Source organism: Tachypleus tridentatus, chromosome 1 (genome assembly GCF_004210375.1).
Source record: "Tachypleus tridentatus isolate NWPU-2018 chromosome 1, ASM421037v1, whole genome shotgun sequence".
NCBI lineage: Eukaryota > Metazoa > Arthropoda > Merostomata > Xiphosura > Limulidae > Tachypleus > Tachypleus tridentatus.
Genome location: NC_134825.1, coordinates 11,394,367 through 11,451,264, shown reverse-complemented (window position 1 = coordinate 11,451,264; position 56,898 = coordinate 11,394,367). Strand labels below are relative to the sequence as shown.

Below are 56,898 nucleotides of genomic sequence, written 5' to 3'. Positions count from 1 at the left end.
ACGTCATTATTATTACGTCATGCCGAAAGCTCTCACTGATAAATAATACCAAACATTTAAAGGAAAATATTTAAAACATATCCTTTAAAAAGTTCATTTTGTCTATTGATGTATGTTGTATTTCGGGGAACACGGACATATTTCGGAAACAGTTGTACAATTTGAACTATAGTATTTGTTTTATGTTCTCACACCAACAAAGAATTTTATACCATCTTTCTGAAGAGCCACCTGGTGGCTTAGCGGTAAGTCTGAGGGTTTACAACTGTACCAGTCATGTTGGGCACAGAACACAAAACCCATTTTTTAACTTTATGTTTAATAATAAATAAACAATAGACAAACTCTTTTAGACAGCGTTGCTACCTTTAAGGTAAATGCAATTATTTTGTGAATTCAGTATTATGGCTTGGCTAGTGTTTTATGTTCAAAACTGTAATAGTGCACTAAAAACATGAAAAGTCAATATGAAACTCTTGTTAAAATTTTTGACTGATTAATAAAAAATTAAAGACATAGTTTTAAGCTATGATAATAAAAAAACAACATATTTTTAATGTGTAATACGCTCAAAGGTCTTGTATGTTCTGGATAAGAGTGTCTAATACGATCTTCTGAACATTGAAGTATTTGAAGAACAAGTTAACGTTCGAACGTTTTTTGTTCATTTTCTGATTAATCTATTTTAAAACAGCCCCGCATGGCCAGGTGGGTTAAGGTGTTCGATTCCCCGTCGCACCAAACATGCTCGTCCTTTCAACCGTTGGAGCGTTATTATGTTACGATCAATCTCACTATTCGTTGGTGAAAGAGTAGCCCAAGAGTTGGCAGTGGGCTGTGATGACTAGTTACTTTCCCTCTAGTCTTGCAATGCTAACTTAGAGACGGCTAACGCAGATAGCTCTCGTGTAGCTTTTGCGCGAAATTAAAAAAACAACAAAGATTTTCTATTTGAAAATGCTATTTGTAATTTTTCTATCAAAAAATTATATTAATTTGTTTCTCTTATACTTGAGATATTTTATACTGGTTTGTGTTTTCCAACCATTACAACTTTTATTTCTGGTGTTTTTTTTTTAGTTGTTTTTTTTTGTACTTTTATCTTCTTTGCAAACTTTAGCCTAACTGATTTTATTATTTTAGGTGAACAACACCGAAACTAACGACTTCGACTGCTGCCTAGCTGTTCCTTTGATAGCTGCAGCGGAGATCGTATAGAAATTGTTGTGAGCAGACGAGCTTTAGGAAAGCCAGATGTCTCTAATAGGAAATACTCGTGTGAAGGAAGCACGTTCCATCCATGGATGGATGAAGACGATCGAGAAGACTGCTCATCACCCCAGCTTACACCAGAGGGCTCTGACTGTTGACAAAGGCCCTTTGATGTGAATACGAATCTCAACGGAGATGATGTAAAATTATTATGTCTATTCTTAGGAAATGTTGTCCTCACAATACAACTACCTTAATGAGCCATTCTTCTTGCATAACATTAGATTATGAAGAAGATAAAATGTTGTTCTGAAATATATTTTAATTAGAACTATTTAATAAATACATTAAGTCATCTTGAGTTTCAAATGTTTTCCAAATCCACCTTACTTACAGTTTTGCTTCTATTTTGCTTTCAAACTGGCTGTGGAAAAGTTTTGACGGATTGTCTTGTTTGTGATTCAACATCTGACAAAATCTGTTTTCTTAAACCTTTCTTAATAACTGTTACCATTAAACAAATGTTGAGAAATATCCCAGGTTTAATAACTTATTTGATCGGGACACTTTACTGTTACTATTACTATACTGTTACGTTTCACTGAGCTCAAAGTTTCTTTGATATTCTAAGTTTTTTCTATAAAAAAGTTTGAAATAGAAGGAATGTACATATGAAAAACAAATAAATACGTTTCAGGGTTGTTTTTTTCTGATTATTTACACCTAGCTCTATTTTTATAGGATATACAAACTTATTTATTCACAAAACCTAATATAAAAGGACTGATTGGCTGCATTCAGACAGAACGAAAACATTTAAATCTGTATTGCACAAAAGTTTAACTTGGGCTACAGCAAAAAAAAAAAAAAAAATCGAATATCTTATAAAGTCTACCAAGTCTACTTCCAAGAGGTTCGTTCAAAAACTCTATTTAGTGGTATTGACGAAACAGAAATAACAATTGGAAAATACTGTTATTATGAAAAGAGAAGGTCAACATTTGAAATCCTTAAATTCTTCTGAAAGTCATAATTTATTAAAACCAAGAAAATAAAGTGTCTTATGCTTGCTTTCTTTCCGTATTATTTTAAAGCTAGTTAAATGCTTAAGTTATAAGATAATTGGGTTACTTTTTACTGTTGTTTTTTAAATATTGAAGCTGCATTGACATGTCAAGGTTGACTACTGAGTAAACAAAAATAAACCTCTTACGTGACTTCTAATAAATAATTTATTTATGTGGCGTCTCATAAACTTCTAACAAAATAAACCCTTACATGGCTACTAATAAACGTCTATGAATAAACAAGTTACGTGTTTCTAATAAACATCTGACAAAAATAAACCACTTATGTAGCTTCTAATAAACGACTAATATCTATTCCTCTTACGTGGTTTCTCTAAAACATTTAACAGGTAAACCTATTACGTGGCATCAAATAAACTTATAACAACTAAACTTTTGCGTGTCTTCTATAAACACTAATTGTAAAAACTTGCGTGGTTTCTAATAAACAATTAATAGCTACGTTTAACAATGTTTTTAATCACAGAGTAATCGTAGCTTTGTCATTTTTTTGTACATATTGATTAAACGAAAACCCCAAAATCATAAAATTTGTTGATTGTTAAATTAATTTTTAACAAAATACGACTTGTAAAATAAAAACATGAATTATATTATGTGGACTAGTATACATAACATTAGGCAATTAACAATAGAAAAAGCTTTGTTTGGACAACCCAACACTAAGTGTTTTGTAGTCTTTAAGATACGTAGTTTAATATAATTTATTAAGATGTATAAGCGGAAAAGTCGTTATCTTATAACTTAAATATATTTTCTTTGTTATTGGTCTTTTCTTTGTAACAATTTCTATGCACGATGTTGGTGAAAAAAAAAACTGAAATCGAATATTTTGATAATTCTAATTATTTAGAAGGATGCAGTGAATACATTTAAACGTAATTCTTTCCTTTCCTTTCATTTTTCATAATGTTAGCGTATGAGAACATAGTCATGTTTCATGTTGATAATTCAGTACATCAAAAAGTGAATATTCACATTTTTACCTAATGGCTTTTTATCCTGATATATATTTAATTTCAGAAAAATATTGGTTTGTAATTAAAGTTTAATTAGATTTAGCTGTTCGCAGTATTCAAATTTTGAGGTTTTTTGTTGTTGATAAGTGAAGGTAAAATATCACTTGACAACCTAATGCAACGCCAAAATTAGGTTTAGAATCTTAAATATTACTCACTGTATGATATCGATAGATCGTAACATAACAAGTCAACAGATGGCGGAACGAGAAGAAATGTGATTTTTTTTTATATGTATATATAAAATGCATAATTAAATCATAAAATACGATATTAGTTTTTAATATTTTTTTCCTATTTATAGTTTCGAAAGCCTTAGTTATATCGATCTTTTAGTGAAATTATGACAAGATATGAGTTTTAGTTCAATGCTATAAAAATTGCATATATTGAATGTTTCGAAATATTGTTCTTATTTATTGGCAGATTTTACATCTACGATTTGCTATTTTTTTATAATTTCTGAAAAAGGTTGCTTTTCTACCAATGCAATACGATATATCTGCTGTGTATATTGAAATAAAATTAGAAAAAAGTTACTTGTACTGAGAGTTTGTTCGTTTTTTAAATAATTGTTTAGAATTTGGAAAGTACGTTTTATTAAACTAAATTTCACAGTAAGTGTCAGGGTTCATAATGCTTGAATTAGTGGTCTCCTCACCGCGCAGAGAGCCTTTTACTACTAATGTTGAGTGCAATACGCTACAATAATTTATGCATGAGAGAAAAACTGATTGCATTGCAGGCTACCATTTTAAACTGTCCGTTAAAAAAAAATCCCTCTAAATATTTTGAATTACAGTAAAGGTAACCAATTAACCTTTTATTATATACAGATTTTTATTTCTTCCTGAGAGCTCTCCGCACAGAGGTTCAGCAATAAATTAAGGGTTTTATTGCTCAAATCTGGGACCTACTCCTTGCACTGGGCACATCACAGATAGTAATGTGTAGCCCCACGCTTAATATAATTGATCTTATAAGGGTAAGACAAATAAAATCTAAACTTAAACATTGTTTCTACAATTCTGTGACAAAGTTACTAAGCAGTTATGACACTATTTTAGTCACTGTTCTGGATTTAGTTTACTAACTCTATGAATGTTTCCAAATGAAGTACGTGTTTACTAAAGAAAATAAAGAACGTTTTGCTGAAGAAAGTTCTCCGAGGCGGTTGCAAGATGAAGTGTTTCATTAAGTACAGTGAGGAATATATATCCACAGTTAACCCGAAGGTAACCTAAGCTGGTCGAAACGTTGTTCTCTACTTTATTTTAATAAACATTTTAATACCCATACCAGCCATCTTGAGATACATTTTTATTTCAAGTGGGTTTTTTAATATAATAATATATCTTTATAATATCCACTTTTATCATGTTTAAAAATGTGACGTTTTACTTAAGTTTAATTTCAAATATTTTGTACGTCATTTCTCGGAGTACCCATTAAGAGGGCATGGATTACAGTTTGAGAACACCTGACGTGTCTTCTGGTGTATAATCTATTTGTTTGTTTTTTTATTGGGTCATCCTGTATAAAAATTGGTACATAAGTTGTTTACGTGGTCGGTTTTTTAATGGCACACACCTCCAATAGCTAGGTGACTTTTGTCTGATGAAATAGTGGGTATTTGACGGTCACTCTTCTTACGCACTCACGACCTCAAACTACAAAGCGCGATTTTGTGACAATCGGAATTTACAGACTTTAACTATAAACGTGTATACAAAAGAATTCCACTACGTAGAGACCTGACATAATCAAAGAGACTATCACAGCCTAAAATAAAACAAACTAGTTTATACTGGAATCATACATAACACTGACGAAGTATAATGCAGTCCTTTATCTTAAACAAGACCAGTAATCGTAACCTGTGGAACTGCACACTGTTCCTGGCACCAAATCCATCCTAGGGATCCCGGAAAGTGACTTTACTGCGACGTTTTAGCAGAGAACAGTCGAAAAGAACCTACTCTTGTTCAATGTGGTTCATGTAATATTATTACTCTCTGTAGTTCTATAAACGAACCATAATATATTGTAAAGTTGGGTCTTTTGTTATCTGTTAGTTCCGTTTATTATAACACACAGAAATGCTGCTGTTAACCATGGACCCTACATCTTCGTGAAATATTTTTTGTTTGTTTTTTAGTTAATCACAAAACTACAATGGCTATTTAGGCTCTGTCCACCACGGGTATCGAAACCAGGTTTCTAGCGTTGTAAGTCCGCAGACAAACTGCTATACCAGTATTAGCTGATTTTAATTTCTCAGTCTATTAGACTCTAGTGCCCTTCCATTTCTATCTTCCTATGTCAAGTTTTACACTAGAGCACCCTTGTGGCACAGCAGGTATACGTGCGGACTTACACCTCTAGAAACCAGGTTTCCGTACCCGTGGTGGGCAGAGTACGGACAGCCCATTGTACAGCTTAATGCTTAAATCAAAACAAACAAACAAATCTTACATTAAAGTTTTAGAATTAGAATATGTATTTATACCTTTGTTTCTAAACACTCACAGCTTAGTAGGAACGTTCACTAAATCTAATGATGACTAGCTGCCTTCCCTCTAGTCTTGCACTGCTAACTTAGGAACGGCTAGCGCAGATAGCCCTCGAGTAGCTTTGCGCGAACTTCAAAACAAACAAGAGCGCATGCCCCGTCACCTAGCGTTGGTAATATTTGTCTCTCAAAAAATAAGGAAAAAACAAAAACAGTCACCAACTTAACAGATAGGGATTTTTTTTCCCTAACCTTGACATTCCAAGAACTAATCAATTCAAAGTTAGATCATAATCCAAAAGTACACCAACTTTCGTCCAAATCCATTTAGGTGTTTTCGAGAAATCCTGCTGGCAGACACACACAGGAATGAAAACATAATTTCCATGACATTCGGAGTGGAGGTAACTAGAAAAACGGTATCTAAGTTTGATAGCGGTTAAATATTAGATTGTTCATCTATAATGTACTGCTGTTGTGTAGTTCTAAAACTAAGGTAAGCTCTTGCTTTCATATTGATTTGACAGAATTATTAACACATACGAAATACAAAGATTATTCTAAATCCATAACAAAACTGAAGCAATCGAAGTTATCTGCTTCTTAGATAACTACTCATAGTCCGACCTTGAGGTTGCGCAACTCAGGCTAGCATGGTAACACCCCTTCGTATTCATATATTTTGTAAGAAGGTGAAATCTAGATTCCCGCCAAAAATAAAACCGTACTACGCCCTTTGGGATCGTGGGCGCGTTATAAGAATGACGGTCAATTTCTAATATTTGATTACAACACGAGTTAGCGGTGGGTGTTGTTGAAGTTTTTTTTACTTTATCAAATAAAAAAAAATTGCAATTTAAATTAACTGGTTAAACGGAAGGCAAACAGGCGTCCATTGCAGCTGACTTCTTCTTTGCACCGAGAGGTGGTGTGATATTACTTATATTTGACGTCAATGTGCTTTCGGATTCTGCTTTAGTCACGTAACGCATTTTGTAACGTTAGCTTTCTCATTAGTTGGTATTGTAACATCAGTGTTAATGCATTACGTTTTGTTTCTGTTGGCATGTTTTAGTCCTATAGGTTATCTGCGTTCTGTCCTCCACAGGGAATCGAATCCCAGATTTTAGCATTGTAAATCTGTAAACTCACATCTGATTTACTGGGTGAAACATATATTAAATGTACCAGTTTTACACAACACGTTTAACGTGTAGGATATATTTTTACTGTGAGATTTTAAAGATTGTTTAAATCGAAAGTGAGTTTCATTCTTAAACTAGGAAGCACCAAACACTTAACAGAACAATAACATATTTCATTAACTTGTGTTTTAGCAGTTAAAGTTTCCTTGGCAGAACAATACCATATTTTTATATGTAAAAACGGCTCGTTTGGGTTGAGAAAATATTTTACATAGAAGAGCGAACAACGTTTCGACCTTCTTCGGTCATCGTCAGGTTCACAAAGAAAGAGGTAACTGACCGGAAGCTGACCACATGTTTGAAAGGGGTTGTGTAACTGTGTGTCGAAATGTAGAGGGCGGTATTAGATGTTTGAATATATAATTTTATTTATATTAATATAGGTATAAAGGCGTTCCTTTATATTGGTTTATTTTGGGTTTAAGTTGTTGTATAAGTAAGGCTTCTTTAATTTTGCGTTTGTTTATGTTTGTTTCTTTATTTAGTATTTGAGTGTTTTATATGGTTATGTTGTGTTTATTTGACCTTGCAGTGTTCGAAAACGTGTGAAGGTGACTTTTTGTGTTCTTTGAATCTGGTTTCCATTTTTCTACTTGTTTCTCCAATATAGATGTCGTGGCAGTTATCACATTGTATTTTATAAATAATGTTGGTGTGGTGTTTGTCAGTGTAGTTTTTACATAGTATAGACCTCAGTTTTGTGCCGGGTTTTGAATAAATTTGGTATTAACTGAATGTCATATTTTGTTACTAATTTTGCCAAATGTTGGTTATTTGTTTGCTGATGTCAGAATGTATGGTATACAGCAGTATATGGTTTCGTAGTTTTTTGATTCGTGAGCTGTATTTACTTTTTTAGTTGGTTGATTTTGCTTTCTGTCTAGGTGTGTGCGTATAATGTTTCTACGGTTTGTGGAGGAAACTTATTGATGTTGATGAAGTATTGTTTTATTTTGTCTAATTCATCGTTAATTTTATCTGGTGAGCATAGTTTTATGGCTGTGTTTATTTGGTTTCTTAGTATGTTCAGTTTTGTTTTGTTTCATGTGCTGAGTCCCAAGGAATGTATATAGTCCAGTATGGGTGATTTTTCGGCGGATTTCTGTTTTCAATTGTGTGTCAGTTCTTGTAATTTTGAGGTTAAGAAATGATATTTGATTGCTTTCTCCTGTTCACATGTGAAGTTAATGTTGGGATGTATAGAGTTAATGTGATTGAAAAATTAAGTATGTGTTCTGTAGATTTGGATCCCGCAACCGTGTCATCTACATATCTGTACCAGTATAGTGGTGGATGTAATGCTGTGTTAATTGCTTGTGTTTCAACTTGTGTCATAAAAAATATTGGCTAGAACTGGTGATACTGGCTGCCCATGCTTAGCCATTTGTTTGTATGTAGTTTTGGTTGTTGAACATGAAGTTTGTCTTATCGTGGTGAATTCTATGAGGGTTGCTAACTGGTTACTGGGAATTTCTATAGTTGGGTTAGGGTCTCGGATATAGAGTTCTAAGGCTATCTTGCAGGCTTCAGTGGTTGGAACTTCTGTAAAGAGGGATATAACATCGAAACTGGCCATGTTCAACAACCAAAACTACATACAAACAAATGGCCTAAGCATGGGCAACCCAGTATCACCAGTTCTAGCCAATATTTTTATGACACAAGTTGAAACACAAGCAATTAACACAGCATTACATCCACCACTATACTGGTACAGATATGTAGATGACACGGTTGCGGGTTTCAAATCTACAGAACACATACTTAATTTTTTCAATCACATTAACTCTATACATTCCAACATTAACTTCACATGTGAACAGGAAGAAAGCAATCAAATATCATTTCTTAACCTCAAAATTACAAGAACTGACACACAATTCAAAACAGAAATCCACCGAAAAATCACCCATACTGGACTATACATTCCTTGGGTCTCAGCACATGAAACAAAACAAAACTCAACATACTAAGAAACCAAATAAACACAGCCATAAAACTATACTCACGAGATAAAATTAACGATGAATAAGACAAAATAAAACAATACTTCATCAACATCAATAAGTTTCCTCCACAAACCGTAGAAAACATTATACGCACACACCTAGACAGAAAGCAAAATCAACCAACTAAAGTAAATACAGCTCACGAATCAAAAAACCACGAAACCACATACTGCTGTATACCATACATTCCTGACATCAGCAAACAAATAACCAACATTTGGCAAAAATTAGTAATAAAATATGACATTCCAGTTAATACCAAATTTATTCAAAAACCCGGCACAAAACTGAGGTCTATACTATGTAAAACTACACTGACAAACACCACACCAACATTATTTATAAAATACAATGTGATAACTGCCACGACTTCTATATTGGAGAAACAAGTAGAAAATGGAAACCAGATTCAAAGAACATAAAAAGTCACCTTCACACGTTTTCGAACACTGCAAGTCAAATAAACACAACATAACCATAGAAAACACTCAAATACTAAATAAAGAAACAAACATAAACAAACGCAAAATTAAAGAAGCCTTACTTATACAACAACTTAAACCCAAAATAAACCAATATAAAGGAACGCCTTTATACCTATATTAATATAATAAAATAAATAAAATTATATATTCAAACATCTAATACCGCCCTCTACATTTCGACACACAGTTACACAACCCCTTTCAAACATGTGGTCAGCTTCCGGTCAGTTACCTCTTTCTTTGTGAACCTGACGATGACCGAAGAAGGTCGAAACGTTGTTCGCTCTTCTATGTAAAATATTTTCTCAACCCAAACGAGCCGTTTTTGCATATAAATTTCTCAACAAGTGGGTTTCTCGACATCACTGAATACCATATTTTATCAACTTGTTAAGTTGACGATAACAAACATTAGTATCAGCTGTGAATGTTTCCTGGGATTAATGTTTTCATCTACTTTCGAACTTTCCACGGCAAAATAATAACAAAAATTAGTCTAAAACTTGCCAAAGAAAACATAGTTCAATATTGTTTAAAGTGACCTGCGACAGTTCAAAGTTTCCTTCATAAGCTGTAATATCGTTAATCAGTTTATAAAATTATTACTCCAGAACCAGCACAAGAGATTAAATCTATTTTTAAGTAGGGAATCCCTTTATACTAAGTTTATTTACTATAGTTCACAGAACTGTTGTTAACCATGGACCCTGCATCTTAATAAAATAATTTTATTCTGAGAATTTTATTTAGCTTCTAGTTCCTAATTTAAGGGTTTGTGTCCCCGTAGCACCAAACATGCTCGCCCTTTCAGCCGTGGGAACGTTATAATGTCACGGTCAATCCCACTATTCGTTGGTAAAAGAGTAGCCCAAGTGTTGGCAGTGGATGGTGAAGACTTAGCTGCCTTCCCTTTAGTCTTACACTGCAAAATTAAAGACGGCTAGCGCAGATAGCCCTCGTGTAGCTTTGCGCGAAATTCAAAAACAAACAAACATTAATTTAAAATCTAGGAACATCTGATTCCGGATCCATTTTGGATCTACACTAGAGATAATTTTTCTTTATTTGAAGACTATTCATTTAGTCTTAGGGTACTTATATATATCATATCCTGATGATGCCAATATTTGAACATTGACCAACCATTTCATGAGGATCTTCTCCACTTATTTGACAAATATGATAAATATATATATAAAATCCTACAATCTGTTTATATACCACCACAATATAAAAGCTATTCCTCGGTAAGCACTATCGTTTAAAGTTGAATCTGACTGTAAATTTAAAATTATCTAGATCTACCAATTAGAGTGACGTAATTATTTTCTACACCAATCACTAGTTAACACTCATTTTGAATAATGTATACATTTTGATCAACTTGGCTATGAAAAGCTGTTATTTTTATTTGCTATTAAACACAAAGCTACTACAAATGACTATCTGTGCTCTGCCTACCATAGGTATCTAAATCCGATTAATTGCAGAATAAGTCCGCAGACACACCGTTGTTCCACTGAGGGAGGGGTCTAAGAAAGACTAATGCGTTATTGTGGAAGAGATTCAGAAAAGGACCACTAGGATAATTTCAAGACATTGAAAACTTAATATGTAGTTCCTTTACACTTTGTATGTTACGTCTACATTAAGTAGAGGTTCTGTGATCATTAATTTCGCCCACATATTGAAGTTCACAATCAATACTGACAGCTAACAAAATAAACAGCAAAGTTCTGCTGTGCAAGTTTCGAAGAGGGAATCAAGCTGACAGTGATGTAGCTAGTGAACACGTCATGATGTTTGTTACAAGCAAAACAGTTTCATGATCGTGATTACTCCTTTAATCTTTGAATCGTTGATGTCAAGTAGACCAGGAAAGTTATTTAAGTATAAAGTTCACTGTCAGAAGAGTCATGTTACTAGCGTCAGACTTTGATTTACCTTATCAGTATGACTACTGGGGTCCACTAACATGTATTGTCAGACCTAGATTTACTATTACCAATCTGAGTATTGGAGTTCACTAACATTTATTGCCAGGCTCTGAGCTGCCATTACTAATGCGGGAACTGAAGGTCTCTAACAATGTACCGGAAAGAACTGCACTGATCTGGTTTAGCCGGAAGTTATCAGAGTCAGCATTAATGAAAAATAATTGCTTACTCATGGTGTAAAAGTAGAAAACAAAACGTAGAACTTCGGAATGAATTATCCAAATCGTGTGGAACATAGTTCTTCTCTTACCTTTCGATCTGTTGTGTATAACATCGTAAAAGAAGCAACTCAACCTAGGGCGACAGATACTTAGGGCTCCGGTGTGCAGCCTTAATTTCTGCCTAAGTCGCCACGTAAGTTATCATCAGGTCTCAGATCATTATTTGCTAATTAACAAATATCTTTGATCCAGACTTCGGGTAAATCCACAAATTAGTATTGACTGAAATGACTCAGAGAACATTCAAATAAAAAAAGTCGACTTAAGTTTTTGTAAAATACTAGCCTGTATTGGTTATTTATCAAGAGGACAATTTATTTATTTTCATAAAATTAAATCTGTGTATCTTGTATTTGTTTTTACTGGCTTGACGTATATAAAGGTATAAAATTAGTTTATAACTATCTGATAAGTAAAGGCTAAAACGATAACTAAGTTGTGCAAAAACTGATATGAAATTTTATATAAATAACTAGAAATCATAACATTAAAAGGCTGTAAAGGAATTTAATAACACATCAGTTGGAATTTTAGACAGCTTTACTTATTTCGGCCATATTTTACATCGCTACTACCATGAGAATGGCCCGGCATGACCAAGCATGTTAAGGCGTGCGACTCGTAATCTGAGGGTCGCGGGTTCGCATCCCCGTCGCGCCGAACATGCTCGCCCTCCCAGCCGTGGGGGCGTTATAATGTTACGGTCAATCCCACTATTCGTTGGTAAAAGAGTAGCCCAAGAGTTGGCGGTGGGAGGTGATGACTAGCTGGCTTCCCTCTAGTCTTATACTGCTAAATTAGGGACGGCTAGCACAGATAGCCCTCGAGTAGCTTTGTGCGAAATTCAAAAACAAAACAAACAAATCATGAGAATACTAACAAGTCGTGCGTTGTGTTTTTTTCTTATAACAAAGCCACATCAGGCTATCTGCTGAGTCCACCGATGGAATCGAACCCCTGATATTAGCGTTGTAAATTCGTAGACTTAGCACTGTACCAACGGGGGACGAATACTAACCCCCATACTAACATTTTGGCTGAGAATTAGAAAACTGAGACCGGAAGTAAACAGTTGTTTTGAGTGAGAAATACAGGATACGTGAGGTTCATATCGAATTTGGTAACGTGATCAATTGAAAGACAATTGATACAGGAAGCGAACCTATAATATACACAATGTATGAATGTTTTAAAATCAGATAACAGGCGTTCAGGGCGTGTTCGGATGCGAATCCGAGAGTTTGTGATGATAGTCAAGTATAATTATTCAATCCGATGACATTACGTCAAGAACTGGTGGTTAGTGATATCGGTTCAGTGTCTTCCTTCTAGTTTGTTAGTTGATAGATAGGAATAGCTATATCCAGATAGCGCTTGTGTCGCCTTAAACGAAATAAAAATGTAACAACAAAGAACCGTTTAAACGACTATATGGGAGAGATGAAAACAAGAAAAGACAAACACATTTAGGTAAGGTTACTGAGTGTTGAAAGATTACATTCGAGAACATAACAATTCAAGTGAATCATAAACAGCTGAAATATTATTTGGGAATAAATATAACGAATCTAGATACTGCTTTGTAAAGGGTTCATTTTACTTCTGGCTCTAGTCTGAAACAAAAACACTAAATTTCTTGTTAATAGGACTTTTTTTTTACAATATGCATGAAATTAATGAAATGATATGTTATGATAAAGGTGTCGTTTATGTTGCAAGATATGAGAAAGTGGCTGACTCTGTTCGTATATGTTGTAAGATATGAGAAGGTAGATGACTATGTTCGTTTATGGGTAGCCTGAACTTCCTCTCTGTTGCACCCTGTAGCTTCCTGTACACTTCTAGCCTTTGCATACGTAAACAACGTTATTCAAAAAAAGGTTTAGCAAACAGTCTTGACGAATTGACATAAAGCAAACAGATTGTTAACAATACCAGTTAACATCTCTCTAGACAGTTTACGTGTAGCATAAATAATTCAATAACGTATTTATAAACACACGATGATAAACGTGGAAATAAGCTTTCTGGCGGCTCATAGGTTCTACAATGTTATTTGTAATGTATCTCTCATATATGTTCTGGGTATTAGAACAACTATTTTGAGAGCGTTATTTTCAAATATTCCAATAAGGAGTTAAGAGTACCAGTGATGAGATGTCTGTCTTAATTGTCTTAATGTTGTAAATTATCAATTACGTATATTTATTGAGAGTTCTGTTTATACGTGAGTTCAGTTCAAATTTCTGTAGGCGTATAATATAAATCACGAGTTCTTTGTGTAACATAAGTGTACTTAAGCAAAGTATGCTTGAAAACACAAATATAACAAAGTATTATGAAAAGTATCGTAGGCTGTTATCAAACTCGGATCTCATTTTTCTTGAAACTTTGAGGAACTGATTATGACAAAATTTGTAGTTTTAGAAAAGTAAAATCAAAAACGTTTTTGGCGATTTTTATTTTAAAATAACACTTGCTTTAATTGTTCAAATAACACTTGTATGCAAACTAATTAATTCATAGAAATTATATCAAATATTGACTTTGTTATTAAGCACAAAGCTCTCCAATGGACTCTCTATATTTTCCCTATTAGGGATATCGAAACTCGATTTATCAGTATTATAAACTCGCACTCACCCTTGAGTAAAGGTGGAGATTTGTTTTTTTAATTTCGCGCAAAGCTACACGAGGGCTATCTGTGCTAGCCGTCCCTAATTTAGCAGTGTAAGACCAGGGGGAAGACAACTAGTCATCACCCCTCATCACCAACTCTTGAGCTACTCTTTTACCAACGAATAGTGGGATTGACCGTTACATTATAACGCCCCCACGGCTGAAAGGGCGAGCATATCTGGTGCGACGGGGATTCGAACTCGCGACCCTCAGATTACGAGTCGAACACCTTAACCCACCTGGCCATGCCGAGGCCAAGGGGGAGAACTAGATATTTTATCTGATGATAACTTTCAACTTACTTTAGCACTGTATCTCACGGTGGTTTATTTTGTCGGTGATATATATACATAACTCTTTGTTCTCTCAGTGATAAGTTTGAGAGTTGATAAAGATACAATTCGTAGTTCGATTTTCGACGGTAAACACAGTGCAAACACTCATTGCATAGTCTTGTGTTTAATACCAAGCAATCAATCGCGTACGTACACTCTCGTGGGTAGGCAGAATAGAAAGCTTTTCGACAGTACCCTTAAACTGCCACAACATTGTCTAAAGTTTTGTCAAAAACAATCATTTTAGGTCCGTTTTTTAAATTACAAAGATAGTTGTGATTTTTTTGTAGTGTAAAACTAATTTTATAAAAAGAAGTGTCTTTCATACTGCATATAAATATTAAATAAACAACTATGTATGATGCTAGTTTCGATGGTTATTTTTTATTGAAATAAAATAGCTCAGCGATTACAATAATAATGTCAATGACATGTCACCATGAAAGGTGACAATATGTTTATCTGAGAACTCTTTGGTTTTTTTTAGAACCTGAAATACTGAAATTATTTAAAAAGTACAAATTACATATGCTAAAAGTATAAATTGTTAGTCGACTGTAGTTTAGTATAGTCCAGGTCCTTGCATCAGTTCTTCTACTTCCTGTTTTTCTTATGCTTTACATATGTAGTCTGGGTATTCACAGTATTCTGAAAAAAAATATCTTACTGTAATTCAACGTATGTTCACTAGAAACTGATTTTATTAAATGCTCAGAATCAGGGGCGTAGATCCTGGGGGGATACATCCCCCTTCATTTTATGTGGGGGTATGGTGCATACAATCATCCCCTCCTATAGTTTGGTCTGTTGAATTGTTTTATTGCATCACAGGCCTACAAATTGTGTGTTTGTTCTTGTGATTCTCGTGTTCTTACCAATCGAATTACATAATTAGGCCTAGATGTAGGCTTTTTCAGTAGCCGAAATGTACATCTTTAATATAGGCGTGCTTTTAAGCTTTTCGATCTAAGCGATAGTTCGTAAGTATTAGTCAGTAGGCCTAAGTATACATGCGAGTATCGTAGCAACAAGATTACTCTGTAACTGCATGTTTACAGCTTTCAGGTTCACGTAATCAGATATTACCAATTTGCAAATTGGAGAGTCCACATAAGTGGTTGCAAAAATCATCCCCCCATCGGGTGTAAAAAAAATCTACGCCTCTGCTTAGAATCCAAAAATTGAAATACTAGTTTTGAAATCGTCGACACACACACACATATCAGTATAGTTATAGTATATTATAGAGCTAATGTTTTAAATTGTTAATTTCGTTGGATATTTTGCTAGTATCTTAAATATCTAAATATATGACAAAAGAGCAATTTATAAAGATAAACTAATAAAAAACATACTGTTTCCACTTTCACAAGGGCAGAAGTAGGCGTAGCTATCGAACTTGATCTGGCCAGTGGAACATCGCTCGTGTTTTAGCGCCATCTTCTGGCAGGTTCGTGTGCCAGTTCGACTGTCAGCCAAGCAACATTTGCTCTTGCATTGACTGCTGTACTGACACATGGTACCAATGTCCCTGTAGTCATTCTGGAAAGACATACGTATAATCAGTCTGCTTCGACAGTAAGATTGATACAATTACAGTAAATATTTAAAAATACAAAATTGTTTATTCGAGTTTGTTTTTTCATCGCGACGACATCTCTAGCTGAGCGTGAAATGTAAATAAGGACAATAAATATTTGAAATATGAAATTGTTACATATTATTTGAATCCAGTCCAAAATTAAATCAGGATAACGATATTAACTTCTGCTAATAATTTGATTTATGGTGCTGATTAATTAAGTTTTTCATTTAATTTGTGTTTTAGATCTCTTGATAAAGGTACTATCTTTATGATATGCATATAGAATATTGTGTAAGAATTGTTATCCGATGTGTACCTAATTTCGATCATCGTGTATAACACTGTTTTTCACTTCTGCGAGAACTTTCCAAAATTTCAAGTTGGAAACGTGTTAGTATCTCAAATAAACGTAATCCAAAACCAGCATTAATTAACTTGGTGAGGTAATAGCGCACAAACGCTATGTGGCTCGTGACGCCATCAACAAAAATGTAAAATGCGGCACAAGACACAACCAACAAAAGAATATGAAAGTCATTGAAGAAATCTGAACCAACTGATGCGGTTGATATGACACAATATGCAAATTATCACATTACAAAAAGTTAAGAGATACAATTATAATGTTTAATTAATACAATAATTAATGCAGTATATCGTTCAATATTTATAAGAATCCTACAATATTTTATCACCGATACGTAATTGTTATATATTCTTTATTCTAGACCGAAAATATTTAATTTTATACATGTATGATATTAAGTATTCAATATATAAAAATTAAAATACCTGAGTTACCTTCGCGCTTAATATTATCTTACAATTACCAAAAGAGAACAACTACAAATTAACACTGGTAATTTGTACAACCAATTAAATATACTTTTCGAACTTTAGCACTTATAGAGGCTAGATGGTATCGTTTCATCAGTTGGGTAGTTACGCTGTTAACAGTAGTTTTTAGCCGTTAATCTCACGAGGTTCGGCTATCTCGGGATATTTAGGTCAATCCTAAATATATGTATATACTAAGTTAATATAGTAAAACATTTTATATGATAGGATTCAGTGCCTGTGTGAGCCTGACGTAACTAACTCCTTACCGATGGTATCAAACGAATCTTCTCAGCCTCAGAAGTTGCACAAGAGTAAAACTGTCCACCCGACCCCCTCAGGAAATCCGGGTATTTCCTGAAAACTCTTTTAACGAGGATTTCCCGAAAGTGAACCCCAAATTTGGCATATATTTACATCAAATAATCTATGTAAGTAGGCCTACTAATTATCATTTGTAACTTGGTTAATAACAATTAAACTTGCAAAATAGCGACAATGATAATTATACTAAAAAAGTGCAAAATAGTTATTCAGGTATTAAACATAGATTATAATAGTTTGTTGATGTGAGCCATAGGCCTATGGATTCCTCAGGTGTTTAATAACAGTTATAATGATAAAAAATACTAAGTTTAGATGAATTAAACCTTCTAAATAATACTGTTGATAACATTACAGATGGAACACATAATTACTACATGTTAACTTTAAGTACTGTAAGTTTTTTTTCGTTTCTTCTTAATATATTTCTATGTTAAAGTAAAACTGAAAATATGTATACGTTTGTTTTGCTCAACGAGTGAACTACTGTTGTAGACTTAACAAATGAGAAACTGTTGTAAACTTAACAAGTGAATCACTGTTGTAGATTTAACACGTGAAACATTGTTACAGACTTAACAAATAAAACACCTGCAGAATTAACTAGTGAAATGCTGTTATGATTTTAACAAATGAAAGTCTCTGTTTTAGACTTAACAGGTGAAACAGTCTGATGCAGATAGCTTAACAAGTGAAAAATTCTGTTATACGTTAAACAAGTGTAAGTTATTATTGTACTTATTAGTTTAAGTTTAACAAATGTAACTTATTATTGTATTTTTAACAAGTGGAATTTGCTACTGAAGACTCCAGGTTTAACAAGTGGAACTTACAACCGTAACTTTAAAAGTGTCATTTACTAGTGTTCGTTTAACAAATGGCACTAAAAAATCTCGAAATAGCACGAGACGTTTCTGTCAGGTAATGAAACATACATCAACAAACATGAATGAGTTTTAAAATAATTTTAGTGTCAAACAATTACGAGTAGACATTACAACTATGACTTTTTTTAGCAAATGAAATTCTTTTCTTGGCTTAACAAATGAAAGACTGTTGTTTGTTCAACAGGTGAAACACTTCTAGTTTCAACAGTTGATAAGCATTTAATATCTTAACTTACGCTTATACACTAAAGCTAAAGCAAGCTGTGCATGCAAGTACAGTGTTTAAAAAGTATAGAATAGAACACTAACATAAAAATCGCACATGAATAGGTTTCCATGGTGATTGGTAGATTGTTGACTTTACCCATTCGGCCACAGTGTGTTTTACAGGAACGCCTTTAGGGACTACATTTTTTAGGTCACACATAATCGTGTGCTAGAGAAAGGTGATGAGCTACACCTCATTCCGTTCGCATATTGTTATGCACAGCCTAAAAACTGGCAAGAATACAGGTCAGTAGAGCATTGTCCTTTTAGAAACCCTCATCAGGAACCTATAGAACACTAGGCTTACTTGTATTAAACAATGACTGATTTTTATTGTCTATGTCCCAGTCCTTGAATAAAGTAATGTTGAATATTTTAGCAATTTATCCTCCAAAATGTGACTTCAATTTAAGAAAACGAACGAATAAACAATTTCTTCTTAATTTTTAGTTAATTAATCAGTTTTCAGGCTCGTTAGAAAAGCTTATAAAATCAAAAGTAAACTAGTGTGTTTTACATTGTACAATATTAAGTTATAAAAATTTGCATGAACATGAACGTGTGAGTGTTCATCTTTTTCATAAACTAATACTGATGTAAAATATGTTTAGTATGGCGTATGTTTTTCTTGACTCGAGCATAATAATCTTTAGTATAATTACTTAGGATCAAAACAAATGGTTTGAGTTTTTCCTAAAGAGAAGTAAATATATCTCAAATGGTTTGGTTTTGGTTGTTATTAGGCCCCAAACTACACAGTTGACTCACCGCCATCGTAAGCCTTCAGACTTACTGCTTAGCTACTATGGAGCACCAGTAATGGTTACTTTTAGGCTAATTTAATGGGTCATAGTATACACATGTAATATTTTTCATTATTGCAACTCGAACTTGTACAAGAGAATATTCGTCATAAAAATGTAAAATAATGAGCACTTTCTTCAGTTTAGTCTACATATAAAGTGCTTGCATTTGTTGTGATAAGTTACCAGTAGATTTGCTGCATTTTTCATTACAGAATCGACTTACAGGAGTGGAATAAAAGAAGCGTTTCTTCTTGAAAATGATATTAATTTGTTATATATTTTATTACATAACAGAAGAACATGTAAACTGTATGTTTTTATAAAGTACTTTATAAGAGATTTATTCAAATACGATCTCAGATTCTACTGTTAACACTGGCTTTAATAAACACCTGAACTTTTCATGGTTTTAGTTATATATCCTCATAAAAAGTGTTGTGTACCTGCTGTAGTTTTTAGATCTTATTATTATAATTAGTCTAGAGAATAATCAAACAAATTTCTCAGCAATTGTGGAGTTGTTAAAAGATATCTTAAAAATAAGAGAATTGATGTTATAGAATAGCCAGGTCAATTACCTGATATTAATCCACTTGAAAATTATGAGATGAGTTAAATCGATTAACAAAAGATGACAAGGTAAACAAACACAGAAGATGAACTATTTGAAGTATTCTAAAAAAGATGTTAGTCAATCATTCAGAAATATCTGTGTAAACTCACTGAAAGCGTGTCACATGTGAAGCAGTACCGAAATCTGAAGGAATCATAACTAAATATTACTTTATGATAGTGGTTTGTGTTATTTAGAGTTTCATTATTAAGTCAGATTGTTGCAGAAAAACTTGTTTGATCATTTTGTTAGCTTATTATAGTAAGAAGCCACAACAGGTGCACAACACTTGTTATGAGAAAATGTAACTAAAATCATAAACATTTCAAGTAGTTACAAAAGCCAGTGTTAAAATTAGTATTTTATTTAATTATCAATTAAATAAATAAAGTATGTACTCACTAGGTAAGGAAAATCTTCAATTGGTTTTTGGACGAGAGACTGGTCGACTTTATAGCACGAGACATTAAATACAAGAAGAACGACACATGCAGTCGCTAGAAATTCGATCTTTGAAATATTCATTATTCTCTGCTCTTCAATGCTGCAAATGAAATTGGTGAGATCTCCGTAAACTATTGGGCTAATATAATGGTTGTTGCTCCACCCACCGCCTTCAGTATTCCGAGAAACTCTATAGCCTCTTGGAGTTTTAGGTGTAACTTTGACAACTATTTACCATATACCATTTTATCTCATCGCATACCTAGTATAAAAGAAAACAACAAATAAGCTCTATCACTATCCATTTACAAGTCTAAGCTGCAGTTCCGGTCACGTGAGGAGGAATATGAATCACGTCATATCCAGATTTGTTCAGGTGGGCGCATAAAGTATCAACTATTTTACAGTTAGGTGGTTCCGGAATTCTATATTTTTAGGTTACTCCTTCCTTTAAAACACGGGGTGTTGCTACATGTGGGACAAACGTGCCATAACATAATTACAATAATTATATATTACTTTTCACTAGCTGTGGATATTACCACTGTCCTCCTTACCACTGTCCTCTTTAAACTAACTGTATTTCCATGAACATGTTGGGAAATAATGACGTTTTTGTGTTTCGAGAAAACAAATCTGTTATGACAGTCTCTGGCGAATTAGATTTACAAATCTGTTATGACAGTCTCTGGCGAATTAGATTTACAAATCTGTTATGACAGTCTCTGGCGAATTAGATTTACAAATCTGTTATGACAGTCTCTGGCGAATTAGATTTACAAACCTGTTATGACAGTCTCTGGCGAATTAGATTTACAAATCTCTTATGACAGTCTCTGGCGAATTAGATTTACAAATCTCTTATGACAGTCTCTGGCGAATTAGATTTACAAATCTCTTATGACAGTCTCTGGCGAATTAGATTTACAAATCTCTTATGACAGTCTCTGGCGAATTAGATTTACAAATCTCTTATGACAGTCTCTGGCGAATTTGATTTTACATTTTTTTTCACAAGAATTCTTCATTTCTATTACTTCCGGTTTCTATACATAAAATATTAAAATATGATAAGAACAAGTGTGTCAGAATGGAAAAAAAAAACACTGAAAAATTTATCATTTTCAAACACAGAAACGCAAACCAAGTAGACTTACACTACTTACATTCAGCAAGTATGTTACACTTACACTACCTAAAGTCAGCAACTATGCAATACTTGTACTAATTAGATACAGAAACTATGCTACACTTGTACTAATTAGATACAGAAACTATGCAATACTTGTACTAATTAGATGCAGGATGTATACTATACTACCTATGTTTTATCAAAATATGCTGTGAATTCATTAAACGTGTTTCATTGTATGACTAAGAAGTGTGACTCATCTGTCACAAAAATATTGCTTCATGTGTGACTTTGACCCAGTAAAAGCATTCTTGTCACTGTCAACACTCTGTCATTGCCAGGTGGTTAGGGTGCTCGACTCGTAATCTGAAATTGAAAACAAACAAATGCTATCAATGATGACTTGTCTAGTCCTGCTGTGAATAGAATACTTCTCATTGAATGTTCGTTATACTGTCTGAACACTGAGGCGCCATGGTACAGCTACAGTCAGTATATTAAAGTTTGTTTATCTGCATACTGGCCGATGTACAGGTTTCTGACCATTTGTAGACTGAGACGCCATGGTGCAACTGTGACCAATCTCGTAAGGCCTGTTTGTCACTATCTGTACATTTAGAACACCCTAGATCAGCTGGAGACATCTGATTAATTCAGTTTTGAGCATATTTCATACGACTACAGCTAATATGAATTGACAAATATACTGTGGTCATGTTCTTGTGTTATTCATGATGGTCTATTTTGTTCAGGTGTATGACCAACCTTATAGTTCCTTATAAATGCTGACAAGGCCCGTTTTAGTCAATTTCAACCCCCTACTGTAAGTGTCCAGCTTCCGTTCATCGGACGGTTTATTCAAGTGGTTTTAGACAGTTTGGACCATTTTAGGCTGAACAATCCATTTCAAAGTGACAAATTAGAGAAAATAAAGAAGTCAATGGATATTTCGTATCAGCTAATTGGTCAAGCAGTTGCATTTCAGTACACTTGACTGATAGTTGGATACCTGATTTGCGTAAAAATAAACATAGTAATCACTGACATTATTTGATAACACTGGTTTTGCTTCATCGTAGCTATAACTTAATAATTTTTAAATGTACGTTAAACGTTTTGTGCAGAACACTTTTGTTATATGCAGACACTTCCTTTCCATTTAGGCCAGTTTTTATGCGTGGTTATCGTGAGAGACTTTGGATCCAATGGGCCATGATTCATATTCTGTTGAAGAGAAGTGTACTTTGTACTGTGGGGTCGTGTATATTACAAGAGTAATGACCAAAGCTGAGTTTAGTATAACATTAGTTACAGAGACAGCTATCTGAGTTTAGTATCACATTAGTTACAGAGACAGCTATCTGAGTTTAGTATCACATTAGTTACAGAGACGGCTATCTGAGTTTAGTATCACATTAGTTACAGAGACAGCTATCTGAGTTTAGTATAACATTAGTTACAGAGGCAGCTATCTGAGTTTAGTATCACATTAGTTACAGAGGCAGCTATCTGAGTTTAGTATCACATTAGTTACAGAGACAGCTATCTGAGTTTAGTATCACATTAGTTACAGAGGCAGCTGAGTTTAGTATAACATTAGTTACAGAGGAAGCTAGCTGAGTTTAGTATCACATTAGTTACAGAGGCAGCTGAGTTTAGTATAACATTAGTTACAGAGGCAGCTATCTGAGTTTAGTATAACATTAGTTACAGAGGAAGCTAGCTGAGTTTAGTATCACATTAGTTACAGAGACAGCTATCTGAGTTTAGTATAACATTAGTTACAGAGACAGCAATCTGAGTTTAGTATAACATTAGTTACAGAGGCAGCTATCTGAGTTTAGTATCACATTAATTACAGAGGCAGCTATCTGAGTTTAGTATCACATTAGTTACAGAGGCAGCTATCTGAGTTTAGTATCACATTAGTTACAGAGACAGCTATCTGAGTTTAGTATCACATTAGTTACAGAGGCAGCTGAGTTTAGTATAACATTAGTTACAGAGGCAGCTATCTGAGTTTAGTATCACATTATTTACAGAGGCAGCTGTCTGAGTTTAGTATCACATTAGTTACAGAGGCAGCTATCTGAGATTAGTATCACATTAGTTACAGAGACAGCTATCTGAGTTTAGTATAACATTAGTTACAGAGACAGCTATCTGAGTTTAGTATAACATTAGTTACAGAGACAGCTATCTGAGTTTAGTATCACATTAATTACAGAGGCAGCTATCTGAGTTTAGTATAACATTAGTTACAGAGGCAGCTATCTGAGTTTAGTATAACATTAGTTACAGAGGCAGCTATCTGATTTTAGTATCACATTAGTTACAGAGGCAGCTATCTGAGTTTAGTATCACATTAGTTACAGAGGCAGCTATCTGAGTTTAGTATCACATTAGTTACAGAGACAGCTATCTGAGTTTAGTATCACATTAGTTACAGAGGCAGCTGAGTTTAGTATAACATTAGTTACAGAGGCAGCTATCTGAGTTTAGTATCACATTAGTTACAGAGGCAGCTGAGTTTAGTATAACATTAGTTACAGAGGCAGCTATCTGAGTTTAGTATAACATTAGTTACAGAGACAGCTATCTGAGTTTAGTATCACATTAGTTACAGAGGCAGCTATCTGAGTTTAGTATAACATTAGTTACAGAGGCAGCTATCTGAGTTTAGCATCTTATTAGTTACACAGTTGACGGAGGCAGCTATCTGAGTGTAGCATCACATTAGTTACACAGTTGACGGAGGCAGCTATCTGAGTTTAGCATCACATTAGTTCCACAGTTGGTGGAGGCAGCTATCTGAGTTTAGTATCACATTAGTTACACAGTTGGTGGAGGCAGCTATCTGAGATTAGTATCACATTAGTTCCACAGTTGGCGGAGGCAGCTATCTGAGTTTAGTATCACATTAGTTACAGCTATCTGAGTTTTCTGGAGAAATGAAATAAAAGAAAGTGAGAGTATGAATATTATTAGATCAACAGTTTATAATCTGTCTCGAGCAGTTAAGTTCTGAAAGTCGTTCAGAGTAATCAGCACCACAACTGTTTGACTATCTTATGATGAGTGAAAGGCTGTGGTCTAAACTTTTAAATTAATTCTTCCAGATTGGGGTTTTCCTTACTTAAATATAGTTTTTGACTCACGTAATCTAAGCGTTATGAGATACGTCACTAGGAAGTGTACATGGAATGCAAATATCATTGACTGAGAATCCATATAATAGACATATCTAGTATGACATTGCAAAATCTAAGTTTGTATTTGTAATCTGAACGGTGCCTCATGCAACGCATAGGCTAAAATGTACTAACCAAAAATGCTTATAATAATATAATATAATATAATATAATATAATATAATATAATATAATATAATATAATATAATATAATATAATATAATATAATATAATATAATATAATATAATATCACATAACATAACATAACATAACATAACATAACATAACATAACATAACATAACATAACATAACATAATATAATATAATATAATATAATATATAATTAAGTAAAGAGTAATCTGTGGAAACAGCTGCTTAATGTGAAGCTACTTTCAATCAATAACGAAACTGACTGTTACAATTATTGCACCTCCGCATATAAAAGCGTGGAATGTGTTCAGGAGGATACCACGAGCTCAAACCTTGAATCTTTAGATCTACAACCTAGATTTCAAGCACCAAAGTTTTGAAATTCTAAAACAAATAAAGGACGTAGGGAGTTTTATTACATTTGAAACTACTAAGTTAAAAATATTCTCATATTGAATCAAAAACAAGAAACAAAAATGTATAGAAAGTATTTATTAACGTCAATTAACAAGTTTCATGAAGCCAGAAGAAATTATAATAATTGTACCCCCAATATATATATACATGTATATATAATTGGGGAGCAAAAATTAGAAATTAATTTTAAAATATTTTTATGACTTTATAAAAAAATACAAGTGTTAAGGAAATTCATACCAAAATAAAGACAGAAATTCATGAGTTTTAATAATAATTTTTGTTTGCGAATTGTTTGAGATTAGTTAATGTTGTCGTGTACACCAGATCGAACTGAACTCTTCTATTGGTATTTACACAATAGTATTATTTGTATTACAAACATGATATGAGCACCACATAACTGAGGTTCCTCACGTTATTAATATAAATTTGTTTGGGTTTTTCAACATTATGAAAAGTCTATATTCTCTTCATACAATAACTGCAATGCAAAATATATGAAAGAAGGAATAAAATATTAATAAAACACGTTTCAGTAAAACGATCAAACAATAATAGGACACTACATTACGATAATATATCGGATGCGACATAATCATTTCTCACAATACAGCAAAACAATTAGAAAGACATGTTGCTATATCATAAGCTAAAAATATTGGACATCTTTAAATAAGATTGTTTTTTTTTTTTAATTTCGCGCAAAGATACTCGAGGGCTATCTGTACTAGCCGTCCCTAATTTAGCAGTGTAAGACTAGAGGGAAGGCACCTAGTCATCACCACCCACCGCCAACTCTTGGGCTACTCTTTTACCAACGAATAGTGGGATTGACCGTCACATTATAACGCCCCCACGGCTGAAAGGGCGAGCATGTTTGGCGCGACGGGAATACGAACTCGCGACCCTCAGATTACAAGTCGAACGCCTTAACCAACCTGGCCATGCCGCGCCATCTTTCAACAAGATCTCACAGAACAGTGAAAGAACAAGAAAGACATGTTGCTATATCATAAGATGAAATACTAGATATCTCATACAATATCAGCCAATGAGAAAAACTGAACGCTACATTATCAAACAACTGATATTCAGTCGTTAAAAATAGTGAAACAATCACAGGAAAAACAAAACACAAGAAGACTTATCGCTACATAGTTAGCTAATGTATAGTGAAACAATCACAAAGACTTCTTACAGGCTATAGTAACAGATGTCTCACTAATCAGGTTTTAAATATTGAGAAAATCAAAAAAGTTTTGTTGGTACATAATAAACTGAGTTATCAGACAGTTTTCACAGACCAACGAAACAATAACATAAACTGCCTAATACATAATATACTAAAACAATAACATAAACTGGCTGATACATAATATACTAAAACATTTGATTTTCCTCAGTCAATTCTCAAAGACTACTGAAACAATTAGAAAGACTTGTTGTTACGTGATAAGCTAAAGAAACGGATGTCTCTCACACTAGTGAAACAGTCAGAAATACTTGTTACGTGATAAGCTAAAGTAATGTATGTCTCACACACTAGTGAAACAGTCAGAAATACTTGTTACGTGATAAGCTAAAGTAATGTATGTCTCACACACTAGTGAAACAGTCAGAAATACTTGTTATGTGATAAGCTAAAGTAACGTATGTCTCACACACTAGTGAAACAGTCAGAAATACTTGTTGTTATGTGACAAGCTAAAGTAATATATGTCTTACACACTAGTGAAACAGTTAGGAATACTTGTTGTTACGTGATAAGCTAAAGTAATGTATGTCTCACACACTAGTGAAACAGTTAGGAATACTTGTTGTTACGTGATAAGCTAAAGTAATGTATGTCTCACACACTAGTGAAACAGTTAGGAATACTTGTTGTTATGTGACAAGCTAAAGTAATGTATGTCTCACACACTAGTGAAATAGTCAGAAATACTTGTTGTTATGTGACAAGCTAAAGTAATGTATGTCTCACACACTAGTGAAACAGTCAGGAATACTTGTTGTTATGTGATAAGCTAAAGTAATGTATGGCTCACACACTAGTGAAACAGTCAGAAATACTTGTTGTTACGTGATAAGCTAAAGTAATGTATGTCTCACACACTAGTGAAACAGTCAGAAATACTTGTTGTTACGTGATAAGCTAAAGTAATGTATGTCTCACACACTAGTGAAACAGTCAGAAATACTTGTTGTTATGTGACAAGCTAAAGCAATGTATGTCTCACACACCAGTGAAACAGTTAGGAATACTTGTTGTTATGTGACAAGCTAAAGTAATGTATGTCTCACACACTAGTGAAACAGTTAGGAATACTTGTTGTTATGTGATAAGCTAAAGTGATGTATGTCTTACACACTAGTGAAACAGTCAGAAATACTTGTTGTTACGTGATAAGCTAAAGTAATATATGTCTCACACACTAGTGAAACAGTTAGGAATACTTGTTGTTATGTGACAAGCTAAAGTAATGTATGTCTCACACACTAGTGAAACAGTTAGGAATACTTGTTGTTATGTGATAAGCTAAAGTAATGTATGTCTCACACACTAGTGAAACAGTCAGAAATACTTGTTGTTATGTGACAAGCTAAAGTAATGTATGTCTCACACACTAGTGAAATAGTCAGAAATACTTGTTGTTATGTGATAAGCTAAAGTAATGTATGTCTCACACACTAGTGAAACAGTCAGAAATACTTGTTACGTGATAAGCTAAAGTAATGTATGTCTCACACACTAGTGAAACAGTCAGAAATACTTGTTGTTACGTGATAAGCTAAAGTAATGTATGTCTCACACACTAGTGAAACAGTCAGAAATACTTGTTATGTGATAAGCTAAAGTAACGTATGTCTCACACACTAGTGAAACAGTCAGAAATACTTGTTGTTACGTGATAAGCTAAAGTAATGTATGTCTTACACACTAGTGAAACAGTTAGGAATACTTGTTACGTGATAAGCTAAAGTAATGTATGTCTCGCACACTAGTGAAACAGTTAGGAATACTTGTTGTTATGTGACAAGCTAAAGTAATATATGTCTTACACACTAGTGAAACAGTTAGGAATACTTGTTGTTACGTGATAAGCTAAAGTAATGTATGTCTCACACACTAGTGAAACAGTTAGGAATACTTGTTGTTATGTGATAAGCTAAAAGTAATGTATGTCTTACACACTAGTGAAACAGTTAGGAATACTTGTTGTTACGTGATAAGCTAAAGTAATGTATGTCTCACACACTAGTGAAACAGTTAGGAATACTTGTTGTTATGTGATAAGCTAAAGTAATGTATGTCTTACACACTAGTGAAACAGTCAGAAATACTTGTTGTTACGTGATAAGCTAAAGTAATGTATGTCTCACACACTAGTGAAACAGTTAGGAATACTTGTTGTTATGTGACAAGCTAAAGTAATGTATGTCTCACACACTAGTGAAACAGTTAGGAATACTTGTTGTTATGTGATAAGCTAAAGTAATGTATGTCTCACACACCAGTGAAATAGTCAGAAATAATTTGTTGTTATGTGACAAGCTAAAGTAATGTATGTCTCACACACTAGTGAAACAGTCAGGAATACTTGTTGTTATGTGATAAGCTAAAGTAATGTATGGCTCACACACTAGTGAAACAGTCAGAAATACTTGTTGTTACGTGATAAGCTAAAGTAATGTATGTCTCACACACTAGTGAAACAGTCAGAAATAACTTGTTGTTACGTGATAAGCTAAAGTAATGTATGTCTTACACACCAGTGAAACAGTCAGAAATACTTGTTGTTATGTGACAAGCTAAAGTAATGTATGTCTCACACACCAGTGAAACAGTTAGGAATACTTGTTGTTATGTGATAAGCTAAAGTAATGTATGTCCTCACACACTAGTGAAACAGTTAGGAATACTTGTTGTTATGTGACAAGCTAAAGTAATGTATGTCTCACACACTAGTGAAACAGTTAGGAATACTTGTTGTTATGTGATAAGCTAAAGTGATGTATGTCTTACACACTAGTGAAACAGTCAGAAATACTTGTTGTTACGTGATAAGCTAAAGTAATATATGTCTCACACACTAGTGAAACAGTTAGGAATACTTGTTGTTATGTGACAAGCTAAAGTAATGTATGTCTCACACACTAGTGAAACAGTTAGGAATACTTGTTGTTATGTGATAAGCCAAAGTAATGTATGTCTTACACACTAGTGAAATAGTCAGAAATACTTGTTGTTATGTGATAAGCTAAAGTAATGTATGTCTCACACACTAGTGAAACAGTTAGGAATACTTGTTCTCACGTGATAAATTAAAGTAACGGATGTCTTACACACTAGTGAAACAGTCAGAAATACTTGTTGTTACGTGATAAGCTAAAGTAATGTATGTCTCGCACACTAGTGAAACAGTCAGAAATACTTGTTGTTATGTGACAAGCTAAAGTAATATATGTCTTACACACTAGTGAAACAGTTAGGAATACTTGTTGTTACGTGATAAGCTAAAGTAATGTATGTCTTACACACTAGTGAAACAGTCAGAAATACTTGTTGTTATGTGACAAGCTAAAGTAATGTATGTCTCACACACTAGTGAAACAGTTAGGAATACTTGTTGTTATGTGATAAGCTAAAGTAATGTATGTCTCACACACTAGTGAAACAGTTAGGAATACTTGTTCTCACGTGATAAATTAAAGTAACGGATGTCTTACACACTAGTGAAACAGTCAGAAATACTTGTTGTTACGTGATAAGCTAAAGTAATGTATGTCTCACACACCAGTGAAACAGTTAGGAATACTTGTTGTTATGTGATAAGCTAAAGTAATGGATGTCTTACACACTAGTGAAACAGTTAGGAATACTTGTTCTTACGTGATAAATTAAAGTAACGGATGTCTCACACACTAGTGAAACAGTCAGAAATACTTGTTGTTACGTGATAAGCTAAAGTAATGGATGTCTTACACACTAGTGAAACAGTCAGAAATACTTGTTGTTACGTGATAAGCTAAAGTAATGTATGTCTCACACACCAGTGAAACAATCAGGAAGGCTTGTTGTTACGTGATAAGCTAAAGTAATGGATGTCTTACACACTAGTGAAACAGTTAGGAATACTTGTTGTTATGTGATAAGCTAAAGTAACGGATGTCTCACACACCAGTGAAACAATCAGGAAGGCTTGTTGTTACGTGATAAGCTAAAGTAATGTATGTCTCACACACTAGTGAAACAGTCAGAAATACTTGTTGTTACGTGATAAGCTAAAGTAAGGATGTCTCACACACTAGTGAAATAATTAGAAGGAATTTTTGCTACGTGATAAGCTAAACTAACAGATGTCTCACAGACGAGTGAAACAATCAGGAAAAAAAAACAACTGATATCTAACTGATGAACAAAATTATCAAACAATTCATTAACATTTCTTGCCAACTATCGAAACAGTATAAAATACTTGTTGCTACATGTCACCGAAGTCATTTCTCACAGAGTAGTGAAACTATCAGAGAGACACGTACTGCATGACAAGCTAATATATCAAATGTATCACAACCAGTTATCACAAAAATAATAAAGTGATCATTTCTTGTTATTTGAAAATATAAATTACTGATTGTGTCACGACCAGTTCTATGAAATAACAAATTAGTCACGTGTAGAAAATGTCCTGTCGTTTTTAAAGATAACAAAAAGCGTAAAATAGCAACTATAATAAGCCTAGACTAAAATACAAATAATATACACTAATAGTACGGTCCGGTGTATATTGTATGTCTGTGTAAATATTTCATTGGTGTTGGATGGCTGTTAACCAAAGCTGATACAGTAGTTCATTAGGTGCATAGGGGGAGGATCATACAAATTTTGAGTTTCTTACGAGTGTTTTTGTGTTTGTTTTTTATCACTACTTAACCCCTATTGATTGAACTTCACCAAATTTGGCATGAAGCCTCGTGAAGTCCATGTGAAAATAAATGCAAGCTTGCAGTTTTACATTTTGTGTTTTGCAGTTTTTATGGGCGTTTTGAGGAAGCAGCTTTTCATATCCTTAGATATTTTCATACCCTAAGATACACTTTCATTGATCATGAATTTAAATAACTTCCGTCCAGGGCACGAGTACTTCACCAGGTCAATAACAATATTACTATCTATACTATAGACTTTATGGTACAATATTGTTGCCCAAACCACAATTCTTATATTGGCACAATAATGTATTTATAGTGTTTTTTTTTTAATTGTGTTTTTAAGTGAAATATGTGACTTGGAAATATTAATTTTCGACAATTTCTTGTCACGTGATGGCTCTGTGTTATATTTCTTACAACCTAGCCCGGCATGATCAGGTGGTTAAGGCACTCGACTCACAATTTGAGGGTCACGGGTTCGAATCCCCGTCACACTAAACATGCTTGCCCTTTCAGCCGCGTGGGCATCATAAAGTGACAGTCAATGCCAGTATTCGTTGGTAAACGAGTAGCCCAAGAGTTGGCGGTGGGTGGTGATGACTAGCTGCCTTTCCTCTAGTCTATCACTGCTAAATTAGGAACGAATAGCGCAGATAACCCTCGTGTAGATTTACACAAAAACAAACAAACTTCTCTCAGCTATAGAGACGCTGTGCTGACGTTGTTAGCACGAGTTAGCGTTCATAGCAAGAAACAAAGAGATACAAGTAAACATAAATAGATACATATGATGAACATCGCTGTCAAGTTGCTGTAAATGTCTCCATGATATATACTCTGTATAACATTATTTTGTTACTAAACATTATCCAGCATGAGTTTTATTTCTATTTTATTCAAAACTAGGCAAAAACTTAATATATCATTAAAGGGAAAAACTATCAGTCTTATCATGTAGGAATAGTGCAGTAATTAACAAAACGTTACTCACTTAATGTTTCATACACTTGTGTTTTGGTTGCTTATCATGTAGTTTACTACAGCCTTCACTACACGCGATCAACAAAGTTTTTCGTACAATTCGGTAAGATAGGCACACATATTTAAGATGGAAAAGACAAAACGAAACGAAATGCAAGCATTAGACAAGAAGATACACTACTATTTAAATTATACATTTAATCAGCTCTTAATAATTAAACCATTTGGCTAAAATTCGTAAAACGAATGCTAATGTTATAAGAACAGGAGTGTATAATTTGTGCATGTGTTTACACGGGTTTCAAATATGTACTCAACTATTAAGAGCCCTCTATCAATTTTTATCATGTGTTTTACCAACGACAGTTTCTTTGTTGCCATTATAAAATCCAGTTCTTCCTGAAATGTTGCCAAGTGACAGTGATTTCTACATATTGTTGGCCTAAGGGAAAGATCTGTGAGTTGCTAGGTGCCCCTAGTAAATGTTAATTACAAAACACCGAGTTAAGGAATTATTATTTTCCTTGAACTAGATTTGAATTTTTAATCGTGAAAAGAAACTTAAAAGAACCTTAGGATGCCAAAATAAGTTACAACTCGAGAGTTAGAACTTCGAAAACTAACTTCGAGTTTGGAACATTTATGAAGTGATAAAACTTCAATAAAGACGGAACTGTATTGAAACAAACAAGTTCCCCATAAATATGACCGTTGTAAACCAATTTGGCCTGGCATAGTTTAGTGATTAGGGTGCTCGACTCGCAATCTGCACGTTACAGGTTCGTATACCACCACCAACAATTCTCGCTCTTTTAGGCGTGGGGCATTATAATATATCAATCAATCCAACTATTCGTTGTTAAAGAGTATCCCAAGAGTTGACGGTCAGTGGGGTAGACTTATTGCTTGCCCTCTCGTGTTTCACTTTTAAATTAGGAACATATATTCAAAACAGCTCTCGGATAGCTTCGCGTGAAATTCAACAAAAACAAAACAATAGAAACATTTCTGCTGTAAATATCCTTACATATCTAGAATTATTAAACATTACTCTCACCTCACTGGCCTGACGATGTTAGGTATGAGCATCGAATTATATTTTATTTGTAGACGGCGGATTAACAAACAGTTTTGGAACTGGCGGCGGGTTTCGTCTTATAACTGCAAGATCACGTGAAAAGTGTGCACTTTAGTGTTAGAGATTCAACTCTGTGAATTCTCGTTTGTCAGGTTTATGTCGTCATTAAACCATTCTGGTGCACAGAGTTAACATTCTTCTTTCGTCTTGGCACAGTCCAGAAAGGTAACGCGACCTAGAACGTTTCGAGTTTTACATGACATAGTTTTACGACTCTAATAACTTCTACCCGAGGAACTTGTTTTCTATTTCCGAATGTCTTTGTTGAGTTTATAAGAAGACGACCATACAGCTAATATGATACCGTTAATGGTCGTTTTGCTTGTGTAGAACATTATTAGGAGGATAAAGTAATGATTGTTAAATTCCACTATCAAGACTGTAGACTTTTCGAATCAAACCCTATTCATCGTTATGCTGAATAAAGTAAGTGATTAGATTGTTTAGAATACATAACGATGAAAAGAATGACGTATGTTAGTACTATAAAATATAGTTTTAATGAAGTGAATACTCCAGTTGACGCTAAGCCTTTTCACATCTGGAACAAACGTAAGAGAGAATAACAAAATGTTTACAAACAACGTTATTATGTGGGATAATTTTATATTGTAACAGATATTTTAGCACTTAAATAATGTTTCTTTACCACCGAGATAAACTGTATTAAGTAATTTGCGTTATACAACATAACTTTTACCTTTCATTTCTATTTATTATAATACATTTTTCTACAGCGTCCATCATTATAAACTAGAATTTAAGGGATGCCACAGATTTTTTTTTTTTTTTACACAGCTTCATATGTTTGATTGTTGCACGTGAAACATAAACATTATAGTCTAAGAAACTACCACTAGGCGGCTCTGGAATCAGGTGATAAATAGAACTCATAAATATTTTCAAACTGAACTAACAAGTCTTATTTATAATATTTTTCCAATTTAGTCTAACGCGGGAAGCGGATTCTTCTTTACAAATAGAATATATTAATAAATTGTTGAAAGTGCTGCTAGAAAAGTTAAAACTTAGGATTTAGCCGATCTTTATAAACATTCTAACAAATCGCTTAACATTAATTCTCTATATAAAACTTTCTATTATTTCCGTATAAATCTCTACATGATGCACAATGGACACGTATTACAATAATTTTTTTTTGCCTATTTTTTCGTAAGGTGTTTCATGTTGTCCACACAGGTAACACTGAGAATAAAATAAGTACAATGAATTTCTTGGGGATTTCAAAAACGGAGTTTATAACATGTAGAACATATCAGTTGCTTAGCCTAAGACATTGGATTTGTCCTTTGTTCATTTTTGTGTGTATTTTTCTAGGAAGATTTGGCAGTGTTCCGTGAAACGTCTTTGCAACGTAAATCTGATGGAGTTATTGCTAACCAGTTGCTGTGCACTTTTCTTCTCATTGTTGATGTTGGAAAGAGTGTATTGAGCTATGCAGTGGTGTACCACAGCGGGGGTCAGTACCCTTTGCCGCAAACGGTAATAATCACTGTCATCGAAGCTCTGAAATGTTTGATGGTCACACTTATCCACCTAGTCAAAACCAAGTCCCTGTGGAACCTTCAACCATCTTTGCTCTTTTTGTTTCCATCTTTGGTTTATGCTGTCACCAATAATATTTTTTTCTACGCCTTAACCTATGTAACACCAGCCGTGTGGATAGTACTGATACAGGGTAAAGTCGTCTGCACGCTCCTCATCTACAGGTCAGGTTTTCATTATTATTAAAGGAGAATAACATCATAGCGTGTTTCATATTTTATTGAACTCTATAGTTTTAATAGTCATTCATCTATATCAGGAAGGAAGGCTTCTCTTTCTACCCGTAACGTCCATTGTTAGGTCCATATGAGATTTACGATGAATAAACTTTTATTAATTTAGAATAAGTGGCAAGCAATACTGCATTTTTGAAACATCATGAAATAAAGGAATATCATCGAGAACAGCCGAAAGATGATCTACTTTTTAATAAAAATATAGCAAACGACAAACTTACATTGTTTTAAACATATTTTTGTCAGAGTCAATCTTATACTATTTTAAATATTCACCTATCCGATACAAACTTGCACTGTTTTAAACACACCTCTATCAGATACATAACATATACTGTTTTAAACATACCTCTATCAGATACATAACATATACTGTTTTAAACACACCTCTATCAGATGCATAACATATACTGTTTTAAACATACCTCTATCAGATGCATAACATATACTGTTTTAAACACACCTCTATCAGATGCATAACATATACTGTTTTAAACACACCTCTATCAGATACATAACATATACTGTTTTAAACATACCTCTATCAGATACATAACATATACTGTTTTAAACACACCTCTATCAGATGCATAACATATACTGTTTTGAACACACCTCTATCAGATGCATAACATATACTGTTTTGAACACACTTCTATCAGATGCATAACATATACTGTTTTAAACACACCTCTATCAGATACATAACATATACTGTTTTGAACACACCTCTATCAGATACATAACATATACTGTTTTGAACACGCCTCTATCAGATACATAACATATACTGTTTTAAACATACCTCTATCAGATACATAACATATACTGTTTTAAACACACCTCCATCAGATGCATAACATATACTGTTTTAAACACGCCTCTATCAGATACAAAACATATACTGTTTTAAACACACCTCTATCAGATACATGACATATACTGTTTTAAACACATTCCTATCAGATGCATAACATATACTGTTTTAAATACACCTCTATCAGATGCATAACATATACTGTTTTAAACACGCCTCTATCAGATACAAAACATATACTGTTTTAAACACGCCTCTATCAGATGCATAGCATATACTGTTTTGAACACACCTCTATCAGATGCATAACATATACTGTTTTGAACACACTTCTATCAGATGCATAACATATACTGTTTTAAACATACCTCTATCAGATACATAACATATACTGTTTTAAACACATTCCTATCAGATGCATAACATATACTGTTTTGAACACACCTCTATCAGATGCATAACATATACTGTTTTAAACACATTCCTATCAGATGCATAACATATACTGTTTTAAACACACCTCTATCAGATGCATAACATATACTGTTTTGAACACACCTCTATCAGATACATAACATATACTGTTTTAAACACGCCTCTATCAGATACAAAACATATACTGTTTTAAACACGCCTCTATCAGATGCATAGCATATACTGTTTTAAACACACCTCTATCAGATACATAACATATACTGTTTTAAACATATCTCTATCAGATACATAACATATACTGTTTTAAACATACCCTTATCAGATCCTTTAGCACTTAAATACAATCAAAATACAAAGAAAGTAAATTTAATGATTCTTTTTACAAGCAATGAATGAAGAAACGTGGTTGAGTGATATCGAGTGACAAGTTTATATTTTTAGAATATCCATCGATTTGTAATATTCTGAAAACACTAATCCTTGGCGTTATTAATAAAAACTTTGATAATTATTATTTTTCAATTGATTTGAAATCACTATTTTGGGATTAATTAAAGAAAAAGTTATCAACTTTAATTTCGAACCAATTCTATTATGATTGATTCTAATCTCGGTTAAAGTAAATAAAGTTCCAAATGCTAAGTATTATTACAATTCTTGTTCGTAAATCCATTGAAATAATATTGAATATTAATTATCTATTACGCATCCACTTATATAAATAAAACAAATAAATTAAGTTAGCTCCGCACTTATTTCATGTAATAAATGTTTAAAGAAAGAAATATAGCATGTTAAGTTTACAATTTTTTAAAATTGAAGTACATTTTCTGGATTTCTAATAACGTAAAAAGTATTAAGAATTATAGAGAACTAACAAATATATGAGTATGTGCACGTAATATGGAAATCTGAAACTTCATCGCTAAACTTTAAAGTAGTTTTGAAATTTCACAACTTGTGTGAAGTTATTTTATAAATTAGCACATCATTCTTATCAGTTTAAAAATCTTTGATGATTTGAAGAAAATGTGTACCTTCTGTATAAAAATTTTTATTTTGTGCTAGAAAAATTATGTTCATTAAAGTTTTAGAAATTGTTACTTATAGAAATAACAGAGGAAAATGCTTTTCTTCAACAGTAAAATGTAACTTATTATTCAATTTCTATGGTGCATATTGGTGTTGTAAGGTTGCTTACTACTAATATTAAAATATCCTTTAAACACAATATTTCTCTCAGTAGGAATCGGTCAATTTGACCGACCATGTGATCTCTTTGTATTTTTAAAAAATTATTTTTGAATTTGATATTATTAACCTTTAATATAATGAGTATACCTTCATGAAATTTGGTAGGTTTTTGGTAAACATTACAGATCTTTTTGTACACAAATATCAAATATTTTAAAGAAGTATTTTTTCTAAAGTTATTTTGTTAATACATCGAGTATTTCAACACTATTTGTATTGATTAGCCCGTGTGCAAATTGATTTTCATGTTAAGATTAAAAATACGTTTCATCATCTCAAAAATCTCAAATAGCATTTATGTAATCTCTAAAATCTCCTAAATGCATTTTGAATGTTTGTTTTTAGCAAATTTTTATATTTATGTGTTATTTTCTCTACCCTACCTCTATATAAGGCTGGTCAATTTTACCGACATCGTAACTAAAAAAAACAAAAGCTAGATAAATCTAAATCACCTTCTCTTTCTTTCTAGAATGATAATTTGAGATTGTAATTTAAAATTAATTCGTTTATTCTAAGTAGTTTTAAACTCATATTAGTATAAATCTATTATAATTAAATTATTGTGTTTTGTTGCTATTTGAATTGTGTCTAACTAATTAGTACTATTTTCTATTTGATGGCTCTGTAACCAATCAGAATTGAAGTCTATACAAATTATCGTTTGTTTGAACAATGACGATTTTATAGTGAGTAATTTAAGTTTAATTTTATACTTTTTGAAGAATTGGTAGAAATGTGTCACACTAGAGGAAATGCAGGATTTTTAAAAAAAATATTGCAATGTAGAATTAAGAACTTTACATTTCTATCCTTTTAAAATGTGGATTACTAGCTAAGAATTTATGTTGTACTAATTGGTATAATGTAACCTAAAAGTAGTTTAATAAAATTTTGAATGTAAGCAATTGAAACCTCGAGACATGCAGCAAATTATGCTAGGGTGGATAGAGATATGTGCAATAGAAGTTGAAAAGTTACGGTTTCTGTTTTAGTGGAACGCTTCTGAAGAAGCTGTAAACGAAACGTTGAACGTCCAATTAAAGAAAAATATCAAGTTTTATGCTATAATGTCACAGGTTAATTTACTAGTATTAAAATGTGACTGCTTATGTAAATGTCAGAAAAGTATTATTTTCCTCTCCATACAATTTAAGTACTTGTAGAAGTAATAGGAAAATATTCCTCTCTTAACAAAAGGATGTAGCTATTTGTATAAAAACTGGAAATAACTATTTATGGGTTTGGTTGTAAAAGTATATAAAACGTAAATAAATACCTATATGAGTGTTGTGAAAATAATATTTGTATATTTCGTGAAATACAATCAAGTGGTAAAGCATTCATATAATCCTTAGTCTGATTCATTTCTACAAACAAGATTAATTATAAAAGGCTTGAAATATTGAAATACTTACATCATAACTGTAATTAAACATGTTAATAGCTAGAATTATTACTAAACTATAGTAATCGTTACGGTGTAACATTTCAGATTATGTTTCCGTAAAGACGTGACTGTTGCTCAATGGGTGGCTGCAACTCTGATAAGTTTTGCTATTGCTTTGAGTCAGTTTCGTAGCCTAACAGTGGAAGGTGCTTCAGTGCCACTTCTTGCAGTATCCCTTAGCATTATTAACAGTTTATTGGCTGCTGTTGTGTCTGTGTACACTGAGGTAAGAACAGCTGTGAGCTTCTGCTGTGCATACTGATTTGTTTATATACAATAAAATAAGTAAATAAAAGTATATAAAGGTAGAAAAAAAGGATTCACACGAAATGGGGTAAACTGGACAAAATAACATAAATGCGAAACGATATATATACTCTTCAAAACAAGAAACGCAAAATGAATATTTTTTGTATTTTAAAGAGAAAATATGTAATTACATTACAAGCTCAGAGTATGTGATGTTACACGTGTTAAGGCACTGAATGTCAGACCAAAATGACAATACAAGTTGTGCACTTTGAAAACGGAGGAAAACATCGGATTTTTCGCCAAAACGCATGCGTGTCCAATAAATTTGTTTGAGAGATCTGCATGTTCTGCAAGTGCAACATGTGCAAAATCCCTATAAAAGTGACGGGTTCTCGGTTTCCATAGCTCATTGTTAAGCCACCGACACGCAATACAGTTACGCCAAGACTGAGTGAAGCACAACGCAACAACGCCATTGGTCGCTTGGAAGCAGGTGAATCTCGATCAGATGTTGCCAGAGCTGTGAATGTCCACCCAAGCACCATCACAAGGCTATGGAATCGTCACCAACAACATGGATCAACTCGTGACCGTCGACGATCTGGCAGACCTCGTGTGACCACGCCCGTACAAGATCGCTACATCAGCTTACGTCACCTTCGGGATAGGACCACCACTGCGACGTCTACTGCCTCAACCATACCAGGGCTGCGTAGGATTTCCGATCAGACCGTACGCAACCGTGTATGAGATGCAGGAATCCGACCTCGACGTTCAGTCAGAAGCGTCATCCACACCCAGCAACATCGTCAAGCACGGCTGCAGTGGACTCGGGCACATCGGGTATGGCCTCATCGACAATGGAGGCATGTTTGGTTCAGCGATCAATCACGTTTTATGCTTTGTGGGCAGGATGGAAGGACCCGTGTTTACCGTCGCCGAGGTGAACGTTTTGCAGCAAACTGTGTGCAGTAAGTTGACTGTTTTGGTAGTGGCAGAGTCATGATGTGGGCTGCCATCGTCTACAATGCCAGAACAGACCTTTTGCACATTCGAGGGAATCTTACGGCTCAACGAAACGTCGACGAGATTCTTAGGCCTCATGTGCAACCCATCATGGTGAACGTCAACGACGTTTTTCAACATGACAACGCCCGTCCTCACACAGCCCTCTCACCACTGTCTTCTTGAGACACCACAACATCAACGTTCTTCCCTGGCCCTCCAGATCACCAGATTTAAACCCCATCGAACATCTTTGGGACGAGTTGGACCGACGTCTGCGATGGCAACAACCTCAACCGCAGACTCTACCTCAGCTTGCAGCAGCTTTGCAGGCTGAGTGGACAACCATTCCACAGGATGTGATTCGTCATCTCATCGCTTCCATGGGCAGGAGATGCCAAGCAGTTATTGATGCTCACGGGGGGGGCATACTCGTTATTGACGTTGAGTGACGTTAAACTTAAACTAGTGAGCGTGGACTTCGCCTTTGCAGACTTTGGATGTTCAGCAGTGAATGTGCAAAGTTTCACACATGTCATACAGAACTACCCAGAATAAACTTGTTAACAATTTGTCTCATATTTTGCCTTTTGCGTTTCTTTTTTTGAAGAGTATATAATAATGCTTATAGATAAGTTGTTTTGCGTATTAGAACAGAAGGAACAAAAATAAGCGAAACACTTTGAGAATTACTAATTTATCGAATAAGAATTGTGTAGTAGAAAACGAAAGGATAATTGCTGTAGTTTTAAACGATAATTTTCCGCAAAAAAAAAACAACACACCAGAAAATCTTTTCTATTTTTTATTTAATGTTTAATATATTTAATTTTAATATTTGTAATTTATTTCATTGTATTTTATTATATTGTTTATTTTGCATTGCTAATTTAATATAAGGATTTAAAATAGCCTAATCTGGCTGAACTTCGTGAGATGTTATTGGGATTACGGCTGAAAATACCACAGGTACCAAACTGATGAGACAAAGCATAGATATCTGTAGAGATAAGAAAGTTAGAATGGTAGATTTTATCAGCTATAGTAATTAGTGGTTCGATTCTCAGTTGTGAAATATATGTAGTTGCTTAATGTGATCAGAAGCTGATGATAACTGGTTGGACCTAATTTCGAAAGCGAGTCCCTAATCTGGTTGCATATTTGGCTGGATCACACACATGTATTTTCCTACCCTATTGATCAGGAAGACTAGTACATAAAGAATTACAAAAAATACAGCACTTGGCAAAAAATGAGTTCAGATCTAATTTAAAAAGAAGACAGAAAGATTTGTAAAGAAATAACAATAAATCGAATGTAGCTCACAAGTATCAAGATACAATAATATAGAAAAGACATCTGTTTTCTTTCAAGTATCCTAAAATATCTGTGTCCAAAATAAGCAAGTAACTTTACAGAAACAGGGAAAATATAATTCAATATGATGCCACCAGAGGACCATATATTTCCTTATGGTTCACCGGATTGGCTACCAGTGGGCTTCATAGTTTCATTACAGAGGCACTAGAGGATATGATAGTATAATGAGTCATCTTAATGACAAAATAACCACAGTATTAACTGTTATTCTTCGATATGATATTAAATTTTATTTCCTATGTTTTACTGGATATTTCTACTTGTTCATCTCAGGTGAGAAAAGTAAATATCCACTTCTTAACTACGTGTACGTGACTTCGTAGGATTAATAAAACAGAGGTTAGGTACATTGTACTGAAACGGTTTTGGAGCTTCTCGTATGATTGTAATCCATGTAGCCACATTCGTCATGCTGAACGACTGTACATCTTAACAATAGCCCCGAACCATAGTTTCTTTTGCAAAAGGTTCCATCTTATGGCTGTCATGGCCAAAGTACATTATTTCTCTTTAATAGCATTCCATAATTCATTTACTGTATTGGGACTACAGTTTTTCAGCGCCCGTTTCAAGAGTGCGATTGTGCAGAAATCCATAGGCCCTGAAATTCGACGACTTATTTTGTATATCTTCATACGGAATAGCATGAAAACCCGTTTCATTCTACACCTGCTTGAGGCAGGGCAAAAGTTTAATTATAAGTATGACTGAAAGCCTTATCTTGGTGAACACGTGTAGACGAAGTTTTCACACTGACTTTTGTTTTCGTGGATTTTAAAAGTTACGAGACGTTATGCTTTGTTTGCCACAGCTAGAGTACGACTTGTTGCTAGTCTTTAAAAGAACTTGATGCTCTAAGATGATACCATTAATTACCATTAAGCACAATGGATAATTCCGTACTGCAAATACTCAGTCGCTGGCCTGAACACATTTTTCATGATGTGGGTATTCTTATATTTTGGGAGGGAAAAAGATGTTTCTTATACTTTTTTTTCAAAACTGATAAATCATCACCAGCATCACACAACGTACGAAATGCCAAAAAAGTTAAAATTTAGCTCTGATTTATGACATTATACCTCGACTTTTTGTGAGCTGTGACTTTTACATGACTTCATAATTTGATATTTAAAACAATTTAAATATAATGTTGTATTAAATCTTCAGCATGCTTATATTTGGATTATTTAATTAGCCTATGCGTATTTCAATAAAATTGACTCACTTATGCGATACGAAAAGTTGAATTATTTTGAGTGCTTGACCGGGTAAGATCTAATGGTTAGGATGCCAAGTTTGTTACTACGTTATAAAGTTTGTAAGTGACAGCATATCACACTATTTGACTATTTTAACGCAAAACTACATAATGGACTATCTGCCTCTGTTCACTGCAGGGAAACGAACCCCGAATTGTAATATTTAAAGTCGCTTATCTACCGAGAAACCGCTGATTCGTTAAATGTAGTTGTGTTGGAGGAAGAAACTGCTGATTGGTAGTTCGTCTTTTAAAAATGGAGGTGCCTGACACTTCTGGTCACTTGAACAGGCTTTTCGAGCACCCTAGATGTTTACTTCTCGGTAACCGACTTTTTGAAGATGATTATTGATTTGTTCTCATCTAAATTTCTATCAGATACTTTAGGTTTGAAGAGTCTTTGTGTCGTATTAAGTGGTGCTGAGGTAAAGGCTCAAACATACCTGATTTTGAGCCTTCTAGTGGCTCAGAGGTAAGTCTGAAGACATGTAAGGCTAAAAATCCAACTGTCGATAGCAGTAGTGAGCACAAAACAGATAGTCTATTGTGCAGCTTTGCGCTTAACAATAAACAACAACAAAAAACAACACCAAACATGATCGTTCTTTCAGCCGTGGAGGCATTATAATGTGACGGTCAATCCCATTCGTTGGTAAAAGAGAAGCTCAAGAGTTGGCGGCGGGTGGTGATGACTAGTTGCCTTCCCTCTAGTCTTACACAGCTAAATTAAGGACGGCTATCGCAGATAGCCCTCGTGTAACTTTATACGAAATTCAAACAAAAACTAACCATGGTTCTAGAATTTCAGATAGAGTCATGTTCTACTTTCTGCCGAAAATTTTTTTAAATATCACTTCATTCTAAACTAAATAAAACACTTAAATATATAGATATATTGATTTTACATCGATTTTCTTACACTTTAATTTTTTCGATAGTTTAAGGCCGATCGTGTCATAATGATTAACAAGGTGAACCTTTTATATTCCCTTATCGCTAGATCACGAAAAGGAACAACAACAAATCCGACTATTCGGTAAAATAAAGAAACCCAAGAGTTGGAGGTGGGTGAACTTATCTCATTTCTGATTTATCAGTTCAAAATTAGGATTAGCTATAGCTGAGATGAACTTTTAGTAACCTTTCGAAGTAATAAGATCAAAAATGCACACAGTAACTTATTAATAATTTTCATAAGGTAATCTAGGAAGATATCTTCTGACATTATATAAAGTAAATTTAAAATGCTTTCCATATAGCTTAAGATACTTCCCGAATCGGATTTCTAATGATTATTTCACAAACAATGGGCATGTGTTGGCCTTCTTGTAGATTTTCTGGGATTCGGAACTTACGAGTTGGTTTCGAATCCGTGAGATACCGCAAAATATTTTCCCGCAATTTAGGCTGTGGTTGCTTTATAAGAGTGACGGACAAGTCCTTAGCGTGGATATTTAATGGTAGGATGCTCATGACCGTCTGCATTTTCTCTGAACAGTTCTTCAAAATTTGGGACAGCAACAAATAATCTCATCTCTTTTGCTATAAATACAAATACGAGAAGATGGAAAACAAACAAAAGTATAATGTAGTTCATAATTTATTATATGCTTATTTATACACTACTTATAACTCTGATTTATAAATGACTTAAATAAAGTCGGTAATAATTAAACTCATCCTGCTAAGCCTAATCACAAGATAACATTTGTTGTTCATTTAGCTGATGATGTAAGTAACAGCTTGATAACAAAGCTACATGACTGGCTGGCTATCTGATATGAGAAAACAATGTACCAAATCGATAGGCATTAGCTTCAAATTGGACAAAATATGTTCCATAAGGAATAATATAATTATAAACATAGAACCTGCGCTATTCTATTAGATAAATCCTATCGACAAAACAAAATTACATAATTGTTTTGTATAACAAAAATCAAACATAAGAGTATGTACCCGAGCTGCTCGTTTGATTTTTAGACAAAATGCTACTCAATGGGCTATTTGTACTGCGTCCACTACAGATATCAAAATCATTGTGACGTCTACATATATTCCAGCTGTAATTTATAAATAGTGTGTGTGTGTGTGTGTTTTTCATATAGAAAAGCCACATCGGGCTCAGCCCACAGAGGTGAATCGAACCCCTGATTTTAGCGTTGTAAATCCGGAGACATACCGCTGTACTAGCGGGGGCTTATAGATAATAGATAGTAAATCACGTGAATAAAGTTTGAATTACTTTACAGAAAGGTTAAAAACTTAGTGAGAAAAAAAGCATTATTGAATGAAAAATGTAATTGATCAACACATTATGAGGTCCTCCGAGCTAAGAGGTCGAGCGTTTTCAGTGATGGGATCCAAACCCTCATATTGCGCATATGCAGCACCATAACTATCAGGCCATATCGTGCATTTTACCTTTATTAACATATATATTAGTTGAGCAAATGACTCAACTCTAATTATATTACTAATCGTACGAAGTCATCTCCGATTACTTGAAAGACCTAATAAGAACCATCTGATCACAGAAATAGTTATGAAAAAACAATTAAAACTTAAAAGATTTGGTTACTAAAGTTACAATCGAACAAAAATAAATTATAATATGTAATTAGCCGTTACATCCAGTATAAAGTAACCAGAGCATAATGTTATCGCATCGCCTATGGTGGCATCATAAAGAATTATCTCGAGCTTTTCCATATGATGCCTCGTGACAGAGGAAACCAATCAAGGTCAATGCACTGAAGGGGTATAAAAATTACACTTATATTTAATTAGAGATTGTGAAAACACTAAAGCATCAATTTTTGTTTTTTCTTGAATAAGAACAGAAGAGAGGTAGCCAACTGAACAGATCATTGCTTGTTTGTTTGAAAATCTCCTGCGAAGCTACACGAGGACTATCTGTGCTAGCCATCCTTAATTTAGTAGTGTAAGAATAGAGGGAAGGCAGTTTGTCATCACTCCGCACTCTCAGCTCTTGGGCCACTCTTTTACCAACGAATTGACCGACACATTATCTCATGGATAAAAGGGCGAACATGTTTGGTATGACGGGAATTCGAACCCGCGACTCTCACATTGCGAGTGAAGCGCCCTAACCACTTGGTAGAAAAGTAACGCATACATTAATCAAGTTAATTCTATACTCAAATGTATTTAAATATTTACCTCTACACACCAGAAAACTGAAATTTGTACAATAAATGCACTAAATCATCACTTGGGAAACTTCGATTTTTTAATACTATACACAAGTTTCATTAAACTAAGAAGTTTCAGATTAATCTTACATTCAGATGAACATACAACTTAATAGCAAATTTAATTCAGTTGCACAATGCGTTATCTGTACTGTGCTATCCACGGGTATATAACCTGGATCTTTTTACAGATATAAGCCTTCACACTTATCGCTGATTTCTTGATCCCGAATGTGTAAGTTTAATTAGTTTGACACCAAAAGTGAATGATTTTACTCGCATTTTGCTCTTTAAGAAAAGTGAAACAAAAAGAATACTGTAAAAAAATGCATATCTGTCTTTATGTGTTCTTATAGTAACAATAAGATAACAATAAGTTACTTGGACTTGTAAGATGTATAAACAAGATACCAGGCACCGACTTCAACACCCCTTACTAAACATACACTTCTAAAATAAGGAACGGATAGAGGAAAATATTAAATAAAAAATTTTAATCGTAAAAAATTGGCTCAGTAAGTGAAGAAATATGAAAAATAAAATTTACACCAATTAACAGTTTTAGTAATCACTGATGTAAACAGACTAGTGAAATTTATATTGTGTTATTTAAAGTGATGTCAGATAACTTAATGAGATGTGGTGTAAGATTCACGAATAAGAATAAGCAAGCCCACTTTAAACTGTAAATGATGTGAAACTCAATTTAGCCATAAATGATGTAGAAAGGAGTCGAGGGTGGCTACAGATGATGTGTAGAGAAGCTTAATTTAGCCACAAGTGATGTGGAGAAAAGCTCAGTTTAACTATAAATGATATGGAAAGAAGTCCAGTGTGGCTACAAATGATGTAGAAAGGAGTCGAGTGTGGCTACAGATGATGTGTAGAGAAGCTTAATCTAGCCACAAGTGATGAGGAGAAGAGCTAATTTTAACTATAAATGATGTGGAAAGGAGTCCAGTGTGGTTACAAATGATGTAGAAAGGAGTCGAGTGTGGCTACAGATGATGTGTAGAGAAACTAAATTTAGCCACAAGTGATGTGGAGAAGAGCTCAGTTTAACTATAAATGATATGGAAAGAAGTCCAGTGTGGCTACAAATGATGTAGAAAGGAGTCCAGTGTGGCTACAGATGATGTGTAGAGAAGCTTAATTTAGCCACAAGTGATGTGGAGAAGAGCTCAGTTTAACTATAAATGATATGGAAAGGAGTCCAGTGTGGCTAGAAATGATGTAGAAAGGAGTCGAGTGTGGCTACAGATGATGTGTAGAGAAACTTAATTTAGCCACAAGTGATGTGAAGAAGAGCTCAGTTTAACTATAAATGATATGGAAAGAAGTCCAGTGTGGCTACAAATGATGTAGAAAGGAGTCCAGTGTGGCTACAGATGATGTGTAGAGAAGCTTAATTTAGCCACAAGTGATGTGGAGAAGAGCTCAGTTTAACTATAAATGATATGGAAAGGAGTCCAGTGTGGCTAGAAATGATGTAGAAAGGAGTCGAGTGTGGCTACAGATGATGTGTAGAGAAACTTAATTTAGCCACAAGTGATGTGAAGAAGAGCTCAGTTTAACTATAAATGATGTGGAAAGGAGTTCAGTGTGGTTACAGATGATGTGTAGAGAAACTTAATTTAGCCACAAGTGATGTGGAGAAGAGCTCAGTTTAACTATAAATGATATGGAAAGGAGTCCAGTGTGGCTACAAATGATGTAGAAAGGAGTCGAGTGTGGCTACAGATGATGTGTAGAGAAACTTAATTTAGCCACAAGTGATGTGAAGAAGAGCTCAGTTTAACTATAAATGATATGGAAAGGAGTCCAGTGTGGCTACAAATGATGTAGAAAGGAGTCGAGTGTGACTACAGATGATGTGTAGAGAAACTTAATTTAGCCACAAGTGATGTGAAGAAGAGCTCAGTTTAACTATAAATGATGTGGAAAGGAGTTCAGTGTGGTTACAGATGATGTGTAGAGAAACTTAATTTAGCCACAAGTGATGTGGAGAAGAGCTCAGTTTAACTATAAATGATGTGGAAAGGAGTCCAGTGTGGCTACAAATGATGTAGAAAGGAGTCGAGTGTGGCTACAGATGATGTGTAGAGAAACTTAATTTAGCCACAAGTGATGTGAAGAAGAGCTCAGTTTAACTATAAATGATGTGGAAAGGAGTTCAGTGTGGCTACAGATGATGTGTAGAGAAACTTAATTTAGCCACAAGTGATGTGGAGAAGAGCTCAGTTTAACTATAAATGATGTGGAAAGGAGTCCAGTGTGGCTACAAATGATGTGTAGAGAAGCTTAATTTAGCCACAAGTGATGTGGAGAAGAGCTCAGTTTAACTATAAATGATATGGAAAGGAGTCCAGTGTGGCTACAAATGATGTAGAAAGGAGTCGAGTGTGGCTACAGATGATGTGTAGAAAGCTTAATTTAGCCACAAGTGATGTGAAGAAGAGCTCAGTTTAACTATAAATGATGTGGAAAGGAGTCCAGTGTGGCTACAAATGATGTAGAAAGGAGTCGAGTGTGACTACAGATGATGTGTAGAGAAACTTAATTTAGCCACAAGTGATGTGAAGAAGAGCTCAGTTTAACTATAAATGATGTGGAAAGGAGTTCAGTGTGGTTACAGATGATGTGTAGAGAAACTTAATTTAGCCACAAGTGATGTGGAGAAGAGCTCAGTTTAACTATAAATGATGTGGAAAGGAGTCCAGTGTGGCTACAAATGATGTAGAAAGGAGTCGAGTGTGGCTACAGATGATGTGTAGAGAAACTTAATTTAGCCACAAGTGTGTGAAGAAGAGCTCAGTTTAACTATAAATGATGTAGAAAGGAGTCGAGTGTGGCTACAGATGATGTGTAGAGTAACTTAATTTAGCCACAAGTGATGTGAAGAAGAGCTCAGTTTAACTATAAATGATGTGGAAAGGAGTCCAGTGTGGCTACAAATGATGTAGAAAGGAGTCGAGTGTGGCTACAGATGATGTGTAGAGAAACTTAATTTAGCCACAAGTGATGTGAAGAAGAGCTCAGTTTAACTATAAATGATGTGGAAAGGAGTTCAGTGTGGCTACAGATGATGTGTAGAGAAGCTTAATTTAGCCACAAGTGATGTGGAGAAGAGCTCAGTTTAACTATAAATGATGTGGAAAGGAGTCCAGTGTGGCTACAAATGATGTAGAAAGGAGTCGAGTGTGGCTACAGATGATGTGTAGAGAAACTTAATTTAGCCACAAGTGATGTGAAGAAGAGCTCAGTTTAACTATAAATGATGTGGAAAGGAGTCCAGTGTGGCTACAAATGATGTGGAAAGGAGTTCAGTGTGGCTACAGATGATGTGTAGAGAAGCTTAATTTAGCCACAAGTGATGTGGAGAAGAGCGCAGTTTAACTATAAATGATGTGGAAAGGAGTCGAGTGTGGCTACAGATGATGTGTAGAGAAGCTTAATTTAGCCACAAGTGATGTGGAGAAGAGCTCAGTTTAACTATAAATGATATGGAAAGGAGTCCAGTGTGGCTACAGATGATGTGTAGAGAAGCTTAATTTAGCCACAAGTGATGTGGAGAAGAGCTCAGTTTAACTATAAATGATATGGAAAGGAGTTTAGTGTGGTTACAAATGATGTAGAAAGGAGTCCAGTGTGGCTACAGATGATGTGTAGAGAAACTTAATTTAGCCACAAGTGATGTGGAGAAGAGCTCAGTTTAACTATAAATGATGTGGAAAAGAGTCCAGTGTGGCTACAAATGATGTAGAAAGGAGTCGAGTGTGGTTACAGATGATGTGTAGAGAAACTTAATTTAGCCACAAGTGATGTGGAGAAGAGCTCAGTTTACCTATAAATGATGTGGAAAAGAGTCCAGTGTGGCTACAAATGATGTAGAAAGGAGTCGAGTGTGGTTACAGATGATGTGTAGAGAAACTTAATTTAGCCACAAGTGATGTGGAGAAGAGCTCAGTTTAACTATAAATGATATGGAAAAGAGTCCAGTGTGGCTACAAATGACGTAGAAAGGAGTCCAGTGTGGCTACAGATGATGTGTAGAGAAGCTTAATTTAGCCACAAGTGATGTGAAGAAGAGCTCAGTTTAACTATAAATGATGTGGAAAAGAGTCCAGTGTGGCTACAAATGATGTAGAAAGGAGTCGAGTGTGGTTACAGATGATGTAGAGAAACTTAATTTAGCCACAAGTGATGTGGAGAAGAGCTCAGTTTACCTATAAATGATGTGGAAAAGAGTCCAGTGTGGCTACAAATGACGTAGAAAGGAGTCCAGTGTGGCTACAGATGATGTGTAGAGAAACTTAATTTAGCCACAAGTGATGTGGAGAAGAGCTCAGTTTAACTATAAATGATGTGGAAAAGAGTCCAGTGTGGCTACAAATGATGTAGAAAGGAGTCGAGTGTGGTTACAGATGATGTGTAGAGAAACTTAATTTAGCCACAAGTGATGTGGAGAAGAGCTCAGTTTACCTATAAATGATGTGGAAAAGAGTCCAGTGTGGCTACAAATGATGTAGAAAGGAGTCGAGTGTGGTTACAGATGATGTGTAGAGAAACTTAATTTAGCCACAAGTGATGTGGAGAAGAGCTCAGTTTAACTATAAATGATATGGAAAAGAGTCCAGTGTGGCTACAAATGACGTAGAAAGGAGTCCAGTGTGGCTACAGATGATGTGTAGAGAAGCTTAATTTAGCCACAAGTGATGTGAAGAAGAGCTCAGTTTAACTATAAATGATGTGGAAAAGAGTCCAGTGTGGCTACAAATGATGTGGAAAGGAGTCGAGTGTGGCTACAGATGATGTGTAGAGAAGCTTAATTTAGCCACAAGTGATGTGAAGAAGAGCTCAGTTTAATTACAAATGGTGTGTAGAGGGAAATACTAACCTAGCAATGGCATTAAACTGAAAAACGTTAAAAACGATAATACCTTCAAAATAATTTGAGACAAGTGTTCTTCTTCCATGTCTTCTAGAAGTCATCTATTACTTATTTACATATCTTGGAAGTAAACTACGTACACAACAGCAGTTTGATCTTAACATTTATTAAATGGTCATCAGTGATACATATAAGAATTTCCACGTCAGGAGAACAGAAAGTGGTTAGAATTTTGCACGCAGCTTTCCTCAAAAATGTGGAACACTAATATGTAACTGTGGTTAAGTTTGAGAACTTATACTTTTTTTAGATGTACTCTTTTCAGTAAAGTAATGTGTTTAGTAAAGCGATAAGTGTTTATTTTTAGATTTGTAAATTGTGAAATATAACGAAAACTAAAGTAATGGATGACTCAACGGCAAGCTTGGTGGGCTTATAATGCTAAAATTGGCGGTTTATTCCATAATGTGGTTACAGGAAACATAACCCATTGTTCAGCTTTGCGCTTAACAACAAAAATGAGTCTTCCAGTCACATCTTGTTATATGCTTTTCTTGAAAAGCTACACAATAGACTATTTACTATGTGTTTACTGCAGAAAAATGCACGCGAGATTTTATTATTATAAGCCATCAAAGCTTAACTCTGGACCCCTTATGGGCACCTGAGAGACAGGTCTTTAAGGGCTAGATTTCGGATGACTGAACCATGCATCAGAAGGTTCGAAATATCGAAAGTTGTTTAAACCAGAGACAGACTGAATTATATATGAGTGTTGTAATATATATATCTATGTATGTATACATATATGTGAACATTAAATTCTTTGTGGTCAGACTGACCACAGTAGTAGCCAGTAATCTGTAATGATTATCTCTCTCTCGACCAATTAATGTTTCATATCCAAAACTTGGTAAATCCATAACATATTATGCTAATCATTATATGATACTTTTGACAACTTTTCTTTTTTCTCCTTTCTTCAGGTACTTTTCAAAAACGATAATCGTCGCAGTTTTTGGGAACAACAAATACAGTTGTACTTTTTTGGTACTGTTCTCAACCTCATGTATGCGGTGTTTTTAGATGATGTGAAACAAAAGGTGTTTAGCTTTCCTAGTAAGTGTATTTATTTATATTTTACAGGAATGAATTAATCTTTGTGACTGGCAATTTTCTTCATAATGTTCACAGTATATTATTGAGCTAATAATGGAGCAGCACCCTCCCAATTTTTAAATGCACTCCATAGTGTATTGGTCCATCGGGCGCATGAATATCATAAAGGTCAGCAAACAGCTGCAACAGTAAGTCAATTCCTGTCACTTAGTTGCGAAACAAAAACAATTTATGGGCTTTCAAACAGAAGCCCCCAGTGGCACAGCGGTATGTCTGCGAATTCACTACACTAGAAACCGGGTATCGATACATGTGCTGGGTAGAGCACAAACATCTCATTGTGTAGCTTTATGCTTAATTCCAAACAAATGTAGGCCCAACATGGCTAGGTAAAGGCGCTTGACTCGTAATTTGAGGGTCGTGGGTTCCAATTCCCGTCACACCAAACATGCTTGCTCTTTCAGCCCTGGAAGAGTTATAAAAGTAACGGTCAATTCTACTGTTTGTTGGTACAAAAGTAGCCGAAGAGTTGGCGGTGGGTGGTGATGACTAACTGCCTTCCCTCTAGTCTTGTATTGCTAAATTAGGGACGACTAGCGCAGATAGCCCTCGTGCAGCTTTGCACTTTTCATTACGATTTATAAATGCGAAGAACATCACAAAAATATTTTGCAAGCTATACTTTTATTTTGAAGATGAATTCCTGCCTAAAGTTTCGACTTATTGTATAAACCCTGCCTGTTGTAATTGAATATAAATGTAATAACTTTATAGATATGAAGTTTTAAAATAAAGTTACCCAGGAATTATTAATTGAAGCACAACGATTTACTTCTATTTTCTCTACATTTGTAATATTCTTTCATTTCTATTGTTTATTTTAATTAATAATGTACTTTTTTCAGTTTTATCTGGTAATATCAAGACATTATTGTTGGTAACCGTCGTCGTAGCAACGCTGCACGGGATCACCTTGGCAACCACCATGCGACAGTTGGATAACATCGTTAAATTTTACATTTCTGCCGTAGGAAACGTAATGACTGCTCTTGCTTCGACATTGTTGTTTCCGGATAAGTTCACATTAGACCTTGTATTCATTCTTAGTTTAATAATTCTTATTGTTGCTATATATTTATACGAAACAAAAAGTCCTATAATTTTGGAAAGAAAAATCAGATTAATCACAAAACAATAATTCCAGCGATAGTGCATCCAAATGAGTTCAAGAAAAATATAAAAAATGAATATGGAGATCAAAATACAACATTGCTTCATACTTAAGCAGATCGCCTATTTATTTCTCAGACCTTTTCTGTTCAGTTTTCTCAAGATAACAACAAATTATAGTCACCTTTATACTTGAAAATCGCTTATACGTATGTCCATTATGCTACATAATTCACATTTAAATTTCATATGATACCAGAATTCCTTTATAACTGTACTTTTTTAGATTTCATAATTGTTAATGTTTATATATTTTATTTCATGCATGAATTTTAACTTGAGGGGGGGGGGAAGTATTCACTGGCACTAAGAAACATGACGTCTAGTTATACTAAAGCTAATCACACTTTATAAGTAAACAAGATGTGCTAGAACTCGTGATAACAATTCGGACCATCTCCTGCATCGTGCACGTTCTTACGGTCGTGAATAAACAATTTCCAACGCCATGATTTTTAGTTTCCCTCTGTGTTGGATGGCGGAGTTATCGTCAACCACGAATCTTGAACACGTTTTCACGAACTCTTCTGTTTAAGTGGGTATCTACTTTCAACGCCTCGTTTAAGTAGGTCAGAGGAACAAGTCTAGTGGAGTTGTGACAAGGAACTTAGCAGGTATTCCAGAAGGAAATTTCGAGAAATCTTTGAAAGGTTACAGCCCTTATCGTCAGCTCCTAATGTCTGTTTAGATTCTTCCTAACGGTAACAAGAGATATGTTTAATTTTATTGTACTGTTTTTTCTTTAATAACCATATATTTCATTTCTCTGGCTCTTTATTGTTTAATAATGATGATCTTTTTAAAATATTTCTCGAGCAGTATTTATTATATAGCAGCGCTGCATTGTCAAAGTTTCATAAATTTGCCGTGAAAGAACTAAATAAGCGTTAAACATATTGGCTGTTATACCAAAACCTTTATATGCGAGAGACCTAACACTACATTAATATGTATTTAAATCTTTCAAATAAACTGTACTGAACTTCTTATCTGTAAAGGTAAATACTATAAAAAATAAGGTAAGTCAAAACTGAAAACAATCCCACTATATATTTTCTTAGTTATTTCTTTATAAACTTTAACTACACTAGCTTTTGTTTCGCAACATGTATAATTACATTTAAATTAATTGTAATCGTGTGAACTGACGTCAGTTATGATTGCTAGAGAATTTTCATCACTTTTCAGAGACACCCATATATAAAATTATTGAAATTAGGCCTAGTAAGAACTATAATCAAAACTTATATTTGAATGTACTTGGTATTCGTCATCTTATCTGTTTAAGATTATTATTTTGTGTGCTATAATATGATTTTATAAGATTCAACAAAATCACGTTTGATTCTCATCAAGAGTGGTCCTAAGTAGCTCCATCTGACTTTTTAAAGGAAAGGTTCTGTTAATATTTTGTTTATGTGTTTGTTTCCTTTTTTCTGCAAATTATATGTTAAAAATGTCGCTTATGATAAACTATATCTTAGAATTGTTGTTTATGATAAACTGTATACCAAAAATGTCGCTTATGTGAATTACATATTAAAAATATCGATTGTGGTAAACTATACATTTAAATAATTAGTTGTGAAGTAACTTTAGATGACACGAAGAACAAGTTTTTATAAACTGAGAAAAATACATCAAATTTAATTTGAAAACGAAAGAAAGTACATAAAGCAGTGTATTAAGTGTTGAAATTCAAACTAATATGGGATAAACAACAGCAGTTTATGATTGAAGTCGACTTTACGTGATACGTATCCTGAAGATATAATATAGCGAGATAATGTTATCACACAAAATCCTAAAGAAGAAAACAAAATACACTGAAATAAAACAAAATTGAAATAAGAAAACACTTCAGTTTTACTAAATTATTTATCATGGAAGTTTTGTTGTCTGACCATCTATTGCGTTATCTCATTACAGGTACAAATAAAATAATCCTGTTAATCAGTAAAATATTTAAATTTTAAATCAACAGCCTCAAAGACTTCAGGTTTAGTAGAATACGTTATGAATATTCCATAGTTGCTTTCAAAATCCAAAACTAGCAAATACCTAAAACTTATTTCCAACAATATATATCATTTCATAATTGGCTAACTGTAGCAAAAACTGTAAAATAAAGTATGCAATCTCAAATCCCAGAACTCTCAAGAACTATCCAAGACACTTGAATGAATGAATTTAAATAGGAAATCCAGAGGGTAAACATTAAATATAAATATCTTTAAAATATCTGGACGAAGGCAGGTATGTAATGTGTTTTAACTCAAATAAGCTGTCTTCACCTAGATCTAAAGTGTGACAGAAATCTCAGTTAGTAAGAACTTCCAGTTAATATAATTAAAATGGACTAACACTAAAAACTTATAATAATAATAATAATAATAATACTTCTACCTTCTATCAATCTGTAACAAAAAATATAAATACGTTTGTGACAGTGAAGCTTGTTTGTTTGTTTTTGAATTTCGCACAAAGCTACTCGAGGGTTATCTGTGCTAGCCGTCCCTAATTTAGCAGTGTAAGACTAGAGGGAAGGCAGCTAGTCGTCACCACCCACTGCTAACTCTTGGGCTACTCTTTTACCAACGAATAGTGGGATTGACCGTCACATTATAACGCCCCCACGACTGAAAGGGCGAGCGACGGGGATGCGAACCCGCGACCCTCAGATTACGAGTTGCACGCCTTAACACGCTTGGCCATGCCGGACCTCACAGTGAAGCAAACACATACGTAATTCCAACTGCAGAATTTTTAGAAACAACAAAAATATCAAGCAGGTAGGCCATTTTGACAGAGAAAACAAAGTACAAATTTGTGTTATTCAATGTCTTTTCACTCTATGTATCGTATCAGGTGTTTGATTTTGCGTTCTATAAAACGAAACGCCCCCTAGTGGGACAGTGGTATGTCTTCGGACCTATACCACTAAAAATCAGGTTTCGATACTCGTGGTGGGCAGAGCACTGATGGCCCTTTGTGTAGATTTGTGCTTAATGGCAAACAACAACACCTCAGTTTGATTTCAGATCATGTTTCAAGGTTCGCATGGATGAAGGGGAAACTTTTTATGTTAGCATCATATTCTTTATTCCCAACTAAAACGAATCTTTGTTAAGTTCATGCTATTAATGAAATAATTTACAACAATTTCGATCATAGGATCTAATTATGTTTTTAATATCCAATATTAAAAAAAGTGTTTCATAAAACGCTATATATGAGTAAGTGTTTAATAATTGTGCAAGTGGAAAGTAAAATATGTAAATAATAATTATTTCAGTTTTGTATAATGTAATTAA

At 34.1% G+C, this 56,898-nt stretch overlaps 2 protein-coding genes across 2 annotated transcripts; one reads left to right on the top strand and one right to left on the bottom strand.

Annotated features, from left to right (window-relative positions):
- Positions 1–15,130: 15,130 nt before the first annotated feature.
- On the bottom strand, positions 15,131–33,519 carry LOC143240622 (U-scoloptoxin(18)-Er1a-like). The gene is made up of 4 exons (XM_076483400.1): positions 33,393–33,519; positions 20,484–20,787; positions 16,118–16,304; positions 15,131–15,410 (listed from the first exon to the last, which is right to left on the bottom strand). The coding sequence occupies exons 2-4, from the start codon at positions 20,604–20,606 to the stop codon at positions 15,373–15,375; spliced, it is 348 nt and encodes a 115-aa protein (XP_076339515.1). The 5' UTR covers positions 20,607–20,787; positions 33,393–33,519; the 3' UTR covers positions 15,131–15,372.
- Positions 33,520–33,563: 44 nt separating this feature from the next.
- On the top strand, positions 33,564–53,552 carry LOC143224643 (uncharacterized). Its single transcript, XM_076452807.1, has 5 exons — positions 33,564–33,899; positions 34,812–35,203; positions 39,277–39,457; positions 52,222–52,354; positions 53,260–53,552. Exons 1-5 carry the CDS (start codon positions 33,888–33,890, stop codon positions 53,550–53,552), a joined length of 1,011 nt encoding a protein of 336 aa, XP_076308922.1. The 5' UTR covers positions 33,564–33,887.
- Positions 53,553–56,898: the final 3,346 nt, after the last annotated feature.

Excerpts from the sequence above, each read along its gene's own strand:
- LOC143224643 (XM_076452807.1), top strand. Across the intron at positions 35,204-39,276 it reads TGCACGCTCCTCATCTACAG|ATTATGTTTCCGTAAAGACG; the intron begins GTCAGGTTTTCA and ends GTAACATTTCAG. Across the intron at positions 52,355-53,259 it reads AAAGGTGTTTAGCTTTCCTA|TTTTATCTGGTAATATCAAG; the intron begins GTAAGTGTATTT and ends TACTTTTTTCAG.
- LOC143240622 (XM_076483400.1), bottom strand. The coding sequence starts at position 20,606 with ATGAATATTTCAAAGATCGAATTTCTAGCGACTGCATGTGTCGTTCTT. Across the intron at positions 16,305-20,483 it reads TTGAAGATTTTCCTTACCTA|AATGACTACAGGGACATTGG; the intron begins GTGAGTACATAC and ends ATGTCTTTCCAG. Across the intron at positions 15,411-16,117 it reads CCCTTGTGAAAGTGGAAACA|AATACTGTGAATACCCAGAC; the intron begins GTATGTTTTTTA and ends ATTTTTTTTCAG.